We start from the raw sequence: 66,413 nt of genomic DNA, 5'->3' as shown, positions 1-66,413 counted from the left end.
CACAGAAAGACAAACAGCTGCATGAGAATATTATGAAAAACCCTATGCCAACAAACTGGGCAATCTCGAAGAAATGGATAAATTCCTAGAAACATATAACCTACTAAAACTGAAGCAGGAAGAAATAGAAAATTTGAACAGACCAATTACCAGCAACGAGATTGAATCAGTCATCAAAAAACTTCCAACAAACAAAAGTCCAGGACCAGATGGCTTCAGAGGCAAAGTCTGCCAAATATTCAAAGAAGAGCTCATACCTATTCTTCTCAAGCTATTCCAAGAAATAGAAGAGGGAAGAAAATGTCCAAATTCGTTCTATGAGGCCAGAATCATCCTGATACCAAAGCCAGACGGAGACACTACCGGCCTGTATCTCTGATGAACATAGACACAAAAATCCTCAACAAAACCCTAAAAAACGGAATCCAACAATACATTAAAAGAAGTCATTCGCCACAATGAAGCAGGATTTATTCCCAAGATGCAAGAGTGATTCAATACTCACAAATCAATCAACATGATAACACATCAATAAGAGAAAGGGCAACAACCATACGATCATTTCAATATAGGCTGGGAAAAAACACTTGATAAAGTACACATCCATTCATGATAAAACCTCTCAACAAAGTGGGTTTAGAGCGAACACACCTCCACATAATCAAGGTCTTATATGCAAAACCTGCAGCTAACATCATACTCAACAGGGAAACACTGAGAGCCTCTCCCCTAACGTCAGCAAGAAGACAAGGCCGTCCACTCTTATTCAACACTTTTATTCAATGTAGTACTGGAAATCCTAAACACAGCAATCAGGCAAGAAATAAAAGGCATCCAAATTGGTAAGGAAAAAATAAAGCTTTCACTATTTGCAGGTGACATGATACTATCTACTGAAAACCCTACGGACTCCAACAAAAACAAAACAAAACAAAACAAAGAAAACCACCACTAGAACTGATGAATTTGGTAAAGTCAAAGGGAAGAAAACCAAGGCACAGAAGTCTGTTATATTAATATACACCAATCATGAAGCAGCAGAAAATGGAATTAAGAAAATCTCATTTACAATTGTACCAGAAACAGTAAAATGTCCAGGAATACACTTAGCCAAAAAGGTGGAAGATGTGTACTCTGAAAACTGTAAAACATTAATGAAAGAAGCTAAAGATGACACAAAGAACTGGAAAGATACTCCACGCTCAAAGACTGCATTACAAATATTGTTAAAATGCATGCATTACCCAAAGCGATCCACACATTCAATGCAATCCCTATCGAAATGCCAGGAGCGTTTTCCACAGTAAAATTTGTCAAAGACAAATACCGTATGATTTCACTTGTAAGTGAAATTTAAGAAACAAAGGAGCAAAGAGAAAAGAGAAAGAGAGACAGACAGACAGACAAACTACAGGGAACACACTGAGGCTTACACCCCCTCCCTCTGGGGAACAGGAATGGGGGTTAAGGGGCACGCTTGTGGTGAGCGCTGGGTGTTGTATGGAAGTGCTGAGTCATTCTGTCTTACACCTGAAACTCATACAACACTGTACATTAACTATACTGGAGTTAAAATCAAAATCATAGTTCGGGGCTCCTCGATGGCTCATTGGGTTAAACCTCTGCTTTGGGCTCAGGTCATGATCCCAGGGTCCTGGGCTCTCTGCTCAGCAGGAAGCCTGCCTCCTCCTCTCTCTCTGCCTGCCTCTCTGCCTACTTGTGAGCTCTGTCAAATTAATTAATCTTAAAAAAAAAAAAAAAACCGAAAATCATAGTCAAATGTAAAAAGAGTTGTAATGGTGATGAAGAGAACATATTAGGAGGCAGGTGTGAAGCAGTGTGGCCAAGGGGCCCTCAGTGAGGGAGCACATTCAAGCCAAGATCCGAGGAGGAACGAGCCACATCGAGAAGACCGCAGTTTCCAAGTGCAGGAGCAGCCCAGGTAAGACCCCAGAACAGGACTGAATAAGTTCAAGGTGCTGGAAGGACCAGCCTGAGATTCGGTTGGGTCTGACGGAGCCAAGCCTGCAGGGCTCTTGTGAGACGTCTGCTGCTCCTCTCAGGCCCGTGGACCGTCCTTCCAACATATGGACAGAAGATGACACGGGGCTTACTGTACATTGGCAGACCATTGCCCAAGCCTGGCGGAATGGATGCTGGCCCAGCGGGCGCGGAAACGAGCCCAGGCTAGGGAGCGGGCACTTAGGGACAGGCGGGGGCCGATCAGGACCTGGACCACGGCGGTGAGGATCTGGCGATGAATCGTGGAGGCCAGACTGACAGTTTATACATCGGCTGGGAGGGAGGCAGGGAAGTCAGGGCGATTCCAACAGGGCGGGCAGTTCGAAAATAAAGAGGACTGGGGCCGGGGGGCGGGGGGGGGGGGGGTCACGAGTTCTGGGGTGGAATCGGGAGTGTGGCTTGAGAAGTCTGAGAGGCATCCCATGCGGCCCTGGCTCATGGGCCCAACCCCACGGAGAAGCCAACAAATCGGGCCTTGGAGCGGCATCTCTAAGAGGTCAGATCAGAAATTAGATCCCCGGACTCAAGATGTATGGAACAAGGTCTAGTTCATCTCTTGTTCTAAATACGGCCCTTCCCATCTCTATTGGCTCTTTCTCCCTCTCCCTGGGCCTGCTTTGGCAGCTTGCCTAAACTCCAGGCGACCCGATGCACACACTCCCTTGCACCAAGTTAAGAGCCCACACGGCACCCCGCTGGGTAGGTAGAGATGGTCAGGAGCCTTCTGCAAACCCAGACTGGTCTAGCAGCCCGTCTGGTTCTATTGTGCCCTTATCTTTCCAACAAACTGAATGACAGGTTTCGCAGGCCTAATTATTTCTCGGGTAATCAATCTCATCTCTTATCATTTCATTTCTCGACCTCACTATAGGCTGGTCTAGTATTTCTCCATTCCCCCTTCCCTGCGAAGGAAGCCTCTCCCAGCTTCCAGCCCACACAAGTGATCTTGCCCTTGTTTGATAGGAAGCACAAGGAGGCATTTAAAGCAAGGGCAGTTCACCTGCAATCCCAATGCCTTTGAATTTCAGCTTCATGTTAGCAGACCTAAAAATTTGGAGCCCTCAAAGGGCCAAGAAGCCTGCTGACGACGACATGACCTCACTTTTCACACCACTGACCAGATCTACAGGGAACCTAGGCCATGGAGGACAGGAAGGCTTCAAAGCCCAGAAGGGCACGAGTCCGTGTCCCAAAAGGACCAGTAGAACTTTAAGGACCACCACACTCTGGCCAGAAGACCACGCTCTCTTCCTACACACTAACGTCTCCTGGAAGTGCACTTTTTCCTGAGAGTCACTGACCCAGACCTGAACACCAGAAAAATCTGTCAAGCCACCAGCAGAGGTGGAGAGAGGATACCAAAGGTGGAAAACACGGAGTTCAGGGACTCTTACTCTCATAAAAGCTGCCTTGCTGGCCTGTCAGGTTTAGGACCTCAGAATCCCTGATTCCTCGTTGATGATCAACACCTTAGCCCAACACTTGCCACCCTGGCTGCCTATTTCTGCACAATGAACAACTTAGCAGCTCCTCATGGGCTTGGGGCCATACAAACTATGGACCAGAGAGATGAGTCTCTAACTGGAAGAGATTAAAAAAGAAGAAGAAGAATTCTGTAAGAGAAAAAATTAGAAGCTGTATTTCGAATTTGCTTTTCAGTTTTGAAAAATATAAGGCTTTAAGTTTTGTTTTGTTTTGTTTTGTTTTCCCCAACAGAGGCAGGATGAATTGCAGTATCACATAATAAATGCTGAAGCCTGAAACATTATGGAACTGTGTGACTGAGGGAAGAAAAAGTTCCAAAATTCTATATGGAGAATTAGAATCCTGGAGAACATATGTAAAACACAATAATGGCAAACATGCTATGAGGAACTATACAAACGGTTAATAACTGATGTTGTTGTTTGACAGGAAATTGTTTTTCCTTTTCGAATCCTTCAGTATATATCAATATTTTCCTAATAAATTTGCATTTCTATTATTAACCGAGACATTGCTATTGTTTTACTTTTCCAATTTTTTAAAAATTCATTTTAAGTAGAGGTACTTGGGTGGCTCAGTCAGAGTGTGGAGCCTACTTAAAAAATACATAAGACAAGATTTACTTTAAGTAGGTTCCATGCCCAGTGGGGGCTTAGATTCATGACCCTGAGATCAAGAGTCCTAGGCTCTAGCGGTCCCTATTGTTTTACTTTTTAAAAACAAGTTAGACATAAATTCCTCCACTTTCCTCTCCACAGTCCTGTTACAGAAATAGATATAATTTAAATCTAAGTGTTTTAAAATTGCTGTCAATAACAGGTTAGTAGTGCTACTATACACAAATGTTATTTCTGTGAACTTAATGTAATTAAGTCCAGAAGAACTGAATTTGTGATCAGAACTCTGGAATTAACAATAAAAGTATTTTTTGGAGATAACTGTATATTCACATACAGGCGCAAGAAATGATAGAGATTTCAAGCACACATCACCCATTGCCCCCCAATGGCAACCTTGTACGTGGCTATAATACACGATCATGCCAGGAGACAGACATCGGTGCTAGACACAGACCTTTCTCAAATGTCCCCAGTTTTATACGCACTCGTCTGTGCGTGTATATGGCTATACCCAGTTCTAGGAAATTGTATTTCAGCTGTAGACTCATGGGACCGTAGATTCATGGGACTGTCACTGGCCAAGCTTCAGAGCATTCCCATCATTGTGGCTCCTTGAAGAGCCAGGGCACGGCTCACCGCCCCTCTCCTGCTTCCTAACTCCTGCCAGCGCTGAGTCACTTCTGATCAGTGGACAATTATGGATCCCCCACGTGCAAATCACCGCGCCGAGTACTGAAGGGTCGTGACAGAAATATACATTGTGCCAAGCACGGAGGGACTGTGACAGAAATAGAAATAAAATAAGGTGTGGAGTCTAGTGGTTAGGAGGCAGGTGGGAACCAGACAAACTGGGTTCAAATGTTGGGCGTGTCGCTTACTGGCAGTGTGACCTTGGCAAAGTACCCAAGCTCTACCCCACAGTTTCTTCCATAAAACGTGGCTAATAATAATCCCTCCTAGGGTTATTAGGAGGACTCAGTGAGTTGGTATGTGTAAAGCGAGGAGAAAGTGCCCGGCACGAGGAGATGTATGTTAACACTCAGAAACTGCCACCCCAGCGGAGGACAGAGTAGCCTGTGTCGCCGCGGGAAGTTGGGCGCAAGCCCAGGGCCGTGGGCGGGCGGGGGAGGTTGCTGCTCAGCTCCACTGTGGAAAGCCGAGGGAGGGTTCACAGAAAAGAGAATATCTGGGTTGGGCTTGGAAGGATGAGGAAGACTTTGACAGAAGCAAAAGGGAAGGGCCGGCGTTTCGTGCCCATAAAATGACAGCCGTGAGGGAGGCGAAGGCCTCCCGTGGCCCTGAGGGAGGAGAAGGCCAAGCCACTGGGAGAGAGGACGAGGTCCGAACGGGAGACTGGGGGGGTGGGCAGGGGCTTCCGACGGGTCTGCGGGAACGCTGGGGCCAGGTCTGGGGCGTCCTGAATGCCACGCTGTCATTACCGCCAGCGCGGAGCAGACAGAGCGCCGGGAGGAGACAGCCAGAGCGGACGGGAAAGCACGTCCTAACCCACAAAACCCAGCAGTGGGGCTTATTATTGCAACAATCGCAGCAGCAGCGATTGTCTTAAGCATGGGCCACTCTTCTTGATGGAAGCGTGAAATCTTGAGTGTTTGGGACGTAGGGATGAGCGGTTATTTTAGGCTAACTCTCGCCGGAACCTGTGTTCTCCCTGCCAGGGCAGACCGCCCCCCACCACCACCACACCAGCCAGGTGTTCTCAATGCCCCAGATCTGCAACCTCCAACAATCCTCCGCTGGGATTTCCAAAGGAAGCCACGGGGCACCATCAGCTCGGCCATCACAGGACCACAGTGTTTATCTGATCATCTGGCCCTTTGTCCTCTTCAGGCTCAGGTGTCCTTGAACCTGAGACTGGCCCAGCTGCCCTGCCCTGTCTTGGACAGGTGCCTCTTCTCCCCTGGTTGTTTTGGGGTCCTCACACCGCCCTGTGTGCTGCGCGATCTGCTCTCTCCTGCCCAAGGCCTGTTCGGATTTCTCTCTTTCCCAACCGTGTTCTCGCCTCTCGGGCCCCAGCCCTTCCAGTGACCTGTTGCTGCCTCTGCCTGGGTGTGGCAGGTAGGACGAGAGCAAAATTACCCTGCTTCTGCTTTGACATTTTTCTTAACCAGCCACCTTCTGTTTGTTTTTTTCACCGTAAAAAAAGAAGGACAAAGAATGCTTATTCTACCTGCCTAACCTAATGGTCTGGATGGTTCCACACAGACTGAGAACACGCCTGACGACGCTGCTTCGTAGGACCGAAGTGTTTCTTTTTGTCTGTTATTCTCCTATCCATGAGCAGAAAAAGATGTTGGAATAAGGGATTCTTCTTTTTTTTTTAATTAAAAGATTTTATTTATTTGACAAAGATCACAAGTAGGCAGAGAGAGGGGGAAGTAGGCTCCCCGCTGAGCAGAGAGCCCGATGTGGGACTCGCTCCCAGGACCCTGAGATCATGACCTGAGCAGAAGGCAGAGGCTTCACCCACTGAGCCACCCAGGTGCCCCAGAATAAGGGATTCTTGGTTAGGAGGGTGGTAGGAGTGGTTTGTAATTTAACTCTGAAAACGAAGAACCCCTCCAAAATAAAAATAAACCTTCCCTCTAAGAAAGGTTGAGCAGATGAACTGGTCTGAACATCACCAAGATGAAATCTAACCAAACCAGATTTAGAAATGATTATTTCCAAGTATCCTAAAACAACACTTTCTTGCCCTCCCTGTAAGGAGCGGTCTTCCTCCCCTGCCTCCTGCCCTGGCAGCTGATCCGTGAGGGAGGACTTTGAACAGCCTGGATCATCAGCACAAGCCCTTCCCAAGGAAACACCTCAAGATGTTCTTCTAAGCCTTAAGAGGCCAAATTCACTCACAGCAATGAAATCAAATTTTCATATAAATAGACAAACCGGATGTCATTTAGAGAGAGAAAAAAAAAAAAAAAGAAAAAGCCACACAACGGCCAGCCAAGAAAAACAACAAAGAAAACTTAGATTTTTTCTAATGCCATAGTCCAAGCCTAACAAATTCAACTATTTATGTGTTTAGAAAAATGCCAACATTTTCAATTTCCTAAAATGCAGAGCAAACGCTTTTATACGGTTAGACCTTGAATCTTGTTTAAGGGTGGTATTCACTCTGTGATTTGAGTCTTGGCTTTTCTGACCTTCTCCCAGGCAGAGGGCAACCGGACAGTGAGAGGAAATACAACATAAATGATAGAGAAGAATGATTTATTCTTAATTTAATGCAGTATTATCTATTAATAAATTAAGTGTGCTGGCTTCTCACCCCTGCAGACAGCTTACTAAAGGTCAAAAGGTCATTCCCCCCCATCCCCAGGATGGTTTCAATTGACTTTGTTTTTGAAAGGCCTAGGAGTGTCTCCAACTCAAACCTGAATAAAAATCACCTGAGGGGCTTGTCATGATGATTATTTTTGAGTCCTTCTCTAGACCCACCAATTTAAATTTCTGGGAATGGGGCCTGGGAGCCACATTTTGCACAAATTCCCTAGGAAAGTTTGATCTAGGGGAAAGTTAGGAAAACTCTTTGAGAAACACTAAGTCGAAAAGAATAAAACTGGAGTACTTTGGGCTGGGGAAGCAGGCAAGCTGAGACAGAGAGAAAGGAGCCAGGATTTGGAAGGCTCCTGCCCCTTTAGGGAGCTCCGTCTTTATCTCCTGGGCAGGCAGGGACCACTGCAGGGTTTTAAGCAGGGTTGGGTCAAGATCAGTTTTGCATTTAACTTGCCTCATTCTTTTTTTTTTTTTTGTCAGAGAGAGAGAGAGCGAGCACAGGCAGACAGAATGGCAGGCAGAGGCAGAGGGAGAAGCAGGCTCCCCGCCGAGCAAGGAGCCCGACGTGGGACTCGATTCCAGGACACCAGGATCGTGACCTGAGCCGAAGGCAGCCGCTCAACCAACTGAGCCACCCAGGCGCCCCAACTTGCCTCATTCTTTAACCTTCAGCTCACAGCTCCTGGGCCATCCTCGCCTCTCCTGCTCCCTCAGTCTTAGGCCCAGAGACCTTCCTGCTCCTCTGGGCTCCTTCGAGCCGGTGCAGACTCCGAACTCACCACTGACCACCCTGTATTGACTCAGTCCCTTCGCCTACAGAATTGCTCTAGTCCCCTCTATACCAGTAAGCTTCTGCAGGCAAGGAACCGACTTGTGCACAGGGCCTGGCATACAGCAGGTGTCCTATAAATGTTGTCATCAAGCCGATTATCGTGTTTCGTTTACAACCATATCGCCATCTGAGGGTCCTGGTAGAGAACCTCACCCCCCATGCCCTGCTCACATTTCTAGCTGAGAAACTGGGCCCTATTTTTTTTTTTTTTTAATTTTACTTAACTATTTGACAGAGAGAGAGAAATCACAAGTAGGCAGGGGTTGAGGGGGGGGGGGAGCAGGCTCCCCGCTGAGCAGAGAGAGCAACGCAGGGCTCCATCCCAGAACCCTGAGATCATGACCTGAGCGGAAGGCAGAGGCTTAGCTCACTGAGCCACCCAGGCGCTCTGAAACCAGGCCCTATTTCTAAACCTCTCATTTATCAGGGGATAGTACTCTTAGAGGGGTTGACTGAAACATCAGATTCCTAAAGTTCTCATCTTATTGTCACGAAGTTAACTGATTCCTATTTTTATGTTCCAAAAAGAACTAAAGCCCTGGCAGCTCTCCCAGGTCCTCAAAGGAGAGGAGGCCCAGGAAGACTGACGAGCCATGATTGCAGCAGGCAAGCACGTGCTGACCAGACTCTTTTAAGTCTTAAAAGCAAAACACCTGGATTCTGTTCCGGACACCCCACCCACCCCCACCGCCCCCCAACCCCCATGCCCAAGGTCCAGCACCTGTTTCAATCTCTGGCTGAGCTTTCCACTCCGGGTCACGGGTCAGACCCAAACCTAAGCAGTCCGCCATGAGAATTTTAAATTCTGTAAAACTTTGTTTCCAGGCAAGAACGTGCTATGAACCAGGAATTACAGACCTCAGCCCTGTGAGAGCTCCCTCAGGAGGCCCCCTGGCATTCTCAGAGAATTAAAATGGGACATCAAGTGTGTGTGTGTGGGGGGGGGGGGGACGACCAGGAACCCTGGGCCCACGATGGCTCCTGGCGGGGTCCCCGCGGCCTGGAGGGCCGGTGCGCCCCGCTCCTTCCCGCGCGTCCCGCCTGCGCGCTCCGGCCTCGTGCGGCTCCGCTGGCTGCCCGGCTCCTGCGGCCTCCTCCTCGTCCCCAGGCCGGCTCTGCGCTCTCAGAACCCTTGGTCTGGAGGCGTCCTGGGGGCGCGTTCATCTTGAGGCCTGGGGAAGCCTTCGCGAGCGCAGCGTGGGGGGCTCCCGTGATGAGGGGCCCCAGCGTGGCCTTCCCTCGGCCAGCACGGAGAGGCCGGTCCCCGGGGCGCCGCGGGGCCCGGGGCTGCGACCAGCCCTCGGAGGCCAGGCGGCCCCGCCGGCGGAGCCGCGGCCGAGCGGAGGGGAGGGGAGCGGAAGGGAGGGGCGGCGGGCCGCACACCTGGGCCGCCCTCGGGGCCGGCGGGGGCGGGGCGGCCCCCAGGCCCGCGCGGCCCTGCAGCTGTCCCACGCGCCTCCCGCCCCGGGTGGGCCTCGCCCTGGCGGCGCGCTGAGGGGCGCGCGCTCGGGCTCCCCAGGGCCCGGGAGGCCCCTGCACACCTGCCCGCCGGCGAGGCTTCATTAGGCCGCGCCAGGGCAGCCCGGCGGGTCTCGGCGGCGCGAGTCCGGGCCATGGAAGCCACCCAGGAGGCCTGCCCGGAGCCGCGGGGTGAGCGTGGGGCGGCCTCTGGCCACGCGGCCCGAGTCGGCTGGCTTCGGAGTTGGGGTGGGCTGAGGGGCTGTGGGGGCCGGGGGATGCGTCCTGGCGGCTCCCACCTCTCCGCACGCCGGGCCCGGAGCCCTCGGACCCGGCTGGTCTGCGCTCCGGCCCCCGCGCCCTTTCCTCTCAAGGCCGAGCGCTCTGACGCGTCGCATGCATTGAGCACGTACTATGTGCCGGTTTCTCTAAGCTGAAGCTCGCCTCGAGTGCTGGCAACCCAATGTGTCCCCCACTGTCCTTCCTTCTACACCAGCCAGCCTGCCCTTGTCCCTTCTCTGCCGCAGTGAAGCCCCTACCTGCGGCAGAGTAAGATGCAGTCTTAGGAGCCGCAGCCTCCCGATCTCTCTCCCAGGACACTCCCAGCCTCACCATTTGTCCCTTAGAAATGCCTGAACAGATTCCTGTCCCTTGACTCACATTCCTGGGGGAGGTTTTGGGGGAAGAACGCAGGCAGCTCCCAGAAAGTAAGTACCCCCAGATTAGGACCGCTCTCCCCTGGTCTGTGTATGCGAGCTCAGGCCCCCTCGGGGGTGCCTGTGTTTGTTCACGTCTTGCAAAGCAGAGGATTAGCTCATTGCATGATCTTTGCAACAGCCCAGTGAGAACGGTAAGCCTAGCATTACTGCCCTCCTTGGCGAGCGGACGCACGAAAGCTGGAGGCCAAACAGGACAGAGCAGGAAGCAGCACATCCTCGAAGTCCAGGCTCTTCCTTCTCCCTGCTGCTAAGCTCTGTGGGTGCTGTTCCCCACAGGCCAGGACAGTGGAGGCGAGCCCCCCGCTGCTGCGCCAGAGGAGGAGCTGCTGCCGAGGGCAGCCCCCCACAGCCGGAATGCCCCAAGTGAGGAACTGCCCCCGTCCCGCCCGGCCGCTGGGGAGAAGCTGCCATCAGAGGCCCCTGGAGAACCAGCTGGGGCAGATACGGGGAGGGTGAGCCGGCCATCTGGCTCCAGAACTCTCCACAAAGACACAGTTATGGACTCACCGAGACCTGGGCCTCCCGGGGAAGGCGGTTCCTGCCCAGTGAGAGAGGCAAAGCCAGGGAAGAGGTCCTACTCTCCAGCCTGCAGCCAGCAGAAAACGCTCAGTGTTGGGGGGCTGGCCTCTGCCTCTTCTCCGAGCGTCATTAACTCCACCCGTGCTGCACACAACCTCGTGCCTTGCGGGTCAGGCCCGGGGCCCTGCCATCTGGCCAACCTCCTCAGCACATTGGCTCAGAACAGCCAAAACACAGATCAGAAGAGGACCCCAGAAGTGACCTGCCAAGTTCGGAAAAAGACTCGGACCCTATACCGCTCAGGTAAGTCCGGAAGGTGAGAGGCCGTCAGTGGGTTGCTTCATCAGAAAGTGAAATTGGGACGAGGCTAGAAGGAGCCAGAAAGTAAACACCTCACAGTCCCCTGCCACAAAGCCCAGGAGAGAGAGAAGGCACCAGCCTAATGGGGAACTTAGTTGCAAGGCCCTGGGAAGATCCTTGGGTTGGGGACCGTGGTCTCGTCAGGAAGTCATCTGTCTTTCTCATCTGCTGCCACATCACGGTCCTCATGCATGTTTCTTTTTCTTCCAGACCAGCTGGAAGAGCTAGAAAGGATCTTCCAAGAAGACCACTACCCAGATGGCGATAAGCGCCGGGAGATTGCCCAGACAGTGGGGGTCACCCCCCAACGCATCATGGTAATGGGGGTTGGCCAACGGGTCTCCATGTGGGGGAGAAACGACCAACTGGAACTCTTGGGGAGCACAGCAAGTGCCCAGCAGCTCCCTTTAGGGGCTGAGGTTAGGTCTTAGATCTGGCTGTGTTTCTGCCCATTTCCATGTTGTTACCGCCTCAGATTAGAAGAGGAAAATCCCTCAGAGCTATCTAGGTGAACCTTTTCCTAAAACCACTCGCAGAGAAAGTCAGTGAGTGTAGAGTGACCTCCTAAAGTCAGGCAGCTCGTCATGCAACACTCAGAGCCTGAGTCTCGGTCTCTTCCAAGTTTCTGGAACTCTACAAGGGTCTCTGCCCTACAGGTGTGGTTCCAGAATCGCCGGGCGAAGTGGCGAAAAGTGGAGAAGCTGAACGGAAAGGAGAACACGGACAGTCCCGCGGGCCCTCCCCTTAGCCCTGCCGGCAGGCAGCGCAGGTAGGAGTTCTCCTCGTCCCGGATCTCTTCCTCATAGGTAGCAAGTGGGCTCTGAGCTGGGCTCCTGGGGTCTAGAGGGAGAGAGTGTTGGAGAGTTGGCCATGAAGCTGGAGTTCTTGGCCGATATTTAGAGACACTTTGGATGGAGGGGGTCGGGAAGGTGCCAGTGTCTTGCAGGAAGTCCGTGTTTGGGACTCTGGGGTCCCTTTCCCTGCGCTGAAGCCCTGGTCTAACTCTAGGGACACTAGGGCTACGGTTTTCACTCTGCCTGCCTCTAGCACTGCAGCCGAGCTGCCACCTGCTGTGCCCCTGGCCCCAGAGCCTGGTACCTTCGCTCAGGAGCCCCCTCTGGATACTCTCACAGGTAAGCTGACCACCTTCTGGGGGTTATATGGGGGGGAAGTGGCAGCTGGAAAGACAGAGTTCTTTCTAGATAGATGGCGAAGTGGGCCAGTGCTCTAGAGAGCACAGTGGGGCCTAGTCAGGGGGACGTAGGCATGGCCCCTTTTAACCATCCATAATTCCAAATCTGCATCCCCGCTTTCTTACCCTTGTAACCCCTCTTTGGCTTTGGTTCCTAGAGCCGCCCATGCTGCTGACCTCTGACCAGACTCTGGCCCCAGCCCAACAGAGTGAGAACATGCAAAGGGCCGCCGTGACCCCCCCACTCTTCAGCCCCCCACCTGTCCGAAGAGTCAACCTTCCCTTTCCCCTGGGCCCCGTCCCTACCTCCCAAATGATGCCTTTGCTTCTGGATACTCCTGGCAGTGACAACAGCCACAAAGATGGCCCCTGCGGGTCGTGGGGGACAAGGTATGGAGGCGGCTGGGGGTGGTCCCTGCGTTCTCTTGGGCAGGTGTAGAAGGAGGAAAGAGATCTCGGTGGGGATGGTTAGCTGAGAGGGGGAGTCCTAATTGTGATGAGATTAAAAGCATACGGTGGAAAGATCTAGACTCTCACAGCAAGGAGGTATGAGAAGCCGGGAACTGGAGAAAGCAGAGGAAGTGGCAAGTCTAGGGTCATGGACATGTGGACGGACTCAACTACTGTGCGGCCACAGTGAGGAAGCCACCCCTGAGCCTCTCAAAACCCTCCTTCGTCCCCCCCCCCCCAGTGTCACGCCACCATCCCTCTGTTCGTACTTGGAGGAGCTGGAGCCCCAGGAGTACCAGCAGAGCCCCCCGCCAGGACCGCCCCTGTTCCCCCAGGCCGCGCAGCCCCAGCTTTACCAGCAGCCTCAACCCCAGTACTCCTACCTGCACCCCTTCCCCTTCCCCACGCCCCCCTCCCTGATCCCTCCGCTGCCGGACGACTCCCTCTTCTCGTCGCCTTATGGCCCCAGTGCGGGTCCCTCTCAGGGCTACTTCCTGGGCCCCCCGCCAGGGCCGATGGCGCTGCAGCCCCCTGCGGGGAACGTGGGTGAGTCGGGGCTGGAAGAGAAGGGCCCCTCGGGACTGCGGGAGGTGAGAAGGGACAGGGAGCCTCGCTGGTCGAGGGCGTGCTGAGGCAGGGCGAGGCCACGAGCGAATCCCCTCTCCGCGCCCCTGCTTGGCTTTCCGGAGCTTTCCGGGCGTCTGGGGGGCTGCACGGGGAGACCTGAAGCCTGACGCCCCGCGCGGCCGTTCCCAGCTCTGCCCAGTCTCCGTTTCTGACCTGAAATGGGAATCGTGTTCCTCTGCCGGGGAGGGACTTGCTAGGGTGAGAAACCGGAGGGGGGAACACGGCGTGGGGGGAAGGTAGGGAGTACAGGGCAGCGGAGGAGCATCCGGCCGCCCCCGCACCCCGACCTCTGGAATCCGGACTCCGCAATCGTAGTAAGACCCAGTTCCCGCAGAAGGGGAGGAGAGCGCTGCGCAGGCCCGGCCGGGAGGCCGTCCGCATGCGGGGGCGGGGGCGCCCGCCTGGCCCCCAGGCCACTCTGGGTCCACGTTACCGAACCGCAGAAGCCGGAGCCCGTCCGTGGGGGCTCCGGTGTCCGCACCTCGTCTACACGGGCGCGGGGCTCCTCCGCTGCGTTCCGGGGGAGGGGCAGGGCGTCTGTCCCCGAGGACGTGGAAGGGCGGTGGGCGCCCGTCACCCTGTCTGACCTTTCTGCCCTCCGACCCCGCAGGCACAGCCCCTTGGAACGACCCTTGCTTGCCAGAACTGCCTTTCCCGGGGCCCTTCTGCCCGCAAGCCGTGGGGCCCCCGCCGGCAGGCGAGGGCTTCGTCCCGGAGCTGCCCCCCGCGCCCTGCGCTCCGGCCGGGAGACCTTCTCCGGGTGGCGGCGCGCGGCCGGACGCGGCCGGACCCGGACCCCGACCCGGACCCCGACCCGGACCGGCGCCCTTCCTCGGCAAGACCCGAGAGGAGCCGCCTGCTACCGCCGGGGAGGAGCCCCTAGCGCGGCGGGAGGAGCGAGGGGAAGACCAGGACCGCTGCGGCCCCTAGTCGCGGGCGGCGGAGTGGAAGGGGGGGCGGGAGGCGGCGGGTGCCGCGGAGGAGCCGGCGGTGCCGGGAAGGACCGCGGACTCTGGGGACGGGGGGGGGTGGGGGGGGGTGGAGGTCGGACATCCCCCCTCTCTGGGCCCACCTCGCCGGCCGCACCCTCCCCTCCGCACCCCTGTGCGGCAGCCTCGAGCCAGAGGAGGGTGCGCGTGACTTCCCAACGCCCTGCATGGTGACGTGCCTTCCTCGCCCGGCGAATGAGCCGGTGTCTGTTGTGGGCAGTAAACTAGTTTACTCTTGGGTCCCCGTCCGTGATTATGTGTCTCCCCGCTCACTGATTAAAAGCTGCATTTCTTTCACCGCCTTCCCCTCAGCTGACGGGTCGGTGGCCGGCTGCCATCCGAGCTGTCCAGGCCGGGTCTCCTTTGGGCGTGATCCCGTGGAACCTGCCGTCTTCCCTGGGCGCATCTCTCCTGCTGGAGGAGAAATTGGGCGTTTTAGGAATAGGATTACAGGAGACAGTCAAGGATATTTTAGGTCAAGCCTCTAGCATTGCGAACCATAACTTATTTTTCCAAAGCTCTTTTCTGGGGAGAGACCTAGGAATGAGGGGTGGGAGCACCAAGGAGAGGATGTTCCTACCTGTGTGTGTAGCACCGCATCTAATGGCCCCGCAGTGCCCAAATCACTAGGATCTGAGGGCTTTCGATTCAAGCCACATCGCTGCATTTGGTGAGGGTGTATGTGTGTACCCTTCTGGACCTCCAAACACTATGATTATTGGAAAATACACTTTTTCTCCCCAAAACGTGTATTAAGTAGTTATATTTGTCATAATAGTTCTAGAGTCATGACTCCTAAGAACTAAAAATTTCGGCAAAATATTTGGAAATGGAGAAGAAAGTTCTTGGTTGCACAAGAACATGTATGTGTGTGTCTCTGTAGGGTTCCCTGGACCGGTGGTACTGAGTAGCTCAGCTCTGCCATTCTAGCCGACGTCTCTCTGTGCCGCTCGAGGGTTGGAGCAGCCCGGCTTCAACAGCCTTAATTTAGGGATTAGAATGTGTACGTTGAAATGTGAAAGGACTTAGGTTATGATTCATATCTGGGTCCTTTAAAGTATATGTTTCACAAATCTTTTGTTTTTGCACTCTGTCCCACGAGGCCCACGGCATGAGCAGCCTAAGAGCAGCCATAAGGGGGACGGAAGGAAGGCTCTCCCTGTTCCATCCCGTGCTACTGACCCACTCTTTCCAGCAGCCACCACAATGCTTTCAGAGCCCCGTGAGCCCGGTGGGGAGGCTGGGTATTTTCCCTGCCAGCTCTTTATTGGTTCAGGCTCCTGCCCCTCAGAATCGTAGCAACTGAGTACAGAGCAAAGGCAATAGTGTAGCCGTCTACAGCCAAGAACTGGAGGGAAAGGGACTTCAAGGTCTATGCCTGGGGCGCCTGGGTGGCTCAGTTGGTTAAGCGACTGCCTTCAGCTCAGGTCATTCCAGCACCCTAGGACTGAGCCCTGGGTCAGGCTCTTCTTCTTCTCCCTCTGCCCATCCCCTCCACTAATGCCCCCTCACCTCTCTCAAATAAATAAAATCTTAGAAAAAAAAAATGCTATCCCTATATGCAACACAGCTAAAAAGCGTTACACATTCTAATGACAGACTAAAAAGAAATGAGATAATAACTAAGAAATAATGGTAGACCAAACAGAGAAAATGGTGAAGTTATTAGAAGCATAGGATCCTAGAAGTGGAAGAAAACTGACAAGTCCAAACTCTTGACAAACCCCGGCGTCCCCGCTATGCCCCCACAGAGGGAGGCCGCTGAGTCTTGATTTTCCAGTCACAGGCCACAAACGTGGCTGACTAAGTTGCCTAGGCAAGGGGCCACGGAAGTTTTGAAAGCTTTAATTATCCTTGAGTTCTTTCCTCTGCTAGGGAGAAATCTCTATTTTTTAAAAAGATTTTATTTATTTATTTGACAGACAGAGATCACAAGTAGGCATAGAGGCAGGCAGAGAGCTAGGGAAGCAGGCTCCCCGCTGAGCAGAGAGCCCTATGCGGGGCTCGATCCCAAGACCATGACCTGAGCTGAAGGCAGAGGCTTTAACCCACTGAGCCACCCAGGTGCCCCAGGAGAAATCACTATTGTTTAATTGATCTGAGTGTTGCTTTCCATGTGCTACAAAAAATAGATCCAGTGTTACAAAATCTGAGGTCCGTGGGTCATTCCTCTAAGTCTTGCCCTCCGTGGCTTGCTCCCTAGGCCCCTTACCATTCTGCACGTCTCCCTCCAAATGGAGAGGAGTTTATGGTTGTTCCTTTTAGGACAGTGCCAGAACGGGACCTGCCTTTAGTACAGTCTGGCCTATTGCACTGCACAGTGAGACTGTCCCCTCCATCAGAAAGGACACTCTCTTCTATGTTGTCTGGAGAGGAATTGGATTTTTTTTTCCCCCAGTCACTTCATATTCTTGGTCCCATACAAACTTGACTGTCAATTATGACCCCTAGTCCCTTTTCATAGAAACTGCCTTAAAAACACTCTCTCTTACTTTGTATTTAGAGAATTGATATTTTTTCATCTAAATAGACAAAAATATACATTGTTTGTTTAGTCTCGTGTGGTTGACTGTAGCCCATTCCCGAGTTTGTCAGGGTGGTTTGGAGTCCTGCTCTAGCACGACCATGGTCTGGTCTTCGCAAACTGGATCAGTACGCTTTCTACATTTTATGATCATCATTAGTAAGCAAGTAATTACAGAGCATTTTGACATCCCTCCTTGAAAATACTCCCTTAATGAGCACTTTTTTGGGGCTGAAAGTTAAACTGGCTGAAAATCTTCAATTATACTATCATCCAAGGGCCATCCTTTGTAATCTCCAAGATTTTGAAAATACATTTTGGGAAAAAAAACTTTGCTGTATGGCTCACTCAAAACATATTCTTTCTATCGCACTCTAATGATTTAATATTCTTGTAAACGTAACAACATAGTAAATGAGATGAGTTTGGCATGGCTTATCTTAGGAGACACCGATTCTCTTTCACGATTTTTTTAATCTAACATCTTTCAATCAACTCTTCTAGAAATTTATGACAATTACACATTAAATTCATTCTTCCTTGGCTTCTACAAATCATGCCTTTAAAAAGTAGGATAATGCCTCTATTAAATCTTTGAGATCCTCTCCTGTTCTACTCTGGAAAAACAAAACAAAAAAAACAAAACAAATCAAAACAAAAACTAGAGTTATTTAAATCAGCCAGAAGATTGTGTTTGGGTTTTAAGATCATCTTATGGTTTTGGTCCAAGCTTTTAAATTTTAGGGTATCATCCTTTCTGGAGAAGAGCGGCTAAAATAAGAGCCAAGTGCTTCTGCTTTCTCTGGATATTACATGTTGACATGGTAACATCTGCCTCAAGGCACACGTTTGTCCTCTCCCGTCTTCTCTTCCTGTTCCCAGCTTGGTTTTAGTATCCTCATGGCCCGTATGGTTGTTAGGAGCATAATATTATTATGCTAATAAACGTTAGCATGTTTTGCAGCACAGAACTGCTTCTGGGCTTCACACTTAAGAGAGAGGATCCTTGGAATTCCAGAATATACTGCCTCTGAACGCTTCCATCTTTTCAGTCCTTTTAAAATCTGACCTTGTAGCCGCTCCATTACCTTTTGCAGGACTTCTTTAGTTCGTGATCATTGTGATCACATCTGTAGACATAGATTTTTGATAGTTCCACACCCATCTGAGCCGTCCGCATCTGTGCCTCTTGACAGCGCCAGCTTTGGTTAGGGTTTTTGCTGGCGTGCCAGAGGAAGTGTGCACGCTGGAGAGCCACGGTCAGGCCACCCCTCTCCTTAGATCGTGGGGGGCCAGCTGCATCTCCGTGTTCCTCCTACCTCGCCTCCCCCCACGGCACGCTCATCCTCTTGACCTCATCACCCGCACCACCGAAGCCTCAAGACTTTGCACTGGGCCAGAGCAGAATCCTTTCTTGCAGACTCTAGGAAAAAGCCGATTCCTCCCAAGTAAGCCGTCACTATCACCAAATTTCCACTAGGTGGCAATCTACCACCAGTTTCATTGGGGCCTTAAACTCTTCCGGGGGTTTACAGCCAGAAAGCCAGTGCTAACTTTTTCTCCAAAATACCCTACAGCCACTAATATCAGATATTCACGTCATTTGGATTGCAGCTTCGTTTGCCAGATAAAATATTAGATGTCCGGTTAAATTTGAATCGTGGACAAGCAACAGATGATCATTTAGTGTCCGTATGCTTCCTGCAATATTTGGGTGTTTTGTGTTTTTATTTGCTAAATCTGGCAGGAGCAGCACTTTGCTAGGGACATCTACGTCCATGAGAGCTTCACAACTGAACATCTGTCCATAAGGCCTCCAGCTCTCGACTCCGCTCTCCTGCTCCGCAGGCTCCTGTTGGGTCTCGAGCTCATTGTAGGAACCCAGTTCATTCAGGGCCCCCGCCCGCCTTTACACCTCTCCATACAGGCTCCGCACGTGTCTAAAAACCCTAGAAAATCTCTTGGAGTCCCATTCTATGTTCTGTTCCTGTTAGCTAAATTCTTTCTATTGTCTGTGTATTTCTGAGACAATCCATTAGCATTTTTGACTGCATATTTTAACATCATTTGCATAAGAATGCGTAAACAGCGGCTGCAGGAGACAATCTGGCTTTTGGTAATTTTGCACCAAGTCTTAAATGCTCTTGATTAATCAAGAATAAGTCTGATTTCCTGGAAATGAAACACTTCACCCACCTCAAAGGGGTGTTCTTTTGGTCCAGAGGGACAGTCTGGGAGATTTCGGATTCTTCCACTTGTGTTTAGTTTATACTGCTCTTTCAAAAATACCCACTTATTTGAGTTTTATAACAAAATCCTAAGAAATAAAGGCAGAGACATCCATTCTGTCCTTCAGTGGGGTTTTATAAGCACCTACAGTACTGGTGGACATGAAGATAAATGAAGCGTCTTCCTGGCTTTCAGAAACAGCCGCTCCCACTGGGGAGGACGACAGCACAGCGCTGTGCCGGTGCCCATGAGGACAAAGAGCCACGTAAGTCCACAAGAAGGAGCGGCCGTGCCTCCGGGGGCTGAGAAAGCTTCAGAGTCCTGAAGGAAGAGTGGAATGTGGGTAAGCAGAGACGGCAGGAAAGCGGATGTCCGGCTTCTAGAAGGTGCCATGAGCGTAGGGCCCCTGAGCTGGGGAGTCAGGCTCTGGTGCGCCCGTGGGAGCGGCCAACAGAGGGGCTGTGGTGGGGGTGCTGGGGTGGAAGAGTGGGAAAAGCTGCGAGTAAATGCTAAGACCTTCGAACTGTATTTTCTGGTCCGTTAGAGGCATCCACAGTTGCATCTCCTCGGCAGGACTTGCTCAGATTTGTGTTTTAGAAAGACAAATGGAGAATGAGATCCGAGAGCTCAGAAGGAGACACGGGGAAACCAGACCAGACGACGGAATCGGTCCAAGTGAGAGACAAGAGCTGAACTGAGAGCAGGTGGCCTGAAGGTCGGAGGGGGTTGGCTTTACTGAGAGATATTGAAGGTCGGAGAGTATTTAAGAGCCAGAATCAGCGTGATGGGATAGACGGTTTGCTGAATCCAAGTAAAAAGGAAGAGGAGAAAGACCTTTTAAGTAAGAAACGTTTTCAAGTGAGCGAGGAAATATGGGCACGGAGCAGCGTTGGGGACAGGGAGACTGTTGTGTTTGGGGACGGCGACGTTGAAGTGCCCGTGCTTATCTGGGTGGATAAGTCTGAGGAGAAAAATACGGACCTCGGGTCTATGACAGAGACAAGAACTCCAGGGCCTGTGGCAACTCCAGGGCCTTCTCAGCACAGAAGATGCTAGCTGCGGTCCAGACACCACAGGAAATTGCACAGCGCGAAGCATGGAGAAAAGTGGTCTTAGGGTCGCCTCATGGAAACACTAGGGAAGGGAAGGAGAACGGGGCGGAAGGAAAGGCGGCGTTGAGGTAGATGAGGAATGGCCCAAGAGTAGGGGTGGGAAGATGGGGAAGAGGTGTTGAATGGGCAAAGATCAAAGGCCCAGTTGGGGTTGTCGGGCTAGATAGGAGGTTGGACTAATGACTGAGCACAACATAGGAAATTATCCCAACTCACAGAGGAGGGCCCTGAGGTTTGAATGATTTTCTAGTCACACCTTAACCAAATCTAGAGAGAACTCTTAGGCATTTATTTTCCACTTCACTAAATGCAGATAAAAGAACCTTGCTTCCAGAATACCACTATATCATTTTATAAAAAGGCAAGAGCCTTCATAGATAAAAGGCTATCAATGGTAGATAACTCACGTGTTTGTACACTTTACACGATCACACGAGGAACTGAAAAAGCTTACTTACTTTGCCCAGAAATTGGTCCTCAGACAAAATACTAATGATGACGGTAACCATTTATTGAGCACTTACTGTGTACCTAGCTCTCCAATAGGGAATTTCATTTCACAATGATTCTGGAAGATATTACTCATTCGACAGGTGAAGATCCAAGGCTTAGAGAGGTTTAAATATTTGTCCCAAGTTGTGAAAGAAATACATTTTGGACAGCACGTAAACCTATGCCAGGGGGCGCCAGCTTCAAGAAGCCATGTTTTTGCTCATTTTAGAGGAAGACAGGAAAGGAAGTCAGAGGTGGGGAGAGCACAGTCCCACAATGGGTTTGCCCTGGATTAGATTTAGAATCAGATCCTTCCGTAGATCCTAGCTCTGCATTTAAATGACACAAAGACTCAGGAGTGTTCAGTTTTACTTGAAAGAGAGCCGTGCTGGGAGAGGAGGGCACAGAGGCAGCCGTGAAAGCGAACAGGAAGCTCCATCTTCCCAAGCTGGAAAGGGCTCTGGAATGGGTGGACAGAGCAGGCGGAGGGTGAAGTGAGGGGGCTTTAAGGGGCAGTGAGGGGGGGTGCCGTGGGAGCTGGATGCCAGGTTGGACCCGGCTCTGACAAGCATAATTATGCGGTAGATACCACCGTATCGAAGACTGTTAGAGCCCATTCCTCCAGAAAGATCGCAGTCCAAAGTTTGGGAGCACACAGCCCAACGGGAACGTCATTCCAGCGTCAGGAATTGGGCGTTGGGAGTAAAAGAGTGGTCGTGGAACGGGAGGGAAACAGTGGGAGAGAGGCTATGACTCAGTTAGCGGAATTTGGCTGTGTGGGCAGGAGGAGGGAACAGCAAGCGGACCCCCGGTCTTAGCGCCCAGGCACCGCAAGATACAGAACTGCAAAGGAGCTGGTTTCCCCCTCTACACTGTAGCCTCTGTGCCCTTCATTTGTAGCTGTCACATTTTATTTGTCTCTCAGTCTCATTACTCTGGTCAAGTTGCCTCAAGTACATTCCTCCGCCACAGTTTTATGATCTGAGAATGGAATTCCCACCCACAGAAATCCCATGGTCCTTTCTGGTGCGTTTTCGCCCGATTGTAGTTCATGCCGTCCCTTTCATTAGATTCTGCCCGGTGCGTCCTGCTCTCCCGCGTGGCACCCTTGTCCCAATCCATCTTCTCATAGCCTGCCGGGGTGCAATCCGTTTTCAGCGACCCACTTAGCACTAATGAATCCAAGCATTCTGATTTGTCCGCCTGTGTATTTCACCTTCTTGCTCATTCTTCTTTTTTTTTTAAAAAAAAGATTTTATTTATTTGACAGAGAGAGATCACAAGTAGGCAGAGACACAAGCAGAGAGAGAGAGAGAGGAGGAAGCAGGCTCCCTGCCTAGCAGAGAGCCCGATGTGGGACTCCATCCCAGGACCCTGAGATCATGACCTGAGCTGAAGGCAGAGGCTTAACCCACTGAGCCACCCAAGCACCCCTCATTATTCATTTTGATTTGACTTTTCTGTCACGTCCTTTAACTCCTAATTATCTGAACTGGTGAAATCGGGCACTTTCAAACCCAGTGAATAAAAAATATCCCCGATTTAAAGGACCAATTTTTTTTTTAAATTTAGATAATCATCTTTCTTGATTTTCAACTGGAAAATTCCATCTCCCGCCCCCCTGCCCCCGTGTTAATGCCAGTTTTATTTTATTTCAAGGAGAAAGCCCAGTCTCTCTGCATAAAATCATTTTCCAGTAAAGACCCTCTTGTGTCCTCTCCTACCCTAAGCAGTCACCTCTTTGCACACACACACACACACACACACACACACACACACACGCACACACGCACCCACAGGCATGTCCACACCTGAGACCCTCCAGTTCTTCAAGGCCTCGCTGCACTAGGATGATCCAGTTCTGAAAACCGCACCTTATCTCTGTTCCAGTCTGTTGCCCGGCCAGGCTCGGTTCTATCACCCAATCTGGCTACCAACAATTCCACAAGTCTGACTACCACCTCCTCCCCCGTCCCCCAAATAATCTGCCCACACATATTCTGTTTACTCAATCCTTGCGTTTTTTATGGCAAGTCACCTTCAACCTTTTGTAACGAGTACAAGCTCAGCAGATATTTGCTTAAATCCTGGAGGCCAACACTGGTCTGTGCTAGCCCGTGCTCGGGAACTAACCGGCTGTGTGACAGTGGCAAACCGTCTCCCCCCTGCAAGCTCCCCTGTGACAAGTAAGGGCCTTAGATGCAAAGATCTTTTGGGTTCTTTTGGCTCCAACAGCCGATGATTCTCATCCTCACCACAAATCGGCTCAATAAGAAAACCTTCTAGAAGATGCTGGAGGAGTCCCAGCCAAGGGGCCCTCCTTTCTCTGCCTCTGCATTTTCCTTTTTCTCCCGCGACCGTCTACTTCTCCGATGGCAAAGTCTCTTGCTGAATTTGTGGACTCTGCCGCAGTAACTCATGGTCTGTGGCTCACGGCCACCCTTTCCTGAGGAGGATGAACTTTCTCCCAGGGGGTTCAGGAGCCCCCTGGTCCGCAAGCAGGCTTAGAACCTCCATCTTGCACAGTGCAATAAAGAGACTGTCTCCCACTCTCCTGAATTTCCATCTGCATGTGCGGAGATAATTGCCCTCTGAGAGGCCTGGGTCAGCTGCCAGGAAAATATTTATCTGCCCATTGGTGCTCCTGGGGAGCTCTGTGGGCCAGACTCAGGCCCCTCCCTGTAGCAGGCTCTGCCCTCAGGCCCATTACTCATCCTCCAAGCAGCAGGGATCAGTAGTCACTCCCTTGGAGCTCCTTTACCAGCTTGGAAAAAGTTTACAGCACACACCGACCAGCCCAGCCCCTTTCCTCTGCACATTCCCTGTTCACAGGCCACCCAGAAAGAATAAACACCCTCATGCACTCACCTGCATTCCCCCGTCTTCTCCGTGCATGGAGCCTCGTTTCTGCAAAGCTCCCCGGGAATTCAGCAGAAGGAAGGGCTGCTTTGCTTCACCCTCTTCTGGGCAAGAGACTAGAGAAATGCCCACTCCGTAACTGCCAGGACGGCTGGAGGAAGTGGGTCAGAAACTTTCAAGTACAGAGAACGTTCTCAGCGTATTTGAATCATGACCAAGTTTGGCCTCAGTTCCCCTGTAGCTCATTTGCCTGTAACCTTTGGCCTCTCTGCACACCTGATTTCAGAGCTAGAAGATTACGTTAAAACAACAGCCTTGGAGTTGCCGTAATCACGCAGCTCCTGAGTCATGTTAGAGCAAGTGCAGCTCTAGGGTCACTGAACCTGTTAGTGATAGAAACAACCACCACCACCACGAGACATTAATACAGAGGTTTGGAAAACCATGTGCAAACATGAACAAGTCCTAACGGCGCGCCTTAGGGTGGGTGGGTGAGACACAGTGGTGTCTGGAAAGGGCGACTCCACCGAAATACCGGATTCCTAATTTAACTTCATTAACCAGAAGAGGCTATGATAAGGGGAGTATCACTTAACACTTAAGCACACAGTCTGCTCAGGGGAGAGCAACACGGGAGACAAAAGGAAATCGGGCTCGTTCAAGGGGATAAATATACGTGTGGAAGAAGGGGAGCCAGTGAGTATAATTTTCTTTAGATTTTTCAAAGACTTTTAAACAACTTCTAGCCCAAAGACTAAAAAGAAAAAAACAAAATTAAAATTAAAAAATAAAATCAGTCATCATGGGACCAAAATCTATTTTGCTTTGACTCATGGATATAGAAGTTATTTAAGAGACAGAAAGAAAATAAAATTAGGGGAAATAAATAAATCTCAAACTGTGAACCTTCCAAATATTAGCATGTAGGCTGATGTTACTATCATCATTATAAATGACCACGACAGAGCAAATAGTACACAATAAACATCTTCAGATCATCGTTAAGTGGAAGTGAAAAGTCGATGGTGAAAATAAACTTTAAAGAAGGGCTAAGGTGTGTAACTGGCAAAAGTGACAGATGGAAATTCTACGTGGTCAAGGGCACGAACAAAATAGAAATCTGCATGATACTAAGCTCCAATCATGTTCTAATCCAGAAAAGGGCCATAAAGAATTCCTGTTGATGTCTCCTGAAGACACCACCCTCTTGCATGGTTTTGCTTAAAACAAACCAAACCAAAACAAAACAAAAAAACAAACAAATAAAAAAACTACCCTAGAGGCACCAGGGTGGGTCAGCGGCTTGAGCATCTGCCTTCAGCTCAGGTCAGGATCCCAGAGTCTCAGAATTAAGCCCCAAGTCCATAGGGCTCCCTGCTCAGCGGGGTGGGGGTGGGGGGGCTGCTTCTCCCTCTCCCCTTGCTGCTCCTCCTGCTTGTGCTCCCTGTCAGATACATAAACAAACCCTTAAAAGGAAAAAAAAAAAAAAAAAAACCCAAAACCAAAACACTGTATATTTATCCATGCCTCAAATGGAATTCTGTCCGAAAAGTATTGGTAAACAGTTGTTTTCACAAACTCATTTAAGAAATTGCTGTTTCTAAGACAAGGATGCCAATCAGAATTAAAGAATAAGTTGAGTTAAATTCTAAAAATCCGAAGATAGAAGAAAGAAGTAGACCCGTACCTAGTTCTCCAAAACCCAAAGTATTAGTAATTCAACTGAGTAGAGATGACTCATGTCTAAGTTTTTGTTTGTTTCACTTTTGTTTTTAGAACCAAGGATCTAAAGACAGGGAGCAACCAACTGACTTTTAATCTCCCAGATTAGGGTAACCCAATTAAATGAATACATATTAAATATCTAAAGACAGTTTTAGTGTTACAGATGTCAGCTTCAAAGGTGCTCAGAGAGCCTTAGCAACTTCACACAAAGCAGCAGTCATTCAACCAAAAAAAATGATTTGCCTGTGTATCATTCAGAAGTTGACATTTTACCTCTTTGGGAAAATAAGGGAGAATTTGCTTATAAAATATAAGGTTGGATACAGCTGTCTGTTTGAGCCATATGGCCAGTATTCAGATACCGGTTTGAACAAATAATTTGGATTATATTAATTGTTATTGCTATTAATACAATATGTACATATTGTTCTATCAATTATTAATAATAAAAAGCTGGCTTTATGAAAATAGTGAAAACGTCAACTGAACTTCTCTAAAACCATCCCTATTTTAGATTTTTTGGTAGGTCAACCTGTTTAGGATAAGTGAATATTAGTCGCATCCTAGTTACACAGTGATAACTTTCCTAAGAATTAAGCAAGCTAATTTACATTTTAGGATGGATTAAAAAACAGAACGTGTTATCAAATGTGATACTATCGTGTGGAATCATCATTAACTGGGTACAGGACAAAGTCTGTTGTATTATTTTTACCTCCGCACAAAGCTGCAATGCAATTCTACTTCTGAGTTTCCTAAAAATGAGACAGAGCAGTAAATGTCCAGGAAAGGACTACAATGATTCAGCTTAAAAGATGACTACACTATGGCTGTATGAGGTCTCTACGTGAGAAATAACATAGAGTGACCTTCTTCAACTGAGAAAGACAATCCACTAGGATATAGTAAGATTCTCATCTTATTTGGCAAAGTTGGATAAGACTTTGTGGTTACTTGGTCCAACCCTGTCTTCTGCATTTAAGGAAACTGAGACATGGATGGACAGGCTGAGTCATGGCAGTGCAGTACCTGGAGGTGGCCCCCTGACTTGGGTTCTAGGACTCTTCCATTATACACGCTGCTTTTCACAAAGAGGATGAAACAGCTGTGAAGATACCTTCACCGTAATTCAAGCCAAAACATAAAACCGTGAATGTCTGAGTAGAATTTCCAAATCCACTCCAACTAACCTATGCCTTAATTTATGGGTTCAATAAAACAGGAGGTTTGAATGGGATTTTCATCACTCATCAGTTCCTTCTAAGTCCTTATACAACACTTGAGGCCAAAACAAACAGAAAAGCCGCCCAAACTCTTAGAAATCATAAAGCAAGAGTCGGCATCTGCTGTGACCGAGGCACCATCTTGGTTTTTCATGGCACCTAAATCAAGTGGCCTGGAATCCGCATGGGATGTGATGTTCTGTACCTTGTTCAGGGTTCAGGAGTCTGAGAAGAAAACACTCAGAGAAGTGCCAAGTTTATTAGAGTGAGAGAGTACTACCCTCACATTGCCACCAACAGACACAGATCCCAGAGATGCATGCCCTGACCTCACACCGATAATTATGGAAAATCTCTTGAGTTGGAAGATACCTTAGAGGTGACAAGGATGACCCTCTCATCTGATGTGCGAATCCCCCTTAAACAGCTCCATCCAGTGGACTGAGGTCAGATTCTGTTTAACTTGTAGCCACGATGGAAACTTACGTCACTCCTGAATCTGCACTCTGGAAACAGAGAATGTTTAAGTACTATATGGTAGTAGAGGTAAAGTTCCTTGGCTGAGGCCGCATTTGTTCCTTTTCTGATGAGAAAAGGTTCCCAGAGTCCAGTGCAAAGTCCCTCAAAATCCCTCCACCAAGCACAAAGCACAGAAAGGAGGTTTGGGACTAGCGACTGGTAGCTGCATTGTGTCCTCGAGTTTTCAGGTCTGCTTCTTGGTCCCCAGAAGGCCTCTGTTGCAGGGTTCTAGGGCCAGCCCCTTCCAGGAACATCTTGTCCTTACGTTCAGGGAATTCCTCCCAGAAAATAGCTAGGTCCGCTGTTCTACCAGCTGCAGTTTGGCAGTCTTGACTCGGTGGGCTTCCTTCAGGTTCCGTGCACGGACGTCTGGGTTGGAAATGAACTCCACTTGCTGCACAGGGAACCAGCCTCGCTCCCCGTCTGAGAGTCGCATGCCCTCCAGCCAGCCTAGGGGCACAGGATCGGTGGGAAGAAGAATTACCCAAGACAGAATAACCATAAAAACCTCCCCCTGATCTCCTGCCCTAAAGCTCTTCTGAATGGTGGAGCTGAAAGCACTGGAAAACCCCGGGGCATGGGAAATCCAGCCTCCCTGCGTGTTAACACTGGCTGTTCTAGGTCTGACAAGGTCTACGGCTGCCTACTCTTGGGCCTCCTCCACTCTTGTGGGTTAAACTGTGTTCCCACAAAATATATATGGATGTTTCAACCGCAAGTGCCTCAGAATGTGGCTGATTTGGGAATAGGGTTGTTCAAGGTGTAATTAGTCAAGTTAAGGTGAGGTCACACTTGAGTCAAGTGCGCCTTAATCCCGTATCACTGGCATCCTTATAACAAGAGGGAATTTGGGAAGAAAGGGAAGAAAGAGGTAGTGACTGGAGTTAGGCTACCACAAGCCAAGAACACCTGAGGCCACCAGAATGTCGAAGAGACATCTCCTCTTCCGAAGGGATGTCAGAGAGAGCATGGCCCTGGCAACAATCTGATTTCGGATTTCTGGCTTCTAGAACCGTGACAGAATATATTCTATTGTTTTAAGGTCCCCCCACTTGTGGTACTTTGTTAGGTAGGAAACAAATCCGTCCACCTGGAGAATCCTGCCTCCGACGCCCAGCTTAGTCACACATGTTCTCTCTTACCATCGCTGCTCTGCTGAGTCACCATCACCACGTCTGCCTTCTCGAGCGCCAACTCGTCGTTCTCTCGGGGTTTGTAGGCTCGAAGGCACTGTACCTGGGGGGAGTCTTTGGAAGAGAAGAGTGTGAAGGGAAGTTAGGAAAGGCAAGTGACCGGAGTCCTGAGGGGGAGTACAAGGGGTTGGGAGGACTCGTGAGACGCAGTGTTCAGGCTTTAGGAAGTCACAGACAAATGAGGCCACGGCAAAAATCTTCCTCCTCTACCAGGAAACAAAATAGTCAAAAAGGAAATGGAAACACTGAAACAAAAATGAATCCAAAATTCTCTCTCTCCAAGGAAGATGAATTGAGAAATACGCTTGTGACCACCTTCAGTGACTCATGATCACGAATACTCAACTTCTGCGGAAGACCCGTCTTCCTTCTGTACCTTTCCCTGACTCTGGTCTTCAGTGGATTCTGAATTCCTTTAAAAGGAATTGTCCAGGCCAAACCCATTTACCACTTATCCAGCTGCTTTGTGTCTGTGTTCCGCTTCCCCACATAGACGGCAACACCGGATTCTGTGACTCCGTCTACCTTTCCTTCCCTACCAGCCGCGGGACGAAGAGAGGCAGCCATGGGCTCCAGGTATGCCCTCCAGGTTGGACCTTAATCCCCTCTAGCTTCTGTTTCCTCCCTTGTAAGTGACGGGGTGGACCAAGATGATTCCTCAGGAAATTCTGGATTTTCTCTTTCTCAGTATTTTTGTGAGCCAGAGGAAATTTCCACAGTTTTCAAGCTCAAGATAACAAGCCTCAGAGGACTCCTGACTGACAAGCATTCCAGCTTCCGTGGGGTTATCACTCTTTCTACATTAACACACTTAGCTGGTTCCCTCAGAAAACAAACAAAACACTCCATTATTATCTGCACTTCTTTTTCTAAAGCTTATCTCCTTCTGCCATTTATAAGACAACAGCGAAGGAGGAAGCCTCATCTCGCCTTCCTTCCAACAGGGACGCTGAAGGCCCCCAGACGGGTCACGGAACGAACAAGTTAGTAAGACTCGCTTTACAGCCTGGTTCTCCTACTTCCTTTTCCGAGGTTCCTTGTATTCGCTTGTTCTTTTTTGAGTTACCTGTGCTCCTTTGAGTTCAGTTCCTCTCTGGATAGCAATTAGGAAATTCTTACTGGAAGACAACTGTGGGGCTTACATGAGAGCCAGAAATCCAGGCTTCACATGAATGCAAAACACATTCATAATATGTGTGTGTGTGTCTATGGCTACCTGGGGGTCCCTGGAAGCCTGGGCTGAGGGCAGCGGTCTCAGGTCATTCTGTACAGGAGAGGGCGTGGTTAAGACAAATCTAGGTTGCTTTCTCCCACAGCTCCCACTCCAGCCCTACTTTCTCCCCGTATTTCTCCAAGACCTTTAAGCAGGTGAAATCTAAGCAGGATAGACCTAAGGGGACGAATGTTGAAAAAAGAGCAAATTATTGCCCAAGAGAGGAAGTGTATTGAGGAGGAGGCAGTACCCCTGTGCTGAGTAGTTTTAAGTGGATCATCTCAGGGCCTTAAGCTCCAGTGGCCAGACTTCCACTCTAACCCTCTGGACCGAAGCAGTAAGTGGGAGTCTCAGAGTTAGCATCCGGCCTCCTGAGCTCCTGCAGCCGAAGGTGACTTCCGGCCCTGCCCTCTTGCTCTCCTTTTTATGCCTTCACTCACCATAACACTCCAGAAGGTCCAACTCCTCTCTGGGCATGGCCAAGGCTGAGATCCATCGAAGCTTTTCACTTCTGAGGAAACAAAGCGGGGTCAATGCCTCAACGGCAGCTCTGGGGTGTAGGGTCAGAGCCAGACAGGGAAGGGGAATGACTGTGGGAAAAGAACTCTCTGGTTCAAAACGCCTAGTTCAATGACATCTAGGACAAAAGCCAATGGGACTTTGCAAGCCTGGGAACACGAGATCTTGAATTGTATGTTACTGTGTTTATCACCCTTTGCTTTTCTCCTTCTCTTTCTAAGCTTATCCTCTTAATGTCAACTGTCGATTTATGCACATGAGATTTTCCATTTTGTGCTGAGCAAAATGCTCATCTCAGTTGAGTCCCTCTATGCCTTTGCATAATTCTCCATACTCTACCGCCCACCTCCCTTCCATCAAACATCTCAGAGATAAAAATTATTTTGTAATCATAATTAGGTCAGGGAACTCTATCTGTTATTTTTTTCATCACGCAATATAACCCAAACTGATTTTGTAATTAACTGAAGGATTTTGTATTATGTGAGGCTCTGCTTCCAAAAACACTGGAGTCATTGAGAGCTGACACTGTTTCTATTCCAGGAAGATGCTGCCCAAAACGCTAAATAAAGAATACGAGTCTGTATCTGATTGCTTGATTTCGGTGACATTTTGTACACAAACCCTTAATGTCAGCCCCCATGTTCCAGAAGTGAAGACAGGTATGGTTGAACCTACCCTGAGGGGTCTTCCGAGAGACAAAACTGAAAAGTGTCCACAACACGATGGTCCTTGGACCATGTGGTGTCATGTCAAACTTTTAAAGAAGAGGCTTCTTGTATCTCTTACAACAGCAATAGTAGTTACGGTGCTGTAGTTGTTCATTATTTTAGGTACTGTATACTAGGGTTCATAGGTATTATTCTTTAATACTCTCCAAAATGTATGTATGTGTGTGTGAATATATTTATTATTATTATTATTAAAAAGATGAGCATATCAAAGTTCTCAGCACCACAGATTTCCGTTCAACAGAGGAGAGGGCTAGAAGGTGGAAGGAAAGTGAGCTGGAGACACCCCAGCGCTGGTCTTGCTCCCATGTATGTCCAGCAGCCTTTGGGACTGAAGAGATTCTGGCTTATACATGTGGCCACTCGGGGACATCAGTAATTCAGTCCTTTAGTCACTCCACACCGGCCCACCGCCTTCCTGTTGTCTTGCAGACTTTGTCTCTCTTGACTGAAGAGCATAAAGCAGATCTTAAACTTTGGTAGTAACCCTGCACCCTTCCTACCCTATCTCTTGCAAGTTGTCTCTTAGCTCTAAGAGTTCGGATTTGGGGTGCCCTATGGATGCCCTCCAGTCCAGAATAGGATAAACAGGGCTGTGGCTGTTTTCTGGGCCCATTTTCCGCCCCGGCCCCACTTCCTTCCCAGGATGTCCTCCCCAGCCCCTGTCCGGCCCCATCTCACTGGGTCTCCGTGCTGAAGAGGAACTCGGCCTGGGTGCCCTGCGCGTTGTGCAGCAGGAAGAGTCGGAAGAGGTTTTTGTGAGGTCCGTGGAGCTTCATCTCACACTTCTCCCCGCGGATGGAGGAGAAGGGAGCATGGTCGAACACCAGGAACCGGCTACCCCTGTGAAACACAAGGCTCGTCAACCCAGTTCTGTAACTGTTAAACTTCATCTACCCTCCCGTCTCTGGATTCAAAATCCCTATCCTTTGCAGTCTGCACATGCTCCCAAACACCAGGGGATGTTGATACCTCGCTCCCAAGATGGTAGCTCCAGAGTCCCCCGGGGATTCGTCACCAATCTGGCAAACCATGGGTCTACTACTTCACCACGTTAAAGACTTGGTGAGACAGAACCAACATACGTTTTCCAAGGCCCTTAGAACCAAAGAGTTCGGATCTGGAACTGGCTAAGAACGTCTACGCTAAGGCGGAGTCTAGCTCAAATAAACTTGATTTGAGAATGTGGTAAGCTAGTTCGCTCCATTTGGCTCTGTGTCCGGAACACAGTACAAGCCCTGCCACGTGATCTCAGGACAGAATCCGGTGGGCTCCCCGTTCTTTCTCTTCTCTAGGCCAGGACCTGCACCCCACGGGCTGAGCCACCGAGGAGGGCTCCTCCAGGCCCACGAGCCTTCTCTGCCCCCGTGAGTCCTGCCCTCCTGCTTCATCCCATTCCCCGCTTGTGCCCGGGCCTCCCGTTCCGGCCACTGACTCTCGGGGCCGAGACAGCAACAGACAGTCGTTGAAGAGATGCAGGTGGACCGGACGTGTGTTCAGCTTCCTTCGCAGCCCTGGGGAGAGGCTGAACTCCAGCGCGGTGAGCTCTCCGCTCTTCACCAGCCAGCGTGACTGTGAAATGAGCGGGAATATCTGCAGCGCGAGGAAGACACAAAGGCAGTGTCACGGACAGGGCAAGCGTGAGCCCTCCTCAGTCCTGCCCTCCCCACGTGCCTCTTGCTCCGGAGTGCCACCACGGACACCTCTTCCGGGTCCTCCTTCCTGCTCATGACCCAACCGCTGTTTCCCTCAGAGCCCTCTGCCTACCACTGTCTACTGCCGTGCGGCGCCCGCGTCCACGGCACAGGCAAGTGGCAGGTGCCTGTGGTCCAACCCGAGACAGTGACTACACGAGAGAGTGAGCCCAGGAAGCCTGAACTGAGGGGGGGCTGGGAGACCTCCATCAGGGCATGTGAGGGTGTAAGGCAGGGAACGGGAGCTGAGTGTCTTAGAAGTTAAAAGACTTGGTCGGGGCGCCTGGGTGGCTCAGTGGTTAAAGCCTCTGCCTTCGGCTCAGGTCATGATCTCGGGGTTCTGGGATCGAGTCCCGCATCGAGCTCTCTGCTCAGCCGGGAGCCTGCCTCCTCCTCCTGTCTCTCTCTGCCTGCCTCTCTACCTACTTGTGATCTGTCTGTCAAATAAATTAAAAAAAAAAAAAAAATCTTTAAAGACTTGGTTGGTTCTGACATCTGTTCTTTCTCTGATTCGGACCGGCCCCTGGAGGGGAGCAGGTGGAGGCGTGTGTGGGACGGAGACTACGGAGAACTAGGTGGGGTCTGCTGGGCGCCGGAAGCCGGTGCAGACAAGAGTCCTGGACGACAAGAACACGCGCATCAGGGATCTTCCCCGCTCTTCGAGGGAAGCAAGCACAGTTCCCTGCTCTGAGGAGGAATCTGAGTGAGGAATGTTTATTTACATTTGTATTTTGATGGGAGCTTTTGGCCCTGTATTTGGAATTAATTTCATATTGCTTTGGTTAGAGTAGGCAAAGACTTGGTAAAATACTCAATGGCTTAAGCACTAAACGTATCCTCACAAAGGTTTACCCTGGTCAGTTCTCCCTCACCTGCCCACTTCCTGAACGCACTTTCTTCCCCTCAGGTAACCCCCCGCCAGGCGGCCACTGTCCTTTGTTTCCCTGTATCCTTCCAGAGTTTCTCTCTTAGACACCAGTAAACACTGACCCAGATCTGTACCCTCCTACTCGGTCACCAAAGATAGTACGCCATAATACACGCAGTCCTGTGTTTATCCTTTTTCACTTAATACTTAATACTCTGGAGACTGAAGGGACACTTGGGTGCCCCAGAGCCAGGACAGAAGAGAAGGCAGGAGTGAGGGCAGACACCGGTCACTGTGAGAACGGCGGTTCGGCGTTAGAGGGGCACCCGTGGGGGATGCTGAAGTGAACCTCTGGCAGGAGAGGTTGGGGTGCAAGGGACCCACTCACTTTGCATTCGAACTCAATCTTCTGGCTCAGGTAGATGAGCTCCTCTGTCCGCCGCATCCTCTGGACGTTGTTATTGCAGTCCCGGATCAGCTGAGGGTCGAGCAGGGTGAGGAGAGAGAAGAGCACTGTGTTAGAGGCTGTGACCTTGGAGTCCCCTCCAAGAAATCTGGAGGTTGGTTGTGAAGGCCTCTGTTTTTTTCCAGCAGGCTGGGAGGGCATGACGGCAGCATCAGACTGAAGTTCGAAGCCTCTGGTCTACCTTGTATGACCTGAGGGGACATTCCTGGGCGGAGTGAATGTAAGATTTAATCTGGGGATGGGGGTAGTGAGAGCACAGTCCCTTGGTGTGGAGTGTCCTCAGCGTGGGAAGGAGAGGGGGAGGGGGCTGGGGAGAGGGTGTTTGGAGGTTCCTGAGGGAACTTCCAGAGGGTTCCTGAGGTGGCTGAGCAATCCCACTGGCATGGTCCTGTGCTCTCTGGAGTCATGGGACTGCGCAGAAGAAGAAATCTCTGAGAAGGCCAGTCAAGGGGTCTGAGTGAGGGTGGCTGCTTACCTCCTCCAGGGCATGATGTGCCTTGGTGGCCTCTGCTTCCTCGGAAGAGCCCGGCTGTGTTCTCTTCAGAATGTTCTATAGAACAAAGAGGAGGCAGGCGCCAGAGGGAAAGAAGGGAGGGGAGACCAGGAAGAGGAAATTGAGGGTTGGCTAACGAAGTCTGGGAACAAATTCTCTGCAGCCAATTCACCCCGAGGAAGAAGGGTGTGGGCCGTGGGGAGAGGGCACACGTCGTCCACAGGGTGTGGGAGAGGGGGCAGAAGAATGTCCAGGGCCGTGCCTTGGGGCTCCCTGAGATTATCCCTTTCGGTGGAGGGGAGAGGCCCGGAGGGGGCCGTTGTACCTGGAGCAGCAGCTTGAGACGCGTGATCCGCTGGAAGGGCAGGATCAGGAAGGACTTGAGGGAAAGGCGTTGGCAGACGGGGTCGCTCTCCAGCTTCTCCAGGACCTCCCGGAAACTGCTGTTGCTGGTCCTGTGTGGGCAGCGAGTGAGGAGGGACCTGGAGAGGACCGGAGGCCCGGCGGCGGCCCGGGGAGCGGACACGCAAGGCTATGTCTGCGGCGGGGGCGTCTGAAAGATGGGTCGCGGCTGGGCTCCCGGAGCGGGCACGAGAACACGTGCCTTGGGGACACGACTCAGGGTTGGGGCTGGGGGGTTCTGCGGCAAGGTCACTGCAGAGCCCACAGGGGGAGCGGACGGGGAGGAGGTCTTACAGCAGGCCTTGGAAGGTACGTTCCTGGTAGGTCTGGTTGGTGACGTAAGGCAGGTAGACCCGGCGGAAACCGGGAGCGTGGTTCAGGACGACATCACACACTTGGAAGGTGAAGATGTTGCGCTCGAAGTTCTCCTCCAGGTCTGAAAGGAACCTGCGCCGCATCGACACAAGTCGCCTGAGGCTCGTGAGCCTCCTGCGAGCCGTGGGCTGAGCCCTGCTACTCCTTGAGTGGGTGACTCCTTCCTTCTCCTTGTCGGTGACTTCTACGGCCTGTTCTTAGCTCCGTGCCCCTGCTGTCCGGGGCAATCCCTAGTTTGCCCCCATATAACCCTCTGATCCTTACAGTCCATTTCCTAGTCTTTTTTTATTTTTCTGGCTTTCTGATCTTTCCCTGTTTCCCACAGCCCATCTCTGTGCAGTGCCTGCCCACAGGACACCCCGTCTGCAACCTCGGAAGCACTGTCTGTATGTCTGTTCATGGATGAATGGATCTGTCCGCCCCCAGCCCCTCTCCTTGTCCTCGCTCTCCCCACCCCCAAGGCACTGGCCACCAGGGCTGCCAGGAGAGGAGAACCAGCAGCAGCAGCAGCAGCAGCGATGGTTTACAGGCTAAAGAGGACTCTCACATGGTGCTGACGTCGCGCACGTCCTGGAGCCGAGAGAAGAGCCACTGGTATTCCTGGTTGGAAAGGGTGGCCCGCAGCGGGGCGGACAGCTGGAAATGATCCACGGCCACGTGCAGGCTGCGTAGGTACGAGGCTTCTGACACGATCAGCTCAAATTTGGCCTGGGAAGTTGTAGAGGAGATTAATTTAAAAAATAAGTATCGAGGGCGCCGAGGTAGCTCAGTGGGCTAAAGCCTCTGCCGTCCTGGGATCGAGCCCTGCCTCGGGCTCTCTGCTCAGCAGGGGAGACTGCTTCCTCCTCTCTCTCTGCCTTACTTGTGATCTCTGCCTGTCAAATAAGTAAATAAAATCTTGTAATAAATAAATAAATAAATAAATAAATAAAATAGGTATTGAGTCCCCGGTGTACGTGAGCCACTGCATAACGTTCTGGGGGCAGAGGCGGGAACACGGCTCCTCCTCCCACAGCTCACGGCCACATCAGAGCCCAGTGCGGTATCGGGAGGATAAGGAAAGAGCCCTGGAGCCCGAGGGAAGAATGAGTACAAGCCCCTACAGGTGCAAGAGAAAAGGATACTTTCCAGAAGCTCAAATAAATGGGGCATTTTTGGAACCAAGCATTTATGCTGCAGCGGCGGCAGAGACGAAGCTGGGGAGGCGGACAGAGGTCGGAGGGCTGCGCAAACAAAGCTTGGACTTGAGGCAATGGAAAGATTAAAAGAGGCTTCGTGTAGGGAAATAACTTGGTCAGATCTGGTTTTCATAAAGGGTATTTCTGAGCACTTTGTGGAGAGCAGTAGAGGGGGGCCAGGGAGCCACGTTAGGAAACTGCCACAGTCATTCCAGGTGACGGATGGGTCTGAATGGCCATGGGGGTGGGGAGAGGCAGGCCAGCTTCCTAATTACTGAGGAGGCAGATCTGGAAGAACTTGGTTCTTTGCTGGAAATGGGGCCTGAACGAGCCGCCAGAGTCACAATTTAATGTCTTGGTTTTGGAGTTTGGTAACGGAGGAAATGGCGGGCTCACCCACTGCGCCGAGGAACTTTGAAAGAGGGACAGATTTAGTGGGTGAAGGTCATTTGGGGCCTGAGGAGAAACAGGAGGAAGCAGGAGATGTGAGCACAGGATGTGCTGCTGTGGCTTCATGGAGATGGTCCAGCACCGGTGAACTTAGGCGGAGGTTCCAGCAGGCGGCGCCACGGCTCCCGGGCCCGCCCTCCTCCACGGGGGCTGCTCAGGTTCTCCACCCAAGCACGGGCTTCAAGGTAGATGCAGGGACAGAAAAGACAAGAGAAGACATACACACACCTGGCTGAGGACCATCACAGACAACACTGAACGGGGACACAAGCTACGTTTGAATACTGGTTCCGACATTCACTGACTGTGACTCAGCTAACCTCACCGAACCTCAGGTTTTTTGTCTTTTTGTGTAGGTACAGTGACCCCCATGTCACAAAGATGTGGGGACAGTCAAAAGAAGTGGAGCTGGTGCAAGCACCTTGTGCTTGTGCACCCACGATGCTGTTTCATGGAAGGACTGTGTGCACACAAGAGGCCTCTCTTCTCAGAACAGCGGACCAGGCTGGCCGGGGAGGCCTGGGGGACTTTCCCGGTGTGCTGGAGCTGCGGACAGAGAGCGAGGGTTCATACTGTGTCCTGCCATTGGGTCCGTAAGCACTGGGCAGGTCACTGATTTTCTACGTAACCCTCATGTACTTGAAAGCTGAGGTCATTAAAAGGCCCCCAAGTCTGAGCTTCCAAAAAACCTAAACATTTATAGTGGCCTCTGTTTGTTCATCCGTAAGTCCTTCTGGCCAACATCTGACTCCTTCTCACCTCTGAAAGGAGAAGAACACGGCACTAAGATGCACCAAACTAGTAGAGCACGCTAAAAGCTAGGTACGGATACTTCACCTAAACCACACAGCAATCCTGAAAGACAGACGTTATCCTCAAGCTTTAGACCAGGAAACTGAGGTTTGGTGGTTCTATAACTTGCCTGAAGGTACACGGCCTGCAAGTGCTGAAGCCAGGATTCAAACCCGGGGGGCCTGACTTGAAATTACAGTACAGCAGAGAACATTCTCGGAGTGACTGCTACGCACTACGCACTCACCCTTTTTTGTGACCCAGTTTCACAGATGAGAAAGCAGAAGGTTAGAAAGATCAAGCGATGTGGCCAAAGTTAAACTGCCAGCAAACAGCAAAGTGGGCCTCACGACCGGGTGATTTATTCCAGAGCCCAGTATGTACGCATGATTCCATGATGCCTGTCCATGGTGCCGGGTCGTCTTCCTGGGAAGAGGGCTCTGACCCACGTCAGGTGAATTATTAAGAGAAGCCCTTGAGGGGCACCTGGGTGGCTCAGTGGATTAAAGCCTCTGCCTTCGGCTCAGGTCATGATCTCAGGGTCCTGAGATGGAGCCCCACATCAGGCTCTCTGCTCAGCAGGGAGCAGGGGAGCCTGCTTCCCTTCCTCTCTCTCTGCCTGCCTCTCTGCCTACTTGTGACCTCTGTCTGTCAAATAAATAAAAAAATAAAGTCTTTAAAAAAAAAAAAAAAAAAAAAGAGAAGCCCTCCAGGTGAAACCTAGTAATCGTACCCCTGTAACATCCTGTAACATCCGACAAGCAGCCTCTACTACAGTCTTGCCACTGGGTGTACGGACCGAGCCGAGGCCGAGCAAGGGCCACAGTGAAAAGCCACTCACATACACGCCTTGGTGGAAGAGAAAAGCTCCAGCGCAGTGTGGAAGCCCAGCTGAGGAGGGAGATTTGAGTCCAGCCTGAAGCGGCTGTGAAGGGATCATTTCTGCATTCCTCCCAACAGACTCAAGGCCATGGTCACTTTGTGTGAGCCCCAGTCAGCAACTGTAGGAGGAAGCGCCTGTGGACGTGGGGAGGAGGGCCAGTGCTGACACCCCGAAAGCAGTCCAGATGCCCCCCCAGTGAAGGCAAGCGACCGCTGTGGCGGGCACAGAGCGTGTGATGGGGACAGCCTGCTCCTGCTGGTGGCGGTGGCAGCGAGGAGGAAATCAGGAGACTCTGCTCTCCCTCGATAGCACCCCCTGCCCCGCCCCGCTCCCGCCCACCGGGTACCTCCTGTAGCTTTTGGTCTTCGTGGGTCATGGAGAGCAGCACGGTGCTGTTGCGGACCACGGGGATCTCCTGCCAGAGGGAGCCGCTGGAGGCCATGGACAGGCGCTGCAGGTAAGACTCTGAGGAGACCAGGGTCCTCCGGGGCTGCCGGGGGGAGGCCGGCCCGGTCGCCTCTCCCAGGCTGTCCAACCGCTGCTGGCTTTGAATCTCCTTGTTCAGAACCACATCGCTATACTCCTGGTACAGCAGCTGGGCTACAGGGGCACAGAAGCACGGCAGAGGGAGAGAATCAGGGAGGCAGGGAGGTTGAGGCTCGAAGACAGAAGCCACTGAGCTGCTTCTGACTGTCCCAGAGACCCTTTCCCCCTGTAGAGGTCACAGCCCTGCTGAGGACAGCCAGGAGCTCGTCTGGGGCAGAACGCCATGTGGGTCTACTTCTGTTTCAAGGGACTCACAGGAGTTGATGAGCTTCGAGCGGCGTCTTGAAAAGCCTCCCATGACCTCCTTTGGTTTCTTCTCCCTGTGGAAGCAAGGGCGGCTCTGGGTGCTTGCTGGACACTGAGGCAGAGAAGCCCTAGGTGACCGGAGATGAGACAGTCTCCCGACCCCTGAGACACGGGCTGGGATGTGAGGGCCACATCCCCTCGGGAGGCAAGCTGCGGCCTGACCCACTCTGAGGTAGTTCAGAGCTGTCTTGGACGTCATGTTGCACTTTAACCGGGGGTTTCGTTCATGGTCAAGAACCTAGGGGGATGGGAGGGTGAGAGCCCGCCGACAGCCAGGCAGAGAAAGGATGCCCTTACCCTGGAGTCCTGGCATATGTCTCTTACCCTCCCCACCCTGGGAAGGCACAGTGTCCCCAAATGCTTGTCAGCTAACGGAAATCTCAGGATCCTAAGAAAAGACAGTCCAGACGTGTCCATCAGGAGAGAAGGTGACTCACCGAAAAACAATGGTGTCTGAAGGGCCAAGCACTTTTTCTACGGCTGGACCTCTTGTATCTGGAAATGGAGATGGGGAAGTCACTGAGATTTTAGAGGGACATTCAGAGAGCCCAAGAAGGTAAGACCTAGAGCAGGAGAAGCAGGCACGTGAGCCAACAGAAGGGCTAACTGGGAGTCTGTGCCGGGGAGTGGTGCCAAAGTAGAACGTACTCGAGCACACTGTTTTACCAGGGGCGTCCCCATCCCCGGTATCAGATGTGAAGTGGACAAGAAGAGGATGTCCTCTCTACGACAAGGAGGACAAGCAGCAGGTGTTGGTAGCTGGAGAGTGTGTGCGTCACGGAGGGGAGGTGGGGACATCCACAACCACCTTGGGAAAAGCAGATACACAGTAAAAGGACACCGCGGCTGGGTGAGAGAGACAGCGGGGAAGGAGAAGGGAGAGCATTGCAGGGAGCTCAGAGGGGTCTTCAAGGGCTTCCCTCTGTGTTGACATTGGGTATGTGCATGAGTGAAGTCACCAGAGGGAACAGTAGAGGCCCTGGGGACAGAGATGGGTGCAGTGCTGAGAGAGAAAGCTTGGTCCGACAGGAGCTGACCACGCTCCGCGCGGGTCGCTTACCTGAACAGCCCTCAGGCAAGATAGAAGGTCGGCGCAGGCCTTGGCGGTTCCAGCCCTTGTGCCTACTGGATCCCTCACCAGGGTCAACAACCTGCCCGCTGCTGCTCGCCGGTGGTCTCCCTGGGTCCCGCCTGTGGGGCCAGCTGGACGCCTTCTCCAGATGGGGATGGCTGAGTTTTGCCGGCTGCCTTGCCTGGCCTACATCCAACCTCCTCAGGCCATTGGCTCCTTCCTGAGGGGCTGTTCTTCTCAAAGATCCTCTGCCAGGGGCCCCAGACTCTTCTGAGGGTCCTGGTTCAGAAGTGGGTCCCGGGAGCTCCAGACTCCAGGGTGTGGTTGGGGAAGAGGGACTTAGAAGGGTTGCCACGTTGCTGAAAGCCATGCCAGGGGCCCCTTCACTTTTGCTCCTGCTGGTGGGGGCCGAAGAGTCTGTTGATCGGCCCATGGCTGGGGGCCAGGAGGTACGTCCAACAGAATGGGGAGTGGCGACTGTCCGCTCCGGACAAATGGGCCTTGGCTTGCCCTGACCCCCTGCATTCATGAGTTCTCCCTGAGTGCTCCTACTCCTCCCCCTGGACTTCGGGGGTAATGGGGGTGGTTCAGTGGGAGGATCCACAATAGGGACAGGGGGTAGAGGCCTGTAGGTCCTTGGACTACTAGAAGAAGGAACAGAATGGTGGGTCTGCGAAAAATCCGGGGTTGGGGGTAATGGCTTGTTGTATCTCAGCCTGTGGGAGGGGGAGGTCTGAGTAGGGTGGGGAGTGTCCGGGGTAGAGGGCAGAGGTCGGTGCTGCCTTGCCACAAGGGAGTCAGGAACGGGCGGAAGTGGGCCTTTGGGGGGACCATGTAGCCCCGAACCTGGGGCCAAAGGAAGCGGCTGGCCACACCGCTTCAGCATGGGAACTCCTGCGTGGAGATGGCTGTCTCTCTCTACCATGGGGGGGTGGACACGCCTCTTCTCTGGGGGAGGAGGGGGCAGAGGTTCGTGGATCCTCGCATCTACAGAGACAAGGGGTGGGGAAGAGCCACAGGCAATAGATTCCGGGGCGGAGGCTGAAGTGTGTCGGGAGCCACATGGCTGGGTGCTGCAGGGACTCCCGGATCTTTCAGGATCTGAGGTGAATTCCTGAGAGTCCTGCCCCAGAGCAGATAATGAACTAGGGGATTCTGGAATGATCCTGCCATCCCTGCCACTTTTCCTGTCCCTTCTTGGGATCACAGAGCCATAGATGGCAGGTTTGGAGGCCTCCTGGGGCAACTCTGAATGGGAGAAGGAAAGTGAGAGTCCCAGCAGGTCCGGAGTTGGCTCTGTCCTATGAGAGCCCGGGAAGGAGTTGCTCCTTAGGTGCTGGAAAGCCCCTGTGGAGTGGCCTAGGGGGCTCGGAGGGTTGGCCTGGCTGGAGCTGGTGGATATCTCCACGGTGGCCTCTGTAGTCAGGAAGCCACGGAGGGGAGCTGGGGGAGTCTCAGAAGCCTCAGCGTGAGATGTGTTGTTGGTCCAAACAGATGCTCTGGAGGTTTCTGAAGAATGTGCAGCAAGAGAGGACTCCCTCCTGGAAGAGGCGACGGGGGGGCTGGCAGATGATGGTGTGGCTGTGCTCGGGGAGACGTCGGCAGGACTGCAAGGAGCTGAACCGGGTGTCCTCGGAGGAGCTGCCGATGTACTGGCAGAGACCAGCTCAGTGCCCTGGGTGAACACTGCCCCCTTCCCCAGCTCGGATCCCTCCTGCTGGCTGTCCAGAGCTATTTCTTGATCCAGTGACTCCCCCGCAGGGAAAGAGCCTGGTAAAGAAATGGGCTGGGAGGACCATTGTCCTGACTCCCGTGCAGGCGCCGGAGCTACAGGCAGTGGTTCCTCAGCCCGAGGCTCCCTCTGAGTCCCAGGAACACTGGTCTTGGGATGACAGGTGTCTAGAAACAAGTCACAGGGAGAAGAGACCCCAGAGGCTACCGGAGCCTGTGTGGAGGGGCCATCACGTGCCTCCCCCTCTTCTGTACTCCGCTCTCCGGCCTCTCGCCGCAGCGGGTCCCCATCCCAGTTCCCCGGCTCCTCCTCCTGCCGCTGCGCGAACATCACTTTCCGCTGGAGACCTTGACCTTCTTGCCTTCCGGTTCCTTTCCCTGATCTCCCCACCAAGCTTTGCCTCTCCTCATTCTGAGCATCCACGCTGCTCTCCTGTGGCCCCCCGAACTCCCTCTTCCCCTCCTCCCCCTGCGGCGGATCTCCCCAGCCCTGAGTCTTCATCTCCTGCTCAGGACAGTGTAGACCTTCCGAGTCCCCACAAAGCCCCGTTCTTTCTCCTTGTCTTGCAGGCATCGGATCACCTTGTCTCTGCTGCTGTTTCGGCCTTTGCTCTCCCTTGGTACGGTCACCCTGCTCCCCCTTCTGCTCCTGCTCCCCTGAACGCCCACCCTCCCCGACAGCTGCTTCCTCCTGGAAGCCCGCGTGTGCTGGTCCCTGCTCCCCCAGCCCCTCGGCCGCTAGAAGGCACTCGGGTCCCCCGCTCCCTGGACCTTCTCGTGCCGCCCTGAGCTGCGGCTCTTCCCCGTGCCTGACAGAGTCTCCTGGCTGGTGGGTCTCTTCTGGGCACTGTTCACAGGAAGGACCAAATCGGGGCTGAGCAGAGGCATCTGGAAAAGCTTCCTCCTCTTCTGCATGTCCCGTTTCCTCAGTCGAGGACGTGGGTTCCGGTCGAAATTCCATCTCCACGCCACCACCCAGCTCACCGGATCCTGGGGCCATGTCTAGATGTTCACCCTGAACAAGGCAGGCCCCGAGCTGGGAGGGCGCCGGCGTCCTCGCCCCCCCACCGGTCGGGCTGTGAGGCACCAGCTCCTGGCGCTCTGGGGTATCCCCCATCTCGCCCACGGAGTCTTCCTGGGTGGTCTCTGCACCCGCAGGGGCTTCCTTGGGGAAAGACGTCACACTCTTGGTTGCACAGCTCTTCACATCCCTTGAGGCTCCCCGCTGGGTCTCTGAGAGCCCTCGGCCCTCTGCCCACGTGGAGGACGGTTCCCAGCCTTCCTGAGCTTCGGGTCCCAAGGCAGCGGTCTGCCGGCTTCTCCTGAGAGCTTCCGGGGTAACACTGAGCTCCGCTAAAGCAGGGCTGGGGGTCGAGACCCCATGTTGGGGCTCCTCAGCCTCCATCAGGGCTGAGCCCTAGAGGGGAACAGAACACAGTTTGTATCACCCTTTCCGCTTGTACCTATCAAAGGGACACCCCACAGAGAACACGAGTGGCACATTCCCTTGCATCCATTTCCAGTCATTCTTTGTCAACAGGGTCAGCGACAGCTTCTATGAATCTATCACTGATTTATTCACCCAATAAATATTTACCAGGTGACCTCCTTAAGGGCAGGGCATTCGGCGGTAAATAAGACAGACCAAGACTGTGTCCTCGTGGAGCCTGCTGTCTTGTGGAGGAGACAGATAATAAATGATTAAATGAGAGCGTAAGACCGTTGTCAAAGAGCAGGGAGCACTCCCAGTGGTCATTACTCTCGAGATTGTATGATGTCATACTGTCTCTCCCTGTCTCCTCTTGGACACCGAGCGTGACTCAGGCCTGTATAACTGCCAGACACCCTGAGCGACACACCCTACACCCAACAGCCCAGAGAAGCAAGAAGCGGGGTGGTCTTCCTCAGGCTGCCGAGGGCATTAAAATGGGCCTGGCCCCTGCAGCCAGTGTCCGAGGCACGAAAGGGTCGTGTGATCTCCCTAGGCACAGTCTGGACCTGACTCATCTTATTTTGCATGGTATCCAGCAGCGCCTCCTAACTAATGAGCAATTCTGTCTTCCATTACAGAAGCAGCTGTCGTAGGTGCGCCGGGTGCCGCAGTCGGTAAGGGCACAGGTCCTGATCCCAGGGTCCTCGGATGGAACCCCCCCCAACCCTGTTGGGCTTCCTGCTCAGCAGGGAGTCTGCTTCTCCTTCTCCCTCTGCCCCTCCCCCCCACAAACAAAATCTTAAAAGTAAAAAATAACGTTTACAGAAGCAGCTGTTATAAAGCAGAAAGATAACTAGACTAACCAGACTAGAACTGCAGTAGGTGCAGAAGTTACCCCCTCAGCCAGGTCCACGACACGGTGCTGCCCTCACGAGCTTACTGCCTCCTGCTTCCGACAACCCTGTGAACTCTTCCCATCACTTCTTAAAAGTCTGAGCTTCCCACCTGCCTTCTCACTTCCAGCAGAAAACATCATCTCCCACCTTGCAAAGAATTTAGAAACCCACGGAGAGGAACTACTTCAGTTCCTGGCGATTCGGAGCACCCTGAGTTTCACTCTTTCTCTCTTCCTGCCTTGACGGCCCAACAGGTGTCCCTCCCTCCCCTTCCGTCCCGTGTTCTTTAGCTGGTCTTCTTGGTCACCTCCTGCGATGGATTGTCTCTTCTCGCACCATCCCCTTCTCTGTCAGAGCCATCCCACAGCTGCAGCACAGCCCTGGCTTTCTCACCTCAACGGTGGAAGGAGCCGAGTTCCTCACCTCTGCCCGTCTCAGCTGCCTCCACTCCTGCTTCTCCAGGCCCCACACTGCCCACCCCCCCACCATCACCCATGCTGACGCCAGAGGACACTTAGCGTAGTGGCTCTTGTCGGAGTCTGACACCACTGCCTTTAGAGATTCTCCTCCTTTCTACCCGTGAGACCACAGGCTCCTGGTTTAGCTCCGGAAGCTTCTCCAGGCCTCCGACCAGGGGACGGCACTCCTCTCCGTGGACTCACCGGTGCTCACGCGCATCACTTCTCCTCCGCAACATTTATACAATTACAACTACATGTGTATTTTGATTTATCATCTAGCCCCAACAACGGTGGTAAGCTTCACCAGATCAACGTCCATCGTGCTTGACTGTCTGCACCTAGCACCACACCTGGCCCATACTCAGAGCTCACTACATGCTTTTCATTTCTTTTTTTTTTTTTTTTTTAAGGTTTTCTTTCTTCATCTGTCAGAGAGAGAGAGAGAGCGCACAGGCCAGGGAAGCGACAGGCAGAGGAGGCAGAAGGAGAAGCAGGCTTTCTGCTGAGCAAGGAGCCTGATGTGGGACTCGATCCCAGGACCCTGGGATCATGACCTGAGCCGACTGAGCCACCCAGGCGTCCCTCAATACGTACTTTTCAATGATGGAACTAAAGCCTTGCTTCCCTCCTGGCTCACCTTCCCCAGATGGAACCTGCTGTCAAGTCCTGCTGAACGAACCTCCTACGTATCCCTCGAGTCTGTCCCCTTCTCTCCATCCGCACTGCTAGCCCCTGGGGTGCGCTCTCCTGCCCTCTCTCCCCCAGGCCACTGCAGCGGGGGCCCAGCCTGGCCACCCGCCTCCACGCAGCTCCTCTTGCCCTAAAACCACGCTGCTCTCTAGCCGGCATGGGAGTGATGCTTCCGTGCCTCACTTCTAGTTTAAATTCTCAGTAGCCTCTGATGATGACTGGGATGAAACCCAAATATTCAGTCTGGGTTACACGCCTTCCACGCCTGACCTCTGCCCTCCCCGGCAGGGGCCTCCGCAGCGGTCAGCACCCCTGCCCCCCGTGCCTGCGCCCTGGGCCCCCCTGTGTGCTGCCCCTCAGCCTGGAATCCCTTTCTGGCCCAGCGCACCCTTGGCTTCTCTCACACTCACTGCACTTGTAATTACACATTTAATGTCTGTTTTCCAGGCTGGGGCGTGAGTTTCATGAGCGCACAAAGGCTGCCATGTTAACTGCTCAGTCTCCTTGCCGGCAGCTGACTTTGTCCTCCCCAAAGATGTGTCGCATGAATGCAGAAGGAAAGAAGAGTTCAAAGCCTGCTGCTCAGTTTTTACTCCTGCCTTGTATGTATCTTGTGAATTTTGCTCACTATCGTTTTAGACAATTGTAGACATTAATTTACGCAAACACCCATTTTCTTACCTTTAGCAGGGGTTTAAATTCCTCTTTTGCAAGGATTTCTAATGAAGACTAGGTAACATTAAAAAGTACACTGTTAACTTCCAGGGTCACAGAAGCGTTAGGGATTGTAATTACTGCTGAGGAGAGAGAAAGTAGAAAAGAGAAATACAGGATTTACGAGCAGGGAGGTCCTTCAGAGACACACAGGAAGCTCTGCCTCCCTTACAGATGGGGAAAGCGGAGGTCCCATAAGCTCTTGCTCAAACTTCTTGAGCAAATGGTACAGGTGAACTCAAACCGAAGCCTGCTGGTGGCCGTCTACTATAGGACACCAGGAGCCCGGCTGCGAGAAGCCGGCAGGTCACTGGCCTAGAGAAGATCTCGGGGGGCCTGTGGAACCCAAGCTGCCCCCCTGACCCACATATTTCTCTTGTCCTCTCTGGGCTTAACATGGAAGCCCACACGCAAAATGCCCGCCGTCCTTGCTACACAAGCCTCCACCTTCACACAAGCATGCTTGCATGAGCACCCAAGCACACGCACGTATACGCACACACACACATACACAGTAGGCCAGCCTTGCTGCTCCCATGCAACAGGAGCCTGACATAACCAAACAGACAGGTCCCTAGCCACCCTGCAGAGGCAGCGTGCGACAAGTTCCTGGCCACCCCACAGACATAGATACCATCTATATGGGGCAAAGAGCCACGTCTAACGCAAGCACACTTGTGCGGAAGGACTTTTGTGTCCTCTTCCAGTGACCTGACACAGTGCGTGATTGACTCCCTATTTCTAGACCCACGTGCAAAACACTATAATCACGAGATGATACTGTGACGTGACCCTGTTCTCTCAACCGCACATTAAATACTGCAGTTGCTCACCATAAACACTTTCTGAAACTTGGCGCCTACCTAAGGAGGCTGCGTGACTTCGCCTGAAGTCTCGCCTCACCCACATCTGTATTGCGCTGGCCCTGCCCCCAAGTACACGCTCAAGTCCTCGAATCGGGTGGCCCCTAAACTCGTGAACATCTGCTGCTCCCCTCAGACCGTGTCTCCACGCGCCCTGGGGTCCGTGGGTACCCTCAGTTCCGCTCCTGTCACGCCTCGCATGTCTGTCCCCTACAAGCCCACGGACACTATTTTCTACCACTGCTTTTACCCATCTGGAAATAGTGGAGGTCACCAGATCAGCCACCATTTACCACGAAGGAAGAACATACTCTATGGCCCATGTACCTGATCCTGTCCTGATCTGATCGCAATCAGGCATGACAAAGCTACAAGGTGAGAAAGCTCAAGGAAAACTCCCAACATGGTTCCATGTGCAGAAAGGCACCAGGAGAGCGCCTTTCTGCCCTGCCCATGTGCTGGTCACCCTCCTCAGCTCCTTCTCCACCGGGGGTGACTACTCACTATTTATCTGAGCACAGGCAAAGACCGGGCATGGCATCGTGGTGACCCGGCCTTCCTCTGGACCAGAAACATTTTGCATCTGCTGACCCCGTCCACATGCCGCTACTTTCCAGCCCCAAGTCACTCTGTGAACACAGTATGTGACAGACAGAGCTCAGCATCTCCTTGGGAGCCCCCGGCACACGAGCTCTTGGCCATTTCTAATCACCAGACAGACAACTGTATTTCAAAGAGATCCTCCTTCCCGTCACACTGCTTGTTCTTCGAACCTGCGTTGCGCACCGCGTGTGTTTTTGGGGAGCGTGCTTCCTGGATTTTCTAGCAGCACCAGGTTCAAATATTCTGACTGACACCAAAAATCACTATGATAGTCTAGAACTTACAATGCGACTGAATTTACACTCTTGTTTATACTGCTGCTCACGTTTGGAAAATATCTCCCAAATCAAAATGTTCTCTTTCTGGGTTAGAGCCTAAGACCACCATATGGATGTGCGCCTTTATTCACTGTTTGACATTATATTACAAAGATAGGAAAATGAGAGCAGCTTTCTGGACTTATAACTGCTAACACCTGCGTTCTACCCGCTTGAGGAAAGGTCCACCAAACCAGTGAAAAGTGTAATAAACATCTCTTATCTGTTCCCTAAAGTCTGAAAATACCACATTATCCACTGTCTTGTAGACCCCATCGGCTGACCCAGAACACCACATATCCGTGGCCCTGGTGCCATCCCCAGAGATAATGTGAGGATGAGCGACCCACCTCTCTGTGTCCTGTTAAGGAGACCTCAGAGACCCTGAGGTGACCTTGTTCGGGTGCACCTTGCAGACACTATAAATGACCAGCTCCTGTGCGCTCCACAGACAGAGTGACTCATCCCTGTCTATGCCAGATGCAGTAAGTCGCCTGTTAGAGTTTACACTACTGACACTTGAGCGACTTTGCTCCTGTTCAACCCATGTTCCGTGTGTGACCCCATTCTTGTCCACACCGCATAGTGACTGACCACTGCAGACACCACGAATGACATGTGCCTGTCTATCCACCAGACGCCACGCTTAATGTGGTTCTAGTCAACCTCAGACAGACTGCGTTATGGGGAGCCATACACACTGGGGACCCCTAACATTGGACGACTCCTGGCTATATTTAGAATTACTGTATTCTTTTTTTTTTTAAACTTAAATTCAATTAGCCAACATACAGGAGTACATCATTAGTTTTTGTAAGGGACTCCCTTCGTATCTCCTGACTTCTCTCTCCTCCCCACTAGGATACTAACAGGCAATCCTGTCGAACAGTCTCTCTTAGAATTGATACCCCCACCCTTTCTCCTCCCCAGTCCCCAAGAACCCCCCCAACAGACATGGCTTCAGTTTCTGTCAACCCAAATTTGTTAACAAATGATCCCCACTTTGCTAGGGCCTAGGCCAGGAGCTTCTTCACGCTCTGGTGTAGATAAAACAGGAAGCCTGAGAAAGAGGCCCCATCTGGAGCTGTCTAGTTGGGAGCTGGGGTTTCTGGAGTTAGCCAAGGATGCGAGACCAGGGAATGCAAGTTGGGGAGCAAAGGAGGTAAGAAAGTGGAAAAGAAAGTTCTCTCCCTGGTCTGTCTGACACACCCTTACCCCTCAACCTGACGAGAGTCCTGGCCAGAGTTCACTTCTAGGCAGACAGGAGACCAAATCTGTCTTGGGAATCCGAGATCCAGGAAGGAGATGGGGCCTGAGATCTGAACATCCGCTGGCACCAGGACTAGCCTTCCCGGGACAGTTGTGCTGGAAGGCCACCTTATGCGATGCTCCAGAACCAGCGCTGTTCTAACATCGCCACCCCAACTCCCGGCTCCAAGAGTCCCCTTCCCACCTCCCCGACGTCAGAATGCAAAGTCACCATAATCAAGAAGCTTTGGAAGTTCTTCGAATTTATGGGGAAATAGGGCGGGGGCAGGGCAAGAGTCACTTTTACGGGTTCAGGCACCTTGGGAGCAGGGAGAGGCGTGTACTTGGGCATGCACCGTACACCGTACGCAAATCCACAGGAAGGTAAATGAAGGAAGAAGGCCCAGGCCTGGGTAAGAAAAAGGGGACAATAAAACACGTCTAGAGAGGCAATAGGGCCACAAAGGGAGTCTCAGTTAATTCTCACCACGGGGGTTAGGTTTCCCCAGAGCCGGGGACTTAGGAGAGCCCGGACCATTGGCCCAGGGACCTTCTGGGGGCAGGGTGCCCGGTTCCGAGGCGGGGACCAGGCCGGAAGCAAGTTTTTCAGGCAAGAGCTTTCCTGCAGCCTCCCTCCTCTTCGGACCAGGGTACTCGGCCACACACCCCAACTCTGCCTCACGGCCCTGCCCCCCCCCCCCCCATTTCCGGAGCCCGCGGCCCGCGACCCCGGCCGGGGCTGGCCGCAGGGCGAAGGCCCGGATTCCCGTCCTCCCCGGGCCTCCCTTACCTCCGCCGGGGCGCTCCGGCCGCCCGCCCCGAGCCACGGGCCGCGGGGGAGGAGGGCACCCACCTGGGCAGTGTCACATGCTGTCTCGGCCCGAGAGTCCCCTCCGGGTCCCCGGCGCCGGCCGGCCGTCCCCAGCGCAGGCCCGGCCGCCCCAGCCGCCCCACCCGCGGCCCGCCCCTCCCCGCCCGGCCGGGAGGGAGGGACCCGACTCTCCTCGGAAGTTTCAGGTGTGGAAACCGGGGACACACCTTCCTGGGGGAGGGGCAGGGCCCGGCGGCGCGCGAGCCCCATTGGTGCGGAGGCGGCTCCCGCGTCAGCGCTGGGAAGTGGCGGGCGGGCCGGCAGCGGAGCCCGGGGCGCGGGGCGCGGGGCGCGGGGCGCGGGGCGCGGGGCGCAGGCGGCGGCGCGGCGGGGAGAGCGGCCCGGGGCGCGCGGGGCAGGGCGCTCCGGGGCGGGCGGCGGGGCCCGGGGCGGGGGGACCGAGGGGGCCCCTCGTGAGTCGCGCGTGGCTCCGCGGGCGGCCCGGGTGTTTCTTCTCCGGGGATCGCTTCGGGTCGCCGCCGAAGCCTGCGCCTGGGCCCCGCCGAGCTGCCCGCGGCGGGCGATCGTCCTTCGGCGGCTCCGGGTCCCGGGATGTCCGAGGTTGTGCGTTCCTGCGCTTTGTCTTCGGGCCCCCGGGTTCGTTCCTCTCCCTCGCTGCCCACCTGTCTCCATCCCTTAGGGCCTAGGAACGCGCACCTCTAAACCAGCGTGGCCGTGTCTTTGCTCCGCGGACTGTCTGCTTTTGCATTTTTTAAAGTTCATTTCAGATCGGTGATGCGTCTCAGGGTGTGCGTTCCTTCTCTGCCCTTCCGGGACGCGTGTTTGTAGGCAGACGTCCAGGTCTCAGGCCTGAGTGCTCCTCATGCTTGCATTCTTTTCCTCTTTCTTTTCTGATTCTTCTAGGGAAGCCTTAGGTTCTGCTGGTCTCCGGCGCTCTGTGCCTCTCCATAGACTCCAGAGAAAGCCACGATGCTCTGTGGCCCAACCCCACACAGTGAGAACCCCTCACCTCGGGGGCCAGAGATTCCCGATCTGCTCATTCTAGTCAGATCACGCCCCCTGCCCTGTTCCTTACTCCAGGGATTTCCAAGTAGAGTCTTAACAGGCTCTCCGGCTGTTTTGTTATCGGGAATGCCACGATCTATCAGCCCAAATAGCTAGTGCGTTAGACCATTTCCAGATTACTGTGCCCATTGACTGCTCCAGTGATCCTAGTGTGCCCACTAGGATTTTGAAGACTTTAGGATAGATTATCATTAAGGTAGAAGGGTGTCTTCTCCGGGAAAGTCCTGAAGCACCTCTGTGTTCAGAGAATGAGCTGCTTTGGTCATTATTACTCTGAAGGGTTAAGCCCTAAACAGTTCAACAACCTACCACTGCCTCTAAGCTACTGCGTTAAGGTGTGGGAAGCAGTGAGGAAAGCATTATCAGGAGTTCAGGTTGGTACCCACAGGCCTTGCAAGTGTCCTAAGCTCAGCGAGAGGGTAAGAATGGGGAGTGGGGTCAATCAAAGAGTTTCAGGTAAAAAACTCTTTCTTTCAGGGCACCTGGGTGGCTCAGTGGGACGGGCCTCTGCCTTCGATTCAGGTCATGATCTTGGAGTCCTGGGATCAGCCCAGCGGCGGGCTCTCTGCTCAGCAGAGAGTTTGCTTGCCCCTCTCTCTGCCTGCTTACTTGTGATCTCCCTCTGTCAAATAAATAAATAAATAAATAAAATCTTTAAAAACAAAACAAAACAAAACAAAAAATCAAAAAACCCTCTCTCTGTCTAGGCTAGGAGAGAAAACTCAGTCCAGGGCACAAGGGGGCCCTTGATTTCTAGCAGAAAGCAAAGTAAATAAACTCCTAATCCTTGGGCAGAGCTTGCAGATCCCTGCTCTTCCGCACTGCCTATCAGAAGTGGTCAATGCCGTGGGAGGTGCTGGAGCGGCCCCAGAAACCCACCCGGCTATTCTTCTCGCTCCCCTCTGTCTTGACTTGGTCCCCCTGCCCCAGTGACAGCTCAGTGTGACTTAGTTTCCGCTGAATGTCAGGTATTACCAAACAAACTCCTCTTGTTCTGCCAGCTCCGACCTATCAGCATTTTTTCTTTTAGTCACCACCCTTGATTCCATGACCTCTGGGCTGTCATCCAGAGGGTTAGGCATAGCTGCCCCTGACTTTTCAGCCAGTGGTGAGATGTAAGAAAGTTAAAATGTATCCCTTAGGGGGCTGACTTCTCCCCAGGGAGCATCTCTGTCTGCAGGGGGGACACATTTGGGGACCAATCCATGTCTAGGCTCCTTGTCCCCTCACTTGGCAAAGAACAGTTCTCATTTTATTCTTTTCTCTTTTTTTCTATTTCTTGAGGCTTGCTTGGGGTGCCCTGATCAGGCCTTTCATCCTATCCTACGATTTTGAAATTTCCTTTGGGCTTATATTTCTTCTGTAAAGTCCTAGAGAGGAGAGAGAATGATACAACGGAAAGGATTGGATTTAGATGCGGGCAGGGGCGGGTCTGAATCCTACCTTCACCGCCCACTTAACACAAAAATGTGGCATCTTAACTTCCTGCGCTCCACCTCCCTCCCGTCCTAAATGCAGATCGTTCTGTTTAACAACACCCGCCTCACTGGGCTGTTGTGGTGCTTCAGTAAGGTATCAGACAGAGGTCTCCTCACGACAAGGGTAAGAGGTGATCCACAGGGATTAGTTTCCTTTCCTAGCAGCATTGAATGAATCAACTTACAATAACAAGGCGATCAGGGTTGGGAAAGGTAAGCAGATTCAACATAAAGTAATTGTTAAAGGAGAGCTGTATTAGCTGGGGGGAGAAAAAGTCTAGGTTGGAGACGTGCCTTTGAGACCCAGCCTTGGAAGGGGAAGAAGGACAGAGAAGGGCTCCCGCATAGTTTCGGGCATCAGGGCTAAAGGAATGGTCATGACCTTTTTAAAAGCAGGAACTCGCTGAGTTCTGCCCGCGGCTCTCACTACTCTGCCCAGACATCCTCTCGTGTTCTTGGTTACTTGGTTTCTCACTCACTTAACTCGGACTCTCCGCTGATCCCATACTAGTTCTTTGAATACTTCTCCGGCTTTAATGACTCTGCTTTTTGCCTGATCCCATGACCCACCTTTGAACCTTTCTGAAGTGACTTTGAACTCCATTCTTTTCTTAAGTTGGCTTAAGAGACCACGGTCTCTCCATTCTTCTCCTTTAAATCCCCGCTGACCCGGGTGCTGTGGTTCTTAGCGGTTCTGTCCCCCTTCTGAGGAACATATTTTCCCTTTCCCATCGTGGTCTCCCTTTATTTCTTTTCTCCGTCTTTGCTCATTGGCCCGAGTCTCCATTTAATGGTGTTCAGGGGTTAGCTATGAATTACCGGATTCATTTTTTTAAAAATTCATGTACTCCGTATGCATTTTTTTGGAAACCAGATACACAAAGACCAAGTCTGTGCTCCAAGGAGCTCTCAGTCTAATCAAGGAGAGAAACAAGTAGCAAATAATGATAGCAGAGTGTGATCAGTGTTGAGATACACACTGAGTGCAACGGTAGGCATGAAGGAGAGAACACCGCTTGGGGACAAAAAGAAATCTTAATGGATAAGGTGCTGTTGGAGTTGACTTGTCCTAGAAAAGTACTCTGTACCTGGTGGAGAGGGGAATAGAGGAAAGGCAAACCAAGAGCGGAAATGGGATGTGCAAAAACAGAAGCCTGAGAACATTCTGTGTAGGCAAGGGCAAATACTGTGGGCTTAAGGAGAGGTACGGGGAAGGAGTGGCAGAGAAGAAAAAGAAGGGAATGTTAACTGTGTAGGGTGGCAGATAGGTTTCATAGCTTGGTTTTGCTGATCATTGCAAAATGGATATACCTATGAGAACATTAAGTTGTACACCTTCAATATGGACAATGTTTATTTGTCCATCATACCCCAGTAAAACTGAATAAAATCCTTTAGAAGAGCCCCATCTCTGAAGGAATGAGGTCTGAGCTCAGTAGCAGGCTTGGCTTACAAGCCCCTTCATCATCCAGTCGTTGGGGGCTCCTACTTTTTGAAATTTCTCCTGAAGGTGTATTCTTACCTTGGGTGCAGGGATCAGAAGAAAATACCTATGCCTCTGCATCTTATTCAGTCGAATCTCTAAGATGTCTGGCAAATCCTGTCTGAGAAAGACCACGTATTCCCCGGGAATGGTCACAGCTGTGGTAGAGTCCCGGCCATCATGGAGAGACACCAGGGTCCTATCCTTCATTCAAATTGTCTTGTTTTTTGTTTGTTTGTTTGTTTTGTTTTGTTTTGTTTTTTGGTGTGTATTTAGTTTCAGGATGTTTCAGAAGTTTTCCACCCCAGATTCTTGGAGGATAAGGGTGGGGATGATCTCTTTTTGCAAGGAGACTAAAACGGATGACGTCCCTTTAGAGGAGTTCTGGCCTTCTCGCCGTGGTTCTCAAACCTGGCAAATCAGCACACCTCCAGGAAAGACTATTAGTTTGCTGTTGTTTGTTTTTAAGTGCGATGAAGACCAGAAGCCAGATTTGGGAACTGTGATGTGAGCAGTGGTCCTTTACCCCAGAGGCTTCCATCACAATCACCTGGCGAGCTTTATGAATTTGCCCTTGCTCAAAATATAGGAGTGTCAGTTCTGGAGGTGTGGGGTCAAGCAGAACTATTGAAAAATAGCCCGTTGCTGATTTGGATGCCTAATGAGAGTGGAGACCCTCTGATCTGTAGCAGTGATTTTAAAACATCTTTTATCCTACCTTCTATTTTTTTAAAAAAATTCAACAAGCATCCCTAATATTCAACTGTATTATTTATTTGTAATCTATATAGACATGCATTTATTTTTTTTTTTATTGAAGATTTTATTTATTTGAGAGAAAGGGTGTGAGAGAGAGAGAGCATGAGCAGGGGGAAGGGGCAGAGGGAGAGGGAGAAGCTGACTCCTCACTGAGCAGGGGGAGCCTGATGCGGGACTTGATCCCAGGAGCCCGGGATCATGACCTGAGCTGAAGGCAGAGGTTTAACGAAATGAGCCACCCAGGCATCCCTAGACATGCATTTCTTTATTAGAGTCGGCCCAAGGTATCCTCTTGTCACTCTGCCCCTAGGCTCCCACTTACCTGCCCTTTCCTCCCTGAGGGAGTAGAGAGGTTGTGGGAACAAAAAAAGAGAACCATGTATCACCATGTCGTGGTTTTGTCTCTTTGTCTGTGAGGCACAGAGACAGAACGGAAGACATAAAAATGGAGAGGAAAATAAAAACAGAGAGATGCTGTTCCTGGGAGCAGAAACATTCTACTTAGGATACAAATATTTTTGCCTCCATGGCTCCCTCAAGGCAGAGATGCTGAAGGCAGTAAAGTCATAGAGGCAAAACACTAAAAAGAAAACCAGAGTTAGGACAACAGTTTAATCTTATCCCTTTAGAGATGACCAAACAGCATGGGAGAGGCTAGGACTTAGGAGAACACACTCCTAGCTCCTAGGTGGGGGCCCCTGGGGCTAGCCCCCTCCCCATTACTCAGGCTGCCGACCAAGGTCATTGAACACTTGAGGTTGTCTGTGTTCACAGTCTCCTCACTATGCATCCGTTCAACGTAGAATGCTTGTCCTTGTACAGGAAATATGCGAAGGGGATTATGACACGGACTCTGTCTCAAAAGAACTTGGGGGAAGTTACATGGAAATGGTAAAATAATATTCCAAATGCCAGGGAAATTCAAAGGAAAGTATGATCAAACGGGGCCAGAGTGACAGGCCGAGATCTGAAGAGCCGAGTCTCGAGCCGCCCCTGGGTGCACCGTGTGGGTGGGTGTGGGAGATGCATTTCCATGGCTGGGGACCTGCATGCCACTCCTTAATAGCCGGGTTCCCTTCCTGACACACAGACACGCCTGACAGCGGGAAGAGGAGCACTTTGGGCAAGGAGGGGCTGAAGGTGAGCACGAAGCCCAGAGACACCGGCTCTGGCATGTGTGGAGGTGGTGGACGGCGTTCCGACCTGAACAGCCTTCACTCACCCTTGGAGCCAAGCCAACCCCACCAGAATCTTTTTGCACAACGTGCTTCTCCGACAGATTGACCAAAGCACACAGAGATCAGGTTCCCCTCAGGAGTGTGTATTGGATTTCTAGCTCCTGAAGAAGTGCTGCGTCCTCTCTGGCAGAAGCTATAGCGCCATCTCGTGGAAAGAAATGCTTCAAATCCTACGCCTTTCCGTTGTGGAACCTTTCGTCTTCTTTTAAAAAATCAATCTGGCAACTCATTCTTGGCCCCAGATCCTTCTTGGAATACACAGTTTCTGAGTAACAAAAGGCATCTCCTATATTCTCGGTCTTTGAAGGCTCCCTTAGCAGTTCTCCATTAGTGACAGCTTTCTTTTCTTTCTTTCTTTTTTTTTTTTTTTTTAAAGATATTATTTATTTATTTATTTGACAGACAGCGATCACAAGTAGGCAGAGAAGCAGGCTGAGGGACAGGAAGGGAAGCAGGCTCCCTGCCAAGCAGAGAGCCCTATATGGGGCTCCATCCCAGGACCCTGGGATCATGACCTGAGCCAAAGGCAGAGGCTTAACCCACTGAGCCACCCAGGCTCCCCAGTAACAGCTTTCTTATTTTCAAAAGAATTACATATACTTAGGATCCAATATTCTCCCTGGCTCAGACTTGTTTCTTTTAGGCTGTGTCCTGGGGTTTGGCTTTTAACCATGTCCCAAGGGATCTTGTGTTTTTCGAGTTCAGCAAAGCAACTCGAAGTCCCCAATGAGAGTAAAGGAAAATACAAGAAGAAACGCTGCTCGCGTGGCCCTTTTCCGTCTCCTCCAGGAGTTAGGAAGAGGAGGTCCCTTCATCTTTAAAGAGCTAATGCACAATAACGGGGAGCTCAGAGAAGAATTCATAGCTGTCACGAACTTGCAGAAGAATCATTTCCTAGAAATTTAATTGGGTTCATCCTCAGGAGTAGGTTTCCTTTTGGATAATAAGCTCATTGGCTCACTGAATAACTAATGAGACTTCTAAATGCGAGTGCTCTACCCTCCAGCGGCAGGAAACAATGCCCAGTCTCCTCAAATCTTCCCTGGCCTCAGGCTGGTCTGCATCCAAAGTGGAACTTCCCCAGGGTTTGGGACTTCCAACAGGCTGTCCTTGACCTGCATCAGGCTTCACTGGAGTTTAAGGGGGATTTTGCAGAATTTAAAAACTCTGTCCTAACGTTTTCAAAAATCTTATTTCAAAGAAGTCACACGTTGACATGTTCCTAAATTTAAAAGTACCAAAGTTTTCCTTTCACCCGTGTCCCCCTCCTCTACCCGTGTCCCCTCTGGTCACTCCAGTCTTGCAGGTGGTCTGTGAGATGCTCGCAAAAACATGCTGCGCTTATAGGAAACACATTACATCCATGGTAGCCCACAATGTATTCTGGAACCTGCGGGGGTTTTTTGTTTGTTGTTTGTTTTTCTTTTGTTTGTTTGTTTTGGGGGTTAAATATATACAGATTGTTCTATCATATCTGGTTTGCTTTTCAGCTGTGCCACATTCTGAATGGAGGTAGTAGCATAGTTGATCTAGCCAGTCTCCTATGGAGGTAGCCCCATCAGGTTGGCAGAACAAGCAACGCTGCCGTGAGTGACCTCGGCATCTGTCGCTTTGCACATGCGCCAGTCCACCTGTAGGATATATTCCTGGAAGCTGACTTGCTGGATCCGATGGTATGTGCATCTGTAACCATGGGGGACATTGGCAAATCATTCCCCGTGGAGGTCACTCAGACCAGATGAAGGCAATCAATGACAAGCCGTACCCACACTACCTGTTTTTAGGACGTTTTGATCTTTGCCAACCCGATAGATGAAATATGGTATTTCAGATAGTTACCACGATAGTTTTCATAATTTCCTCGTTATGAATCGGATTATATGAACTCAAGTTTTTCACACGGCTCAGTCACCTAATCAATTCTCTTTCTCCAAAGCCATGTTGGTAAAACACTGATTACTTAAAAATTTTATTCCTTGACTAGGTGAAAATGGCCCAAATGTCTAGCAGCTTTCAAAATATTCTTTGATGTTCTCTCCCGCCTGCTTGTCCCCAGTGCTGGATTTGCCATGTGTGAGAGAAAATTAAGCTTCAGAGCCCTACCAAGGGCCCCTTCTGAGGCTATCCACTAATTTTGTAGTCATAAATTAACATTCTTTTTCTTAAAGAAGCTGCCTCAAATTTTATAAGCTTTAGCATGGATATGTTTCTGCTTGTCACCATCATCTTTGTTTCTAGCCTGCTAGTTTTCTTCAGTAGTCCTCCAGAATTGTTTTATGCACATATAACCACATATAAATATAGGGTGTTTATCCCTCTTCCAATGACCTTGACTTTACTCAATGCATCTTGGGGATTTTCGCCCAGGATATGAAGACCACCCATCTAAGATATGAGGAGCATCCCTAATACTTCTTGTTTGTTAAAAATTGCATGGTATGCCACTGCAGGGAGGTACCAGTCTTTACTTAATCAGCCTCCCTCCTGGTGGAACTTAGTGTTTGTTTGTTTTGTTTTGTTTTTATCATTTTCTAAATCTCCCGGCTGTTTCCAGAGACTTCAAGGCAGCTGAAAAATTTGGTGTGGCCACAGTTTTCAGAAGAAGTAACGATTGCAATAGGTGAAATTGGAGTGGGAGTCCCAGCCTCGCTCCCTCCCCAGGCTCTCTGGGTATTTAGGACTCTCGTAACCAGACAGATCCCCAAGCACCGGGGATTCACAGTCGAGCCGGTATAAGTACATCTGCATATGAAGTTTATCTATGATTGTGAAACCCAAGATTGTCTTGATAAAGAAATTCTGAGTATCTAAAGACAGTAGAGAGAGGTGATCGCAAGCCCAGGCTGCTGCTAAAATTATACAGAATAGGCGTCGGCTTCGCAAAAGGGCAAATAGCCCGTGAGGTCATCACTCTGTCAGCAGAGCTGCCGCAGCCCACAGAAAGAAACCCGCTGCACACACACTAACCACCTGTTCTGCTGGACCTCACGGAGAAGGATCCAACCGCCCAGGCATGGAGTGCTGGATGTCTTCTGCACGCCAGGAGATTCGATCCCTTAGAACTCTCACTTGTGACCAACTTCAGTCATTACTTCCTCCTGCTCCTCCAGTTCGGTGCATATAGCACGGGGATATCATTTTGGACAGCTAGAAATTCAGCCTTTCCATTCCCCCTGCCCTCTTAAAGTATCAGCTGTCCAGTTTCCCATCACAGCCTACTTTCTGGGTAGAAAAGATCATAAAACTGTCTAATTTGGGTGTCCCCAATGTAACTCTTTTGCCCAGTTATATCTTTGTTCAGACACTGTCCTTTGGCTCTTTGGTATCTTCCTTAGAACTGAACCGTCCTAAGGGACGGTTTTACAAGGGGTTGGGTAAAAAAGGACAGAGAGAAAGTAGGGAAAAGGAAATAAAGGTAAGAGAAGATAACTGATGCAGCTCTCTACTCTAGGACTAAGAGCAATGTTGAGAACTTCTCAGTTTAAAAAGTACTGGCAAGTATATTACCTTTTCTGAAGCTCACAATGTCCCCTTGGAGCCGACAGGATGGGCCGTATCTTACCGCCATGCCTAGACGGGGAAGCCGAACAAGGATACAGCTGAGTGTGGCATATCTCAACCTGGGGTTCCAGGATTACCCACTCTATTGCAGCGTGACGGCTCAGGTTTGATACTGGCCCAGTCCCTCAGGAAGTGACCTGGGGAGCAGTACTGAAGAGGGGTCTTGGGGATTTGTCTGGAAGCTTTGAGTTGTATTTCACATAAAATTGAAGATAAAAAAATCCATTGTATATATCAGTGGGGGTGTTGCTTTTGAAGATCTGTGGAGGAGGCTCACATGTCTCGATTTCTTCTCTCAGTACTCTCTAGAGTTTTGCTGTTGTCCTGAAGAACCACAGAGCTAGAAACATGGACTCTCTGGGTCCTTGTGGCAGAGACTGGTAGATGTTTATTGAACCGGTCTCCTCTTATTCCTGGGTACCTGTAGAGACCCTATCTCCCAGAATGCCTTGCATTTTTGTGTGACTATATTGATGTGAGAACCAAAGGCAGGAGGAAAGGGAGATAAAATTACATGTGCTTATAACCTGCAGCCCATTGACAAATACTTGAGATAGGCAGATAATAGCATTCCTCCAGGATCCGGAGTCTTCTTTGACACAGGAAAGTCCTTTTGGAACCTCCTTTATCTTTACTTCTCCCAAAGCCAAGGTATATTATCAGTTGTTCCTCACAATATTGGAGCGGCAGGCCGCCGCGGCGGCAGCCCTTTCTTCCCATGGGGCCTGCCCCCGTGCTGTAACAGAGCCACCTTTTTGCACCAAAGACGTTTCAAGAATTCTTTCTTGGCCGTGGGCTCTGGCCCTCACCAAACACACCAATATTCCAAAAACTACATCCAATATGACCAAGTTTTAGACAAAGGGATGCGGGCAGAAATGTCCAGTCCACTTTTAGGTCAGGCCCCCTGAAAGCCACCATGCTTTTTCTCCTTCCAAACATCCAGGACAAGCGTGGGAGCCACATGGAAAGGAGGAGCGCTTCCTTCCACAAGGTGTAAGGACCTGGTTCGCTTTTCTTTTTCTTTTTTAAAAAATTGCAACACTAACACTTGATTACTTTAAAATTTTCTAATAATGTATTATTTTCCATAGTACGCTTTCCATTTTGAGAGTCAACTCCTTTAACCTTTTAATGGTTATCATTTTGAACATTTTCCTATGCCTTAATGTGTCTGTACACACGCATGCACACACACAAATAACATTTCCCGAAATGAATGAGAAAATACTACATCACTACAACTTCTTTTACTCACTTATTTTTTAAGAGAACCTTCCCTGGACATTAGAGAGAGAAAACTTCTTTTAATAGTTGCATAATACTTCATGGTATAGATTTATAATGTTTATTCAATGGACCCACCATTGAAGAATATTAGCTTATTTGCAACATTTTGCCACTGTAAGTAATTCTTTGATTTAAAATAAATATACATGTGTATATTTTGCACATGTATATGAATATTTCTGCAGGATATATTCCTAGAATTGGAGTTGTTGCATAAAAAGGGTACAAACTTCGGGGTGCTTGGGTGGCTCAGTTGGTTAAGTGACTGTCTTCGGCTCAGGTCATGATCCTGGAGTCCCAGGATCAAGTCCTGCATCGGGCTCCCTGCTTGGCAGGGAGTCTGCTTCTCCCTCTGACCCTCCCCCTTCTCATGCTCTTTCTCTCTCTCTCTCTGTCAAATAAATAAAATCTTAAAAAATTTTTAAAAAAGGGTACAAACTTCAATTTTTGAAGCTATCTTTCCAAATTAGCACCAAATCAATTTACACTGCTCCCCAGACTATTACCCACACACTCAGCCATGCTAGAAAATATCAATCTTTTTATTTTTGTCCCATTTGGTGGACAGGAAATGGTATCTCATGCTTTAAAATTTGTTTCTGTAATTACTAGAGAGCCTGCACATCTCGCATCGTACTCATGAATGGTTTTTACTGTTCTACGGTGCATGGCTCATTTGTCTCCACTTATATTTACTTAATTTTTGCCCAGTTAAAAAACTGATGCGTCTATTACTATTTTGCTCATTCTCTATGTATTGAAAACTCTGTCAGCTCTATTTTTGTCTTTTTAAAAATATGTGTTTTCAGAACATTGAGGCTGATTTTCTTGAATATCACTTAATGATAGACAGAAAAAGAGTGTAGCATCCAGGCTACAGAGAGGCGGTGTGCTTGCTGGTTATGGGTGTGGTCTTTGGAGTCAGGCGGACCTGGATGAGAGCCCAGGCTGTCCCATACTTGTCATCACAGCAAAGTTGTTTCTGTCTGCTTTGCCCCTTCCTTCCTTCCTTCCTTCCTTCCTTCCTTCCTTCCTTCCTCTCTCTTTCTCTTTCTTTCTTTCCTCCTTCCTTTCTTCTTCCCTTTTTCATGAGTGCAATAAAAGTCTTAAACTCATTAAATTCATGGAATTATCATGGAATGCAGACAAGATAATAATGCATATATCTCAGCACAATGCTTGGTGCTTGGTAAGTGGTCAGTACCTACTGGATATGAAATTTATTATTATTATTTACAATGTGGGCAACAGAGATACCAAAGGAGATATAAAGTTTGATTTCTGGTCCCAGAACCTTTCCCAATGAAAGTTATATTTAATAAGACCTTAGGAGGCTAATAAAACTGACTTTTCTAAGAGTAGTCATTTCACTTCCTGTTTCAGCCAGCCTTAAACAATTTCAATAAAACACTAAAATAGTCAGCTCTCTCGTTGACTCAGCAGTTACTGTTGAGTTCCTTCTATGTTGAAGGCCCAGGATATTCAATTATCTTTTGAGTCCACTTCATTTTCTCTGCATGGAACTTAATTTACATTCCTTTGAAAAAGTGAAAATCCACATTTCGATGAAATGTGAGAAAATCAACAGAGAGAGAACAAGAAAATAAGAAGAATCTTAGAAAGTGTCTAAATCAAATTTCATTTTATCGGTGAAGAAACTGAAGGCCAGAGGAGCTAGGCAGCTTTTCTAAGGTCACACAGTGAGTGAGTGGGGAAGCTGGGGTGGGAACCCAGAGAGCCCAACTCTGAGCCGGCACTCTTGTCTAAATCCAAGGGTGTTCAAGGATCCACCTCTTCTTTGGTCCAAACATGATTTCAAAAATTAAAATAGAAAGAAACAGAAACACAGTTAAAAAACCAAAAAAGTCATATATCAAAATGAGCCAACAAAGTTTGTCAAGAAAGCAAGGAGAGTAAGATACTTCCTTGCTAGCTGGAGAAACACAGTCACGCTTTCATCCCGTGGGACCACATTCCAACCCTCCTTTCATTTTTGTCTGCCCTCAACAACCCATATTTAACGATGCTGCTTTACATTCACAGCAAACAGTAAACAACCATCCTGTAGGTTGGTGGTTGGCAATCCTGGTCCACATGCCAAAGATGCTGCAGGTGCTAATTTCGGGAGGCAAGGGAAGCAGCTACCACACACGGATTCCCATTCCTGTCATTTCCAGTAGTTACCGCCCATAATTGTCTCCACCCTCTTGCCAGTTTTCAAGAGCAACACCCTAACATGGCTTCCCGTCTGGCACCAGCAGCCTCCTAGCCTTCCAGAATCATAGGCTCAGCAATCTGGCACACTCCTTTGAGAAGTCAATGACCACTGCTTCCTAGGACAGAAATGAATAAACATCCCCAGGACTTTTTATAGTTAGTGCTAAATTTCCACCCCAGTTTTTTCCCTTCTTCTCTGATTTTAGAGCCATAATATATTCTTATTTATTAATATCCATTGCATAAGAATAGAGTAGAGGCAAGAATTGGATAAATCTAATGGACAATAAGATGCCCCAATTTAAAGAAATGAAGGGTAACACATGTCCAGTCCGATAAATTATGGGTGGAAATTTAAATATAATGAATATTTATTTGTTAGTTCAGTCGAGGTTGACTAAGTACATACTATGAACAGTCCTTATGTCAGTCATTTGGGTTAAAATAGCAGTAGATCTTGGCAAAAGAGCATTTCAGAGTTAATTTGAAGCCAGACTGCCTAGTCTTGAATTACGTTTCCACCACTGGATAATTCTTTGGTAGATAATTCATTTCTCTAAACTTTATTTCCTCATTATTGTCTAATGACAGCAATAGTGTCCACTCTACAGATTCAATGCAAAGATGATATTAAAGCATTTCATGTCGTATAGTAAGTGCTCAATAATCTTCAGCTACAATTATATTTATACTATACTATAATCTGCTGTCTGAGGAATGTAAAAAAGGTTAGAAAGCAGCAGATGGTTCAACACTGAAAATTTGGAAATGAGGCGAATGGATAAAGGGTCGTTTACTTACCAAAAGTTTAGTGAGTATGTGAAGATGTCGGGGACGAAGAGATGACCAGATTCTTGTCCTTCTCCTTGTAGAGAGATGATACATGATTGTACCGTCAGTCCCAGGTTAAAGATGGTACATTTTGGAAATAAACAGAATCTGAAAACAAAGAACAAGAAACAGAAAACAAACCCTGAAATCTGAATTCCCTTGCTTTGAGAAAGATCCCCCATGCTTTCTTAGTAGAGAGGCTATGAACAGGTTCAAAGAGAGAGAGAGGTTCCCCCTGGAGCCTTTGCCAACTGACTCACAGACAGGTTACTGAGTCTGGTCTGCAGCCTGGACTCTGGGGAAGGCTATTCCCTCCAAGGCTGAAGGGGGGATGCAGAAGGCATGCAGGCAAAAGTCTGGGTGACTTACCAGCCCCAGTGCTCCCCTGGCTAAAGAGCAGCTTTGATCCCAGACTCAAAGTTTGCAAGCCTCACAATATTAAAATAATTTCTGACCTAATGGTAACTATAATAATAGCAATATCTTATGTTTGCACAGCACTTTAAGTCTTCAAAACATGTCCATTTGCACCCCTCTTGTTTGAGGCCTTTAGCAGTCCTGTGGGGCCACCTAAGCAGCTCTCATTCAGCATGCTGGTGGATGGGGAGCAGACACTCGGGCAATCTTAGGGGATTTTCCTAGAAAGAGCACAGCTAGCAAATGGTAGAGGTGGGACTAGAACCCAGGTCTCTAGCCTCAGATCCTGCATGTTTAAGGGGCCAGATGCCTAGGCCAACCTTGGGAGAGCACTGCACCGAGTTAGGAAGCCACACCAGTGGCTCCTGGGGCATGCTTTCTGCGTCCCACACTTTTCTGTGCCGAACCTTGTATCAGGAGAGCTTTTTTTCTTTGACACCCGTCAGTAACATCACAGCTCTGTTCTGCTGTGGTCCTGCATCCCACCGAACCTTGCCATACAGCACTCGGCACTGGTCATGAAACATCGGATTAATGACCGTGTTAGGCAATATCCAAAGTACAAAGTATATCCAGTTTAGGTAAATTACAAGATCACTATCCAAGGCTCTTCCATTTGATGAAGCATCCGTCTAACACCGCATTGTTAACTTCTTTCTACCACTGTTTTGTTTTGGGGTCCAGACTCCCAGAGGGCCCTGTTTCCATCCCTGGCCCCTTTAACTATCTCCCCCTTAATGCACTCCAGTATAAAGTCAAGTTGTGGGTGTGTGTGTGTGTTAACCTTAAGTCCCGTGACACTTGTTTATTATAAAGGTGACCCCTGATCCTCATGCTGGGTTTATTGGCAGGATTTCTGGTCGTGAGCACGGGCAGCAGGGCCGCCAGACCTTTCGGATTCCGTGCTGGGGATCCGCTTCCAGCAGAGTCAGGTCGTGCTGGATGAGAATGTCTCGGGTTGCCTTCTTGGAAGCCTCATCCCCTGTATCAGGCCACCAGGGTTTCGGAGGCTGACCAGCAGATTGTGCCAGTCTGGACCACATGACCACCCGCCCTCGGACTCAGATGTCCCGCCGGGCAAATTGCTCCTGGCGCAGAGCAGGTTCCTGTAGCTTGTCCGGCAGTGGGTGTGCCTTAATCACCTCCAGGCGCTGCCCATTCGCGTGGATGTGGCCGCTGCCACGTCTGCAGTGCGACTGGCTGTGGCTGCCTCCTTGAGTCCAAAGACCTGTCCGGACCGCCGGCACCCTCGTACTGCAGACAAGCTGCTCCCCTGTGGCACTACCCCCAGGAAGAGGGCTTTAGATGCGTTCTTTCCCAAACATAATACCTTTTCTATCTGGAGCCCAATGCCTCTCTCTGGCTGGAGGCTGAAAGTTTCCTACTCTCTTCCTCCATTTCCATTTCCTGCTTCTGAAATTTCAGTTTCTTTGACTTTAATTTAGTGGTTATGTCTACGGGTTTAGCAGTCAGATCACCTAAGTTTGATCCTGGACTAGACACCTACCAGTTGCAAGGCTTTGGTTAAAGTTACTCAATCTCCTTGTGCCTCTGTTTTAACCCCCAAAAGAGTGGTTAATACTTCCTATCTTACAGGGTTGTTATGAGGATTAAAAAAGATAATACATGTAAGGTACTTAGAATGGAGTATGTCACCGCTGTAAGGACTCTGTAAGTGTGTGCTTGCACTCACCCACGCAGATGTGCGTGAACATGTGCGTGCTGTGTGTGAAACTAGAGATCCCTTGCTTCTGCTTCTTGCCACCAGCCGAGTTCTAAACCAAACTCCTCACCTCAATGACAACAGCCTCCATCCATTCCCTTCTGTGCGCAGAAGGTCCTAATGTTCTCTGTGA

General features: G+C 50.8%; 2 protein-coding genes across 4 annotated transcripts; one reads left to right on the top strand and one right to left on the bottom strand.

Annotated features, from left to right (window-relative positions):
- Positions 1-9,866: 9,866 nt before the first annotated feature.
- NOBOX (NOBOX oogenesis homeobox) lies at positions 9,867-14,605 on the top strand. Its single transcript, XM_059172561.1, has 8 exons — positions 9,867-10,116; positions 10,707-11,252; positions 11,520-11,626; positions 11,966-12,078; positions 12,357-12,442; positions 12,660-12,891; positions 13,193-13,497; positions 14,189-14,605. Exons 1-8 carry the CDS (start codon positions 9,867-9,869, stop codon positions 14,506-14,508), a joined length of 1,959 nt encoding a protein of 652 aa, XP_059028544.1. The 3' UTR covers positions 14,509-14,605.
- A 12,366-nt stretch (positions 14,606-26,971) lies between these two features.
- ARHGEF5 (Rho guanine nucleotide exchange factor 5) lies at positions 26,972-50,365 on the bottom strand. Of its 3 annotated transcripts, XM_059172145.1 has the most exons (16): positions 50,177-50,350; positions 42,934-43,579; positions 40,420-42,330; positions 39,797-39,854; positions 39,309-39,373; positions 38,854-39,107; positions 35,752-35,912; positions 35,124-35,276; positions 34,753-34,882; positions 34,410-34,484; positions 33,857-33,946; positions 32,342-32,499; positions 31,588-31,749; positions 30,097-30,167; positions 28,393-28,497; positions 26,972-27,700 (listed from the first exon to the last, which is right to left on the bottom strand). In XM_059172145.1, the coding sequence occupies exons 2-16, from the start codon at positions 43,565-43,567 to the stop codon at positions 27,543-27,545; spliced, it is 4,185 nt and encodes a 1,394-aa protein (XP_059028128.1). In that variant the 5' UTR covers positions 43,568-43,579; positions 50,177-50,350; the 3' UTR covers positions 26,972-27,542. The 3 variants fall into 3 exon arrangements, with proteins under 3 accessions (XP_059028128.1, XP_059028127.1, XP_059028126.1); XM_059172144.1 differs by having other exon boundaries at positions 40,420-43,579; positions 50,240-50,365; XM_059172143.1 differs by having other exon boundaries at positions 40,420-43,579; positions 50,177-50,351.
- Positions 50,366-66,413: the final 16,048 nt, after the last annotated feature.

This window comes from Mustela lutreola, chromosome 4 (assembly GCF_030435805.1).
Source record: "Mustela lutreola isolate mMusLut2 chromosome 4, mMusLut2.pri, whole genome shotgun sequence".
Taxonomy (NCBI): Eukaryota; Metazoa; Chordata; class Mammalia; order Carnivora; family Mustelidae; genus Mustela; species Mustela lutreola.
This window is presented reverse-complemented; position numbering and strand designations above follow the sequence as displayed.

Excerpts from the sequence above, each read along its gene's own strand:
- NOBOX (XM_059172561.1), top strand. The coding sequence starts at position 9,867 with ATGGAAGCCACCCAGGAGGCCTGCCCGGAGCCGCGGGGTGAGCGTGGG. Across the intron at positions 11,253-11,519 it reads TCGGACCCTATACCGCTCAG|ACCAGCTGGAAGAGCTAGAA; the intron begins GTAAGTCCGGAA and ends TTTTTCTTCCAG. Across the intron at positions 11,627-11,965 it reads TCACCCCCCAACGCATCATG|GTGTGGTTCCAGAATCGCCG; the intron begins GTAATGGGGGTT and ends TCTGCCCTACAG.
- ARHGEF5 (XM_059172144.1), bottom strand. The coding sequence starts at position 43,567 with ATGGAGGCTGAGGAGCCCCAACATGGGGTCTCGACCCCCAGCCCTGCT. Across the intron at positions 35,277-35,751 it reads GTGCGCGACGTCAGCACCAT|GTTCCTTTCAGACCTGGAGG; the intron begins GTGAGAGTCCTC and ends GATGCGGCGCAG. Across the intron at positions 34,485-34,752 it reads GTCTCAAGCTGCTGCTCCAG|AACATTCTGAAGAGAACACA; the intron begins GTACAACGGCCC and ends TTTGTTCTATAG.